Genomic DNA, 72,089 nt, shown 5'->3' on the forward strand with positions numbered 1-72,089 from the left:
GTACATAGAGGATGGCATGTGGGTCCCATTTAGCAGCAGCGGTATCACCGTTTGAGAGGCGGCGAGGGATCGAAAGAAAAGGTAAGTGACCAAATATGAGGTGCCAAAAATAATTCAAGAAAAGAAAGTTTTATAGTACATAGAGGATGACATGCGGGTCCCGAGTTAGCGAGCAGCGGTATCACCGTTTGAGAGGCGGCAAGTGGATCGAAAGAAAAAGGCAAGTGACCAAATTTGAGGTGCCAAAAAAAACTCCAAGAAAAGAAAGTTTTATAGTACATAGAGGATGACATGCGGGTCCCATTTAGCGAGCAGCGGTATCACCGTTTGAGAGGCGGCAGGGATCGAAAGAAAAAGGCAAGTGACCAAATTTGAGGTGCCAAAAAAAACTCCAAGAAAAGAAAGTTTTATAGTACATAGAGGATGACATGCGGGTCCCATTTAGCAGCAGCGGTATCACCGTTTGAGAGGCGGCAGGGGATCGAAAGAAAAGGTAAGTGACCAAATATGAGGTGCCAAAAATAATTCAAGAAAAGAAAGTTTTATAGTGCATAGAGGATGACATGCGGGTCCCAGTTAGCAGCAGCGGTATCACCGTTTGAGAGGCGGCAGGGGATCGAAAGAAAAAGGCAAGTGACCAAATTTGAGGTGCCAAAAAAACTCCAAGAAAAGAAAGTTGATTGCACATAGAGGATGACATGCGGGTCCCATTTAGCGGCAGCGGTCTCAACGTTTCCAAGGCGGCAAGGGATCAAAAGAAAAAGGAAGTAGCCGGAAATCGGGGGTCAAAAAAATCCAAGAATAGAAAGAATTTTGGTTCATAGAGGATGACATGCGGGACCCATGATCCTGCATCGTAAACGGCTCGATCGGAGAACGTTGAACGAGATGGCGCGATCGAGAAAAAAACAATGCTCGAGAGGCTGCCATCTGGGCCCTACATCCCTCGGCGGTGCGGATTTGCGTTGACTCGGCCAGCGAACCCGAGAATTCGCGATGCACCACGTCCCGGGCCACCATACGCGACGTTTTGGCCGCTTTCGTCGGGCTAGGTGGCCTCAAAAACGAGAAAAAAAAAAGTTTTGACATGCACCACGGAGGGACCAAAATCGTCGGCCATGGTACACCAGCAACCACGGCGCGACTTCAACTTCGTCGGCCATGGCAACTTTTCTTGTAGTGCAGGGTTTCCTACCGTTTTTTGCTTCTGTGATGCATGTGTATGCTTATTGATGAGCAAAGCATGTGTTTGCTCAGGTTCTTTTGTGTATACCTCACTCCAACTCCTAGATAAGTTGCTGATGTAGAGGATTTGCTTCTGGTTGGTTTATGAGGCTTGCCCTGCTCCTCCTGCTGGCTTGTGATGCTGCTCCTGGTGACTTGCTCAACAGCATAGTTCCTGTTGGAACTGTTCTGGATGGTTTGATGATTTTTGGTTGGAAAGAAGAACTTTGGTGTTCTTCCTGTTCTAAGGCTCTGGCTGTGGTTACCCTTGGAGATCCTGTCGATGGATTTCTAGGGTTTGGCTGTGAAAAGTTTATATACTGCCTCCCCTTGCTCCCCTGGTCGACAGCACTCCATTTCCTGGGTACTTCACCCCTGGCTGTGTGTCTGTGAGACATGCGAAGCACACCTTGTGAGCTGCTCGTGTGCTTCACGAGTTGGGACTTGGTCCTTTGGCTTGGCCTCCCCGGCAGTGTTGAGATTATCCTCTCAATTTGATCATTTTTGCACTAACCTGCCAAGTGGCTTTGCCACTTGGCATAACCTTTGTTTGATCTTTGTTTGTGTGCAGGGAACTTTAAGAGGATCAAGATGAAGATCAAAATCATCTTGATCAAGGATTTCATGATGATCAACAATGTAGTTTAGGACATTTCATTAACTTCTAATTTTCCTTTTTCTTTTGCTATTTCTACAATTCTTGTAATGTGTTGTAATATTTTATAATTCTATTCTGGATATTGTAAATGACAATGTATCATGTGTGATTATCAATAAAGCTCCAATTTTCCTTAATGAGCTTTGTATAATGGTTGTAGTATTTATATTCTTCATTATTAATAATTTATTTAATGAATTTCCTCAATTTTGAATTATGAGATATTCATATGATGTTTAAATTTGAAATTCAAACATAAGTTTGTTTGAATTCAATCATGCAACTTAAAGTTGTAATGCACTAACTCTCCTCTCTTCTCAAAACCCTGTTTGAGCTAAGTGAGGTGCAAGTTTATCGCACTCTCGAAACCCTAACCCTGTAAGGTGTCGAGAGAGAAACTTGTCCCCCTTTGATGTAGTTTTTTTTAAAGCGCGGAATTTCCCCAGAATTTACGATGCAATGCACATCCCTTTCTAAAATCTACCCCTCGATCGTCTCTAAACCTGGGACCTTACAGCCTTTCCCCCTTAAAGAAAACTTCGTCCCGAAGTTGTGGTTGTAATACCTGAACAGTTCCGGGTAAGACTTTCTCAGGTCTTCTTCCTTCTCCCAGGTAGCTTCCCTCTCGGGGTGATGCTTCCATTGAATCTTGCAATACTTAATGGCTCTAATCCTGAGTTGTTTCCAATTCTCCTCGAGAATCTTGGCTGGCTTCTCGATGTAGGTCAAGTCTGGTTGTAACTCGAGCTCATCATGTGATACAGGCTCGTCTGGGGTCTTTAAACACTTCCTGAGTTGAGACACATGGAATACATTGTGAACTTGAGCTAACCTTCCCGGTAGATCCAATTCAAAGGCTAACCCTCGATTTTGACTCAGTATCTTGAAAGGTCCGATGTATCTAGGGCTAAGCTTCCCCTTTACTCCGAATCTCTGAAGACCTTTCATCGGACTTACCTTAAGGTATACCATGTCTCCAACCTTTGGCTCCCATGTCCTTCTCTTTTGATCTGCATAAGTTTTCCGTCGTCTTTGAGCTATTTTGAGCCTATCTCTAATGATATCGATGATCTGCTGCTTTTCCTTGACATAATCTGGATTGAACTCTTTGCTTGATCCTGCCTCGTACCAACATATCGGTGATCTACACTTCCTTCCATACAGAGCTTCAAATGGTGCCATCTTGATACTGCTTTGATAGCTATTATTGTACGAAAACTCTGCTAGTGGTAAGTGTTCCTCCCATGATCCTCCAAAGTCTAGGGCACAAGCCCTAAGCATATCTTCCAATATCTGGTTTGTTCTCTCTGTTGTCCACCTGTCTGAGGATGATAGGCGGTGCTATAGTCTAACTTGGATCTTAAAGCTTCATGTAATTTTTTCCAAAATGCAGACGTGAATACAGATCCTCGATCTGACACTATCTTCTTGGGTACTCCATGTTTACTCACAATCTCTTTGATGTAAAGATCGATGAGTTTCTCTCCTTTGTCCTGCTGGTTTACTGCTAAGAAGTGTGCACTCTTCGTCAACCGGTCCACGATTACCCATATCATGTCCTTCTTTTTATAAGTCATGGGTAGTCCGGTGATAAAATCCATTCCTATCTCTTCCCATTTACATTCTGGAATTGGTAAAGGTTGCAACTTTCCTGCCGGACTTTGATGTTCAGCCTTCACCCGTTGACATGTATGGCATTCCGCCACATATTGTGCTATCTCCCTTTTCATGTTATTCCACCAGAACAATTCCTTGAGATCCATGTACATCTTTGTACTTCCCGGATGTATAGAGTATGGTGTTTGATGTGCTTCCCGGAGTATAACTTCCTTGATCTCATCAATATCGAGAACGCAAATCCTTTTCTGGAACCATAATGATCCCGACTCTCCTCGGTGAAATTCTGATGGTCTTCCCTCATCAATCCTTCTCATCTCCTCCACGATGAATGGATCGTCCAATTGACCCATGATTATCTCATTCTTTAGGTTAACACTTAGTTCATCGGCTACTTGTAACGCTGATAGTCCTTCATGAGCTTCTTTCTCCCAAAGTTTTATCTGGGCTTGGATTATTTCCTTCTTCAACTCCGGTGCTATTTCTTGCTCCACTCCTCCAGTGCTCTTCCTACTCAAGGCATCTGCTACTACATTAGCTTTTCCTGGAGTGTAATTTATGGTCAAATAATAGTCCTTGATCAATTCAAGCCATCTTTTCTGTCTCATGTCGAGTTCCTTCTGAGTGAAGAAGTACTTGAGACTCTTATGATCAGTATAGAGCTCACACTTGGCTCCATAGAGAAAATGTCTCCAAGTTTTTAGTGCAAATACGACTGCTGCTAACTCTAAGTCATGAGTTGGATAATTCACTTCATGAGGTCTAAGTTGCCTTGGTCCATAAGATATTACTTTCCGATCTTGCATGAGTACGCAACCCAATCCATGTTTGGATGCGTCACAGTACATGGTGTAATCATTGCCTACTTCCGGGACTGCTAACACCGGTGCTGTGGTGAGTTTCTCCTTCAGAGTCTGAAAACTCTTCTCACACTCATCAGACCACACAAATGGTGTGTTCTTCCTTAACAGCTTAGTCATTGGTCCTGCTATCTTAGAGAATCCTTCAATGAATCTCCGATAGTATCCTGCCATTCCTAAGAATCCTCGGATTTCTTTGACGAGCCTTGGGTGCTTCCCATTCTAAAACTCGCTGCTACCTTGCTCGGGTTGACAGCTATCCCATCCTTGCTGATGACATGACCAAGAAATTCTACTTGATCTAGCCAAAACTCACACTTGCTGAATTTGGCATAGAGTTGATGTTCTCTTAGTGTTTGCAACACTATCCTCAGATGTTCAGCATGTTCAGCTTTATCTTTGGAATATATCAAGATATCATCGATGAATACGATGACAAACTTGTCCAAACATGGCATGAAGATCTTATTCATAAGATTCATGAAGATTGTTGGGGCATTGGTTAATCCAAAAGGTACCACTAAGTATTCATGATGCCCGTACCTTGAGACAAAGGCTGTTTTCGGAACGTCTTCCTTCTTGATCTTTATCTGATGATAACCGGATCTTAGATCAATCTTGGAAAAGACTCCCGCGCCTCTAACTTGATCAAATAGATCTTGTATTCTAGGAAGTGGGTACTTGTTCTTGATAGTAACATTATTCAGATTCCTGTAGTCTCCGCACATCCTTCGGCCTCCATCTCTTTTATCCACAAATATCACAGGTGATCCCCATGGTGAGATACTTTCCTGAATAAATCATTTCTGTTCCAGGTCATCCAACTGTTCCTTGAGTTCTTTCAACTCCTTAGGCCCCATCTTATATGGTGCCTTAGCAATTGGAGTTGTTCCTGGAATTAGGTCGATAGTAAACTCTATCTCCCTATCTGGTGGCATTCCAGGTAATTCCTTAGGAAAAACATCCTGGAATTCATTTACTACAGGTATATCCTCCAGCTTTATTTCCTTCATGCTATTCAACCGTAGCTCTACTTCTATCTGTGTATGCTTATCTCCTTGATAAATCATTCTACTTCCATCTGGGCTTTTCAAAGACACTGTCTTGTTCACACAGTCTATCAATGCTCCATTTGCTTCTAACCAGTTCATACCAAGAATGACATCAATGTCCTTCATAGGTAGAATGAACAAGTTTGCGTCAAACGCACACTTATTGATCATAATGACTTGTCCTTGTTTTGTGTGGGTTACTACTATCGTCCCCCCCCCCCGCAGAAAGTATGGTTATGGGTGTATCTAACTTAGTGCAACTAATCCCATGTTTGATGATGAATTGCTGAGAAATAAATGATGTAGTTGCACCAGTGTCGAAAAGTACTTTGCCAGAATGAGTAAGTATCTGAAGCGTACCTATCACTGCCTGATCGGAGTTCACCACCTCCTCCAAGCTGGTACAGTTCAACTTGCCGAAGGGTTTCTTGTTCTTCCAGTTCCCTCTGATATTCCCGCCTCGGTTTCCTCCTCCTCCTGACTGACCTCCTCCATTCTTCTTCTTAGGGAAATCCCTAAGCATGTGCCCCTCCTCACGACAACCAAAGCATATTATCCTTGGCTTCTTGCAGTCCTTGGAAAAGTGTCCTTTGCCTCCACAGCTACGGCAAACAATTTGAGCCATGAACTGGTTGTTCGAACCCTTCTATTGTTGTTGTTGCTGTTGCTGTTGCTGTTGTTGTTGTTGTTGTTGTTGTTGTTGTTGTTGTACCTTGGTTTAAAACTCAAGCCAGTGTTAGGCTTGTTGCTGACAAATCTCTTAGGCTCAAATTTAGCCTTCTTCCTTTTCTCTTCTTGCAGCTGTTTGAAGTCATCTTCAAGAGTGATGGCTGCATCCACCAACTCCTGGAACTCGGTAGCTCTCATCATCCTGAGCTGTACCTTGAACTGGGGACTTAATCCCCGCAAGAACCTCTTCTTCTTCTTGTCCTCGGTGTTGACCTCCTCAACGGCATACCGGGACAGTTTTGAAAACTCCCTGACATAAGTCATGATAGCCTTATCTTTCTGCTCGAGACTTTCAAATTCTCGACGCTTCAATTCCACTATACTTTCAGGGACGTTGGATTCCCTGAACTTCCTCTTGAACTCTTCCCACGTGAACACCTTCTCAGCCGGATAAACGGCTACTATGTTATCCCACCAAGATGCGGCGGGTCCACACAACAAGTGTGTTGCGTACCTGACCTTCTCCAGGTCGTTGCATCCAATAGTGTTGAGCTTACGCTCAGTGTCCATTGATGACCCACAAGTATAGGGGGTGTATCGTAGTACTTTCGATAAATAAGAGTGTCGAACCCAACGAGGAGCAGAAGGTGTTGACGAGCAGTTTCGATGAAGGATTCACTGTAAATGCTCACAGACAAGTATTCGGGGGTTTTGATATAGCGTATGAATAAAGTACAAGTAAGTAAAATGCGAGAGTAATAATTGCAGCGAGTGGCCCAATCCTTTTTAGCACAAAGGACAAGCCGGTTTGTTTACTTATAATGACCAAACGTTCTTGAGGACACACGAGAATTTAGTCTAGTGATTTCGCTTCGTATAGCTGATTAATCTTCATTGTTTTGATAAGTGTTGTGTGGGTGAACCTATGATAATGCACCGCCCTTCCTAGGAATAATACATACTTGTGATTATACCCCTTGCAAGCATCCGCAAATACAAGAAAGTAATTAAGATAAATCTAACCACAGCCTTAAACTCTGAGATCCTGCTATCCCTCCTGCATCGATATACCAACGGGGGTTTAGGTTTCTGTCACTCCGGCAACCCCACAATTAGCAAATGAATACAAGATGTATTCCCCTAGGCCCATAAAAAGGTGAAGTATCATGTAGTCGACGTTCACATGACACCACTAGAAGAATAACACCACAACTTAAATATCATAACATTGAATATTACCCAACATAATTCACTACTAACATTTAGACTTCACCCATGTCCTCAAGAACTAAACGAACTACTCACGAGACATCATATGGAACATGATCAGAGGTTATATGATGATGAATAACAATCTGAACATAAACCTTGGTTCAATAGTTTCACTCAATAGCATCAATAACAAGGAGTAATCAATACCGGGAGAGTTTCCCCTACCAAACAATCAAGATTCAACCCTAGATGTTACAGCGGTGACGAGGTGCAACGGTGGAGATGGCGGTGATGATGATGGAGATGATGGTGATGATGATCCCAATGATGTCCAGCTCGATGACGGTGACGATGGCATCGATTTCCCCCTCCGGGAGGGAATTTCCCCGGCGGATTTCAGCCTGCCGGAGAGCTCTTTTCTCTCTGGTGTTTTCCGCCCCGCAGAGGCGGCTGTGTCTCTTCCCGATTATCCCCCGGAGCTTAGGTTTTCGGGACGAAGAAGTACGCGAAGGAGAGGCGGCCGAAGGGGGCAGTGGGCCCCCTCCCCACAAGGCGGCGCGGCCAGGCCAGGGCCCGCGCCGGCCTATGGGGGGGCCCATGGCGGCCCTCCCCGGTCCCTCCTTTTGGCTGGCTTCGTCTTCGGGAAAAATAAGATCTTCAGCGTAATTGCCGTCAATTGTTGATCTTCCGAAATATTGCATTCTGACGGTGCTTTTTCCAGCAGAATCCTGACTCCGGTGAATGATCCTCCAATAATCATGAAACATGCAAAATAGATGAAATAACATAAGTATCATCTCTAAATATGGAATATTTCAATGAATAACAGTAAATTATGATATAAAATAGTGATGCAAAATGGACGTATCAACTCCCCCAAGCTTAGACTTCGCTTGTCCCCAAGCGAAACTGAACTCGGTAAACAAGACCACATGTTTATGGAGTGAAGAGTCGATAAATAAAATACGGACAAGAAGCATCATATTAATTCACACAAGACATTCTAGTGAACAACTTCCTCATATAATTCAACTTGAAACAAGTAGAAGGAAATCACAAATAAAGGTACATAGGAAACCATAATTGGTGATGGCAAACTTCGTTCTTGGTCAAAGAACAGTTAACAGATTGTACTTATCTATTGAGCAGCGCTCTCATATTAAAGCTTATAGCAAAACTTGCATACTCAATCATAATAATCCCCTCATAATCATCGATAACCTTCAAAGCTATATTCATTCAGATAAGACTTGTACTCAACAAGGAAGAATAAAAGGCATGATTAAGTAGATCACAGTATAAATGGTTTGATCACAACAACTCAATTGCTTGCTTAAGATAGAGGGAAATAGGTTTACTGACTCAACATAAAGTAAAAGATAGGCCCTTCGCAGAGGGAAGCAGGGATTAAATCATGTGCTAGAGCTTTTTAAGTTTTGAAATCATATAAAGAGCATAAAAGTAAAGTTTGAGAGGTGTTTGTTGTTGTCAACGAATGGTAGTGGGTACTCTAACCCCCTTGCCACACAGACCTCCAAAGAGCGGCTCCCATGAAGGACGTTATCTCTACCAGCAAGGTAGATCATCCCTCTTCTCTTTTGTTTACACATGTACTTTAGTTTATTTAAGGATGACACTCCTCCCAACCTTTGCTTTCTCAAGCCATGGCTAACCGAATCCTCGGGTGCCTTCCAACATTTCACATACCATGGAGGAGTGTCTATTGCAAAATTAAGTTGCTTATCGATGAATCGAGCAAAACATGTGAAGAGGATTATTAATGAGAGTTAATTAATTGGGGCTGGGAACCCCGTTGCCGACTCTTTTTGCAAAATTATAGGATAAGTGGATGAAGCCACTAGTCCATTAGTGAAAGCTGCCCAACAAGATTGAAAGATGAAACACCACATACTTCCTCATGAGCTATAAAACATTGACACAAATAAGAGATAATAACTTTTGAATTGTTTAAAGGTAACACATGAAGTATTTACTTGGAGTGGCTCAAAATACCACATAATAGGTAGTTATGGTGGACACTGATGGCATAGGTTTGGTCTAAGGGTTTGGATGCACGAGAAGCATTTCCTCTTAGTACAGGTCTTTGGCTAGCAAGGTTGGTTAGCAAGTATAAGAGTTGAGGGAAACAAACAAATATACATGTGATAGAAACAATCATGCATCTTCTTTTAAGCACAAATAATTTTAACTTCAGAATACTAAGCTCATAGCTAACAAGAAAGTAAAATAATAACATATCTACATGTACTTCCTCTTTTCTATTTAAACTCAAATTGTTGTTACTATTGACCAATGCTAAGTTTGCCAAGACCAAATAGATTTACTCAATGCTCCCAAAGTGATACCAATACTAACAACAAGATCAATCATATAATAGAGATTGCAAACTAAAATAAGATGTGCAATATGTAAATGATAAAACTTCTCATTAATATTCCATAACGATAACTCACACCAAGGGATACATAGATAACCAACTAAAAGAGAGATACTTCCATACTACAACACATCTTATATGATAACTTCCCTACTCATGATATGACACTACTTGATAGTAAAAAGGTAAAAGATAGTGATGATGTGATACCGCGGCACTCCCCCAAGCTTGGAACAAACCAAGGGGATGCCAATACCGATGATGAATTACTCCCTCGGCGGTGGTGATGATGAACTCTTGATAAGCTTCTTAACAAGGTCCTTTAGCTCATCAATCTCGTACATGAGGTTGCGGATCATCTCCGAATTGTGCTCGACGCGGTTAAGAAGTATGTCCGACGGCGAGTCCCAACTCTTAGAGTTGTTTCCCCACTTTTCAGCTTCAGGCTTCATCCTTCCTGCAGTGTTAGAATGATCTATATCCCACTTGCTAGGCAATACCGCCTTGGGAATCCTTTCAATTTGACTATTGTAAATTAAAGTGTGGAAGGGGTTGTAGGTGCGTGGAGGGGATGTCTTTGGAGCTAGGAAGTGACGTGGAACTTTCCCTCCGGTGCGAATTCTTGCGCTCTTCTTGGAACTGAAAGGATTTTCCACCACCTCGATGCTTGCGACGGTGGCACGCGGGTATGCATGCGAGTCTTCCTTCACTTCTTCTTCATCTTCTTCCTTGACACTCTCGTCCACCTCTTTCCACTCGGGATCTTGAAAATCTTCCTCAAAATCTGAAAGCTTAGAACTAATAATAACAGGATATATTTTATTATCATCAATATGAGCATACTTAAGATTATCAGGCAACAGTTTTAAATCGAAAACAGGATCTTCCTTTGGTGGTGGTGTTGTACCTAAATATTCAACCGGCAGGTCATGTTTAAGAATAGGTTGACGAAGGAAAATTTCATCAAGCTCATTCCTTTCTTCCCTAAAGACTTCACTCTCACTATCCTCCAAATGTTGCTGCAAAGGATTATTAGGAGCAAGAGCAATAGATGCACACTATTCAACTCTAAAATCATCATTAGGCAAATCAGCTTTATAAGGAGTTTTGGCAAATTTAGAGAAATTAAACTCATAAGATTCACCAGCAAATTTAGTCACAATTTTTTCCTTCTTGCAATCTATAACAGCTCCACAAGTATTTAGGAAAGGTCTACCTAAAATAATAGGACAGGACTTACTAGCAGCAGAACCAAGTACCAAAAAGTCAGCATGATATTTAATCATACCACATAGAACTTCCACATCTCGAACAATACCAATAGGAGAGATAGTTTCTCTATTAGCTAGCCGAATAACCACATCAATATCTTCAAGTTCACAAGAACCAATTTCATGCATGATCTCCGTATAAAGCTCATAAGGAATGGCACTAATACTTGCACCAATGTCGCATAAACCATAATAACAATGATCACCAATTCTAACAGAGAGCATAGGAACACTGGCTTTTCTAGACTTATTAGGATGCAAAACAATATTAGAAGCATCTTCACCGAAAATAATATGACCATCTTCTACATTTTCAGTCACAAGATCCTTAACTATTGCAATAGCAGGTTCAACCTTTATTTGTTCTTCAGGTTCTATAGGTTTCTTTGCACTTTTATTAACCGCACTAGTTATAACAGAATACTCCTTCATTTTTGCAGGGAAAGGAGTTTTTTCAATATAAGCTTCAGGAAGAATATGATCAACAGTTTCAATTATAGCACATTTATTTATAGATGAATCAGTTTTATCTTTGTATGGTTCATGATACTTATCAAAATTCTTCCTAGGCAATTCAAAGTGAGAGGCAAAATCTTTATAAAAATTTGCAACAATTTGAGAGTCAAGACCATAAGTAGCACTCATATTACGAAATTTATCAGTATCCATAAAAGTTTCAATGCATTCATAATCATAATTTATACCTGACTCTCTATCTTTGTCGTTCTCTCATCCTTCAGTATTCTCCTGAATCCGATCAACAAGGTCCCTTTTAAACTCTTCTTTGTTGCGTGTAAATGATCCAGAACAAGAAGTATCCAGCAAAGTCTTATCTTGAAAAGACAGTCTTGCATAGAAATTATCAATGATAATATTACCAGGAAGCTCATGAATGGGGCATTTGAGCATTAAAGACTTCAATCTCCCCCATGCTTGGGCAATACTTCCTCCATCATGAGGCCAGAAATTATATATGCGGTTCCGATCTTTGTGAATTTCACTTGGAGGATAGAATTTAGAATAAAATAAAGGCACAATATCCTCCCAATCAAGAGAATCCCTATTCTTCAGCAATTTATACCAATGCGCCGCTTTACCAGACAGCGATATAGAGAATAGTTTCTTCCTAACTTCATCCATAGCAATACCTGCACACTTGAATAAACCGCATAATTCATGTAAGAACAGTAAATGATCTCCAGGATGGACAGTTCCATCCCCTTCATAGCGGTTATCCACAACATGTTCAATAATTTTCATAGGTATTTTGTATGGAACCTCTTTCTCACCTGGCGCCTCATCCACTACCTTTGCAGTAGTAGTAGATTTTCCAAATAGGAAGTCAAGAGAAGATCTCTACATAATGAATTATAGCAGCAGGCAGAAATAAAATTAGCACGTACAGTAAAGGTTTCCCTTACCGATTCCACTTACCAATAGCGCTTCACTCCCCGGCAACGGCGCCAGAAAATAGTCTTGATGACCCACAAGTATAGGGGGTGTATCGTAGTACTTTCGATAAATAAGAGTGTCGAACCCAACGAGGAGCAGAAGGTGTTGACGAGCAGTTTCGATGAAGGATTCACTGTAAATGCTCACAGACAAGAATTCAGGGGGTTTTGATATAACAGATGAATAAAGTACAAGTAAGTAAAATGCGAGAGTAATAATTGCAGCGAGTGGCCCAATCCTTTTTAGCACAAAGGACAAGCCGGTTTGTTTACTTATAATGACCAAACGTTCTTGAGGACACACGGGAATTTAGTCTAGTGCTTTCGCTTCGTATAGCTGATTAATCTTCATTGTTTTGATAAGTGTTGTGTGGGTGAACCTATGCTAATGCACCGCCCTTCCTAGGACTAATACATACTTGTGATTATACCCCTTGCAAGCATCCGCAAATACAAGAAAGTAATTAAGATAAATCTAACCACAACCTTAAACTACGAGATCCCGCTATCCCTCCTGCATCGATATACCAACGGGGTTTAGGTTTCGTCATTCCGGCAACCCCACAATTAGCAAACGAATACAAGATGTATTCCCCTAGGCCCATAAAGGTGAAGTATCATGTAGTCGACGTTCACATGACACCACTAGAAGAATAACACCACAACTTAAATATCATAACATTGAATATTACCCAACATAATTCACTACTAACATTTAGACTTCACCCATGTCCTCAAGAACTAAACGAATTACTCACGAGACATCATATGGAACATGATCAGTAGGTGATATGATGATGAATAACAATCTGAACATAAACCTTGGTTCAATAGTTTCACTCAATAGCATCAATAACAAGGAGTAATCAATACCGGGAGAGTTTCCCCTACCAAACAATCAAGATTCAACCCTAGATGTTACAGCGGTGACGAGGTGCAGCGGTGGAGATGGCGGTGATGATGATGGAGATGATGGTGATGATGATCCCAATGATGTCAAGCTCGATGACGGTGACGATGGCGTCGATTTCCCCCTCCGGGAGGGAATTTCCTCGGCGGATTTCAGCCTGCCGGAGAGCTCTTTTCTCTCTGGTGTTTTCCGCCCCGCAGAGGCGGCTGTGTCTCTTCCCGATTATCCCCCGGAGCTTAGGTTTTCGGGACGAAGAAGTACACGAAGGAGAGGCGGCCGAAGGGGGCTGTAGGCCCCCTTCCCACAAGGCGGCGCGGCCAGGCCAGGGCCCGCGCCGGCCTATGGGGGGAAGCCATGGCGGCCCTCCTCGGTCCCTCCTTTTGGCTGGCTTCGTCTTCGGGAAAAATAAGATCTTCAGTGTAATTGCCGTCAATTGTTGATCTTCCGAAATATTGCATTCTGACGGTGCTTTTTCCAGCAGAATCCTGACTCCGGTGAATGATCCTCCAATAATCACGAAACATGCAAAATAGATGAAATAACATAAGTATCATCTCTAAATATGGAATATATCAATGAATAACAGTAAATTATGATATAAAATAGTGATGCAAAATGGACGTATCATCCATCAACCAATCCTCCGCGTCCATGGGTTCGGGCGCGTATGCGAAGGATATTGGCTTGGTATTCTGGAAGTCCGACAAAGTGACTCCCTGATTCTCAGGCCTTTCCACCTTGTTTTGCTGAAGCAGCTCCTGAAAGAACTTGTTTTTCTGCTCCATAGTCACTCGTTGCCTTTCCTCCAACATTTGCATGTATTGGAGGAAGTTCTGTTGTGTCATGGGTGGTGGTGGTGGTGGAAACTGGTTTCTGGCTGCTTCATCAGCCTCCTTCCTTCTGCTTGGCCTCGTGCTCGAGGCGCTGTGCTTCACTCTCCTCACCCGTCACTCCAGACATTTTCCCCTAGTTCTGCAACACAAAGTGGTACTCATAATTACTCCATGCGCAAGTTTTCTGAGCTCAACTTTGTGCACAGAACTAGTCACGCAATGGAAATCAAGAAGCAAATTCAAATCATACAAAACATATACCATGTACATACATACTTAAGTGGTTTATTACAATACCCAGTAGCAATGTGAGTATGCAAACTCACTTATTGAAGTATATGTACAAATTTCTACAAATATTACATACTACAATACATGTGGTACAACTGTATTGTAGTCTCGCCTCCCATGGGGTCTCTAGTCGTGCTTCACTCCCGGTACATCCCAGGCTTCCATTCGGTCGAACGTGTAGTCCTCCTGACAAAATCTGGAACATAGGGTCTTCCCGTTGGCTGGTATTCAGAATCAGAGGATGATCCCAGGGAGAAATTAGTGTTCATGAACTGGTCATTCAATGCATCATAATCCACCCATCGGGTGTACTCCCCTGTGACTCCGCCATAGGCATTTCCACCATCAGTATCCGACTCAATCAGTATAGGATACTCCTCATAGTCTCCCCTATTATACTGATAGTTCTGGAACTGGGTTGTGGCGTCCTCATTCATCTCGGGATTACATCTAACCGAATCACTATGGGTTCCGATGTCCGATCCCCAACGCCAACCTCGTGGAGTTTTCTATAGGAGTCTCGGAACGCTGATGGTTTCCGGATTCCTCTCCAGCCTCATATCCTCCATGGGAACTACTAGGAAAGTACCTAGGTGTAATAGGTGTGGTTTGTTGTTCTGGATGGTCAATACTAATGAAGTCACCAGCTGAATAAACTGGTGTGTGAACCTCACCCTCCATTGGTTCCTTTCCCTTCGTCTCCTCCTTGGGCTCGGTGAACTCTTCCAACATTGTGTCAATTGCTCCCGACAGATGTCGGTTCAACTGAAAGAACAATGACAGTAGCTTGCGGCTGTTATCCAAGTACTTAGCGGCTTCTGCTGGTTTACGTTTTGCAAGCTTGAAGTGGTTAAGCATAGGATCATCTTCCTCCTCCATATGAGGAATATGTGCGAATTCGGAACCAATAAGCTCTTTGGTCTTATGTTCCCGAATATCTGTGATGGCTTTCATTATGGCCATGTGGTAGGTTGTGTTGATGGTTCTAGCCTCACCTGCTGGCATCAATACACTCATTCCTAGGGATTCTGCAAGTCTTAGTCCTACCCTACACTTCGCCAATACTGTACCGTCGTAGTACCAGTATTTCATTACTTGGATTTGGGGATCGCACCCAAATTCAAGTAACATAGCACGAAGAATGTCCGCGAGTCCTCCGTCGTATTCACTCAAATTTGATGCCTTCACTTTCACGTTACGTCCAGGACGTGAACTTGCCATAGTTGGCTGTAGATAAGAAAGAATATAATATTAGTAATGATGCATCATAATAGAGATAATAAAGAATTATCGCACTAAAAGATATGATTGTTTTATTCTCACGTGAATATACACCATATTTTTAGAGAATTATTTACTAAACCTATTTGACTCCTAACGTTCCGTCCCATTTACTAGGTTCCAACCTAAGGTCAAAGCTTTTGCTCTGATAACAACTGTGGTGACCCTGCATACCACTGCATGTTGTAGTATGCCGATCGTTGATATAACATTCACGAAGTACCAATCCGCAAATATTACATCCCTCGAGTAGTAAAACGAACATAGCAGGTCCATAACTCATTCATTTATTATTACAAGCAACATGTACATATCATCTCGGAGCTCCTCTTGGGTCCTAAGAGGGATACTCCTGGGTTCGAGGCGAACCCAACTTAACTTACAATATAAGAGTCTTACTAGGTTATACATATATTCTCCTCGATCAGTTAAATACTAAGAGTTCGTACTGCTCGGATACTACTACTACTCGGTAGGTCTAAGCTTGCTCTCCTCTGGAACCCTCCCCGGTTCCATAGACTACGAGGTATTCTACTTCTTCGATACCTCCAGAGAGGTCTGGTTCTTCATAGCCGATGACTTCGGCTCCTTCAGGGTCGTCGTTGTCCTCCTCCAGTCGATTCAGACAATTTAAGCAGGGGATTTAAGAGTGGTATGAGTATGAGCGTACTCAACAAGTTCATTATAGAAAAGAGGTGTTTAATGCACTAGCTACGATATCAGACCAGAAAGTCTAATACCAATGCAGGTTTTGATAAACATTTCTTCAAGAGGTTGCTTTTATTCAGAAGAACTATGTCCGTCAGCCTTCACCGGTTTACTAGAACTTCATGGAGTTCCTTTCCGGCAGCGTTCGCAGTTCCAAATCCCGGAATAGGGAGTGACATGTCACGATTCATTACACTCTGCAGAGGTGTGTTGCTTTACCCATAAGAGATCTTAACCTTGGTGCCAACCGGGCAGCTTTCCCGTCCACACTTCCTTCGGTGTGAGGCCCGGTATAAGGTCTAGCCAATCATGTTCCTCCGCTACCTCGAACACCCACCCTTTGTTGCAATCTCCAACTCTGGGTCCTCACCGGTCCTCTTATACCAATTAAGGATGGACCCCGACCATGACGTCAATTCAGGGCTCTACCTTAAATTCCTTCGCCGGCAGTTGCAACCCATCATAGACCACATTACCGTGGGGACTTCAACGGGTTCCCCACCCTGCATCTTGTCTCTCGAGATCAAGTGCCTACGGTAATGCGCATCCGTTGATGAACGAGAGGTGGAAACACTTTTGACTACTCCGTCCCACTCCGGATCTTATGGTTAACACGGTTATTACGGCACAAGAATCACTGGACGACATTTGTTGTTTAATCCTAGATGGATAAAAACCCTTGCAATGGAACCTCCACCATATCAACACAATCCATGGTTCCATTGCCCACCACTTAGTCATATTCATAGTTATGAAAATTGTGGTTTTGCTTTTTATGCAATAGTGATAAACATAGTACTTTGCAAGTAATTTGGTAAAAATACTCAAATGACATGAGCAAGTGATGAACTTGCTCGAACACCGCAAAGTGTTGCGGTTGGATGGTGTGGATCGACCCTTGTCCTCTGTTGCTGAAAGATAGCATCATTGTCCGATAAGGGCAATGGTTAAAGAAGCAATTATGCATGATTCAGCTTTTAGGGTTGTTCCCCCCTTCCGGTGTTTTTATCATTTCATGTGAGAGGTTGATACTAAGAATGATTTAGGGATATTCTGTTTAGGGTAAAATACAACCTTGAAATGTTGTCAAGGTGTTTTTAAAGTCCAAAAACATTTATGGACTAATTTTCATTATTAAAAAGATAAGGTGTGATTTAAATAATTATTTTAATCATCAAATTTGGACTTAATCTTGTTTGTCTTCAAAAATTCCTTTTCATATTTTATTATGATAGAGAATTTTATGCTGAGTGGTTTTCCTATTTTTATTTTTTTTAGAGCTATATTTATTTTATAAAAATTCTGGAAAGATTCAATTCAATGGGCATTTTTGAAAAGACAGAAATGCCCCTGGGCCCACCTGTCAGTGGAGCCCAGTGGGTTGGGTTAGACCCGCTCGGGTCCAACCGACCCGTGCGGTCGCTCACACCTCTCCTCCACCGCGCCGCCTCGTCGAACCCTAATCCCCTCGCGCTCTGGCGATCCGCGTTGCCTTCGCCGTCGCCGGCCGATTCCGGCGAACTCCGGCGGTCTTGGCCCTCGCCATGGGGCGCAATCGAACCGTCCCACGACGCCGGTCATGCTCCTCCACGTAGATCTGGAGCTGGCATGGCTCCCGCTCATCCCCGACCCCCTCTCTGAGGCTAGGGTTACGGGATCCGCGGCGATCTCGTTGCTCCCTGTTGTTCCTGGCGCTCTGGCGCCGCCGTGAGCCTCGCCGAAGTGGTGCGGGGTGCTGCGGCGCTGGTCGAGGCGTGGCTTGGCTTGGCCTGGCCTGGCGCTGCCGTGCGCCCGGCGTGTGCCGTCGTGGCCGCCATGGCTGCGACTGCTGTCTGCTCGCCCTGGTATGTGCTCCACCCTCTCTCTCTCTTGACTGTTCTTCCTCTTCCTCCTCTAGCTTGAGCTGCGGCTGCTCCTCCTCATGGAGAGGCCATGCCGTGCTGCTGCTACTGCTCTACTGGCTACTGCTGTTGTGCTTGCTGTTGCTGTGCGTATGCTGCTGTGCTCTCTACTGCTGCCATGGATACTAGCTGCTGCTGCTCTACTTGCCATGTCCTATGCCCTGCTGTTGCATGTTCTATGCCCTGGCTTGCTGTCTTTGTTCATTCATGTGGTTGTTCATGCTACTGTCTATCTAGATGCTCACCTGTCCAGTCCTAGCCCTTACTGTTGCTTAATTCTTGTGCTATGTCCTTGCTCTGGTTTCCTGGCTCACTACTGTGAGTAGTTCTTGCGTTTAGCAAGTGCCAGTGCCCCTGGTGTGTTTGTTCCTTGTACTCTAATTCATGGAAATGCTCCATCGATCATGGTTGTTGGCTAGACAGCTCCATCCCTTGATGGTGTGCTTCTGGATACAATTATATATGATTTATTTGCTTATCTGTGATGCAATTCATTATGAGCTGTGGCCATTTAGTTAATATGGTTAATGTGTTGGTGCTAGGCTCGGCTCTAGCATGCTCTTGTCAAGCCCTGATGATCATATGATGATCAGTTGCTTGGTAATTAGCTGTTGTTCTATGCCTGTTTCTCACTGATGCTCTACCTTGTGTTTGTGTGACACACTGGCCTGTGCTGGTGTATGCTTGTGCTTTCTCAAGCCACTGCTATTGCTTGCAATGATCCATTGGATCATCAGCAAAGCCTGATGCATGGTTTACTTGTTGATATCATTTATCTGTGTTGCCTTAATTGATTTAGTGGATAAATGATGTGAACTGCTTTGCAGTAATGATCCTATAAGTGGATTTAACATAGCTAAAGGGATGCCAATCATTTGTTGGGGACCCTAGCTCCTTTTGAACCCTTCAGGGTAATGATATACTATTTGGCTTGATGATTTTGTGGTTGAAGTGGTCTCAACAGCAATTCCTTGCTGTTTTGGTAGCTCCCACCTCAGGTGGCTTGCTGTGTATGAACAAATGCTCTCTGGCAGATCATGTTTGATTACTAGAAGCTTTTTGATGTTGACAATACTTGCAGAAAACTTATATTTCTGCCATTCTGATGGTGTAGCTAAACTGTTGGGTGCTTAGTGACTTTGAGTGGCTAAATAGGATTAAATCTGCTAGATTTCTCTGGTTGTGTCACTGTGTTGACACAACCAGCGTTCCCTTGGTTGTTTTCCTGCTAGCCTTTCTTTTATTTGCTGACACCAAATGGTTTTGCAACCAAGTGATGATACAACCAGGGTTTCCTACCCTTTTTTGCTTCTGTGATGCATGTGTATGCTTATTGATGAGCAAAGCATGTGTTTTCTCAGGTTCTTTTGTGTATACCTCACTCCAGCTCCTAGATAAGTTGCTTATGTAGAGGATTTGCTTCTGGTTGGTTTATGAGGCTTGCCCTGCTCCTCCTGCTGGCTTGTGATGCTGCTCCTGGTGACTTGCTCAACAGCACAGTTCCTGTTGGAACTGTTCTGGATGGTTTGATGATTTTTGGTTGGAAAGAAGAACTTGGTGTTCTTCCTGTTCTAAGGCTCTGGCTGTGCTTACCCTCGGAGATCCTGTCGATGGATTTCTAGGGTTTGGCTGTGAAAAGTTTATATACTGCCTCCCCTTGCTCCCCTGGTCGACATCACTCCATTTCCTGGGTACTTCACCCCTGGCTGTGTGTGATGTGAGACATGCAGCACACCCTGTGAGCTGCCTGTGTGCTTCACAGGTTGGGACTTGGTCCTTTGGCTTGGCCTCCCCGGCAGTGTTGAGATTATCCTCTCAATTTGATCATTTTTGCACTAACCTGCCAAGTGGCTTTGCCACTTGGCATAACCTTTGTTTGATCTTTGTTTGTGTGCAGGGAACTTTAAGAGGATCAAGATGAAGATCAAGATCATCTTGATCAAGGATTTCATGATGATCAACAATGTAGTTTAGGACATTTCATTAACTTGTAATTTTCCTTTTTCTTTTGCTATTTCTACAATTCTTGTAATGTGTTGTGATATTTCATAATACAATTTTTGATATTGTAAATGACAATGTATCATGTGTGATTATCAATAAAGCTCCAATTTTCCTTAATGAGCTTTGTATAATAGTTGTAGTATTTATATTCTTGATTATTAATAATTTATTTAATGAATTTCCTCAATTTTGAATTATGAGATATTCATATGATGTTTAAATTTGAAATTCAAACACAAGTTTGTTTGAATTCAATCATGCAACTTAAAGTTGTAATGCACTAACTCTCCTCTCTTCTCAAAACCATGTTTGAGCTAAGTGAGGTGCAAGTTTATCGCACTCTCGAAACCCTAACCCTGTAAGGTGTCGAGAGAGAAACTTGTCCCCCTTTGATTTAGTTTTCTTTTAAAAGCGCAAAATTTCCCCATAATTTACGATGCAATGCACATCCCTTTCTAAAATCTACCCGTCGATCGTCTCTAAACCTGGGACCTTACACGCGTCCCCCAAAGCATCCCCCAAACAGCATTCAGATCGAGCGTTTGAGGGACGTGTCGCGTTCGTGTTGCGTTCGGGGGACGTCGCTCCCCAGCCGCGTCCCCCAAACGCCGCCCCTAAACTTTTTTATAGGATTATTGAAAATACAACCATTTATTAAACATAGCATACAAATAAATATGTTTACCAAAATTATTTTCAAATTAAAATACAACAAACAATAGAACAACTAAAACAAATGTAATAAATGGGGATAGATCAAGGAGCCGTGACATTTGCTCATAATCCTTTGATCCTCCGCATATGCTCAACGAGATTATTTTAAAGTTGCTCGTCAACATTGATGTCACGGATGTCTGCGTGCATTGCGAAAAAATCAGCAAAATCTGTAGGCAACTCATGATCAAACTCCGCAAGAGTGCCCGGACCAACATGTCTCCTGGCCTGATTCTTGCGGTCATCCTGGATGATCATGTTGTGCATGATTACACAAGCCTGCATCATCTCCCACATTTGGTCGTGAGACCAGCTTAGAGTAGGATACCAGAAAATTGCAAATTGAGCTTGAAGCACACCAAATGCCCGCTCGACATCCTTCCTACAAGCCTCCTGTCGCGAAGAAAATTGGCAATTCTTCTAACCTGATGGAGCCGTGATTGTTTTGACAAAAGTGACCCATTTTGGATATATACCATCGGCTAGATAATAGCCTTTGGTATATTGGTGGCCATTGATCTCATAGTTGCATGGTGGAGCATGACCTTCCACTAGTTTGTTGAACACCGGAGACTGCTGCAACACGTTGATGTCATTGTGTGATCACGACATGCCAAAGAAATAATGCCAAATCCACAGGTCATAATCTGCCACAGTTTTAAGCACCACACTGCAATATCCATGACACCATTTGTATATACCTTGCCAAGAAAACAAGAAGTTCTTCCATGACCAGTGCATGCAATTGATGCTTCCAAGCATCCTAGGGAATCCTCTTGCAGTATTTTGTGCCATGATTCTTGTAGTCTCTTCTTCGGTGGGCCCTCTCAAGTAGTATATGCCAAACATTCCCATTACAGCTCGGCAAAACTTGTACATGCACTCATTGGTAGTAGACTCACTCATGTGATGGTAATCGTCCCGTGTATTAGCAGGTGCTCCGTACGCAAGCATCATCATGGTGGCGGTGCACTTCTGAATCGACGAGAACCTGCATACGCCTACAGCGTCGTGCTTTAGCTTGAAGTAGGGGTCGAACTCTCGAACTCCGTGGAGGATATTCATGAACAAACCCTTGCTCATCCTATACCGGCACCGAAAATTGTCGGCCTGTGTTACATCATCTGCGAAGTAGTCGTTCTGCAGCATGGTATGCCCCTCCATCCTCTATTGGGGCTTCGACTTCTTTCTCCCCAGCCTTGATCCTCCGCGGCGCGACCTCTTACGTTTCTCCGCCTCGGCGTCAAACATGTTCTCGAGGGACGCGATGATCAGCAAATGATCATGGATGTCGTCGTCGAAGGCTTGCTCGTCCTCCAGCAGTCGGACAAGCATCTCATCGTTGCTATCCATGTCTGAAGTAAAATTAATGGTTAAAATTCAGCCGCGGCAGACGAGGCAACGAACAACGACCTATCGTGCATACCTGACAAGGCATTGAACATCTTATGTGCGCGGAGGTGGAGCGGATGACGCCACGTTATGGGACGCGCTGGCGAAGCGGCGGCGGCGAAAAGGTCGGCTAGAGAGCCAGCCGCGACGACGGTGCCCGACTCAGAAGAGATGTGCCGTCGAAACGACCGGCAAATCGAGCGGCGGCAGAGGGATGGGAGGCGCGGAAGGAAGGCGCGACGAGAAATAAAAGGCGTGAACCAACCGTTATGGAAGTGGTCGCCGACAGGTGGGAGCCCGTGATGTCTACGGGTGCTTCTATTCTTGTAGACAGTGTTGGGCCTCCAAGAGCAGAGGTTTTTAGAACAGCAGCAAGTTTCCCTTAAGTGGATCACCCAAGGTTTATCGAACTCAGGGAGGAAGAGGTCAAAGGTATCCCTCTCATGCAACCCTGCAACCACAAAGCAAGAAGTCTCTTGTGTCCCCAACACACCTAATAGGTGCACTAGTTCGGCGAAGAGATAGTGAAATACAAGTGGTATGAATGAATATGAGCAATAGTAACGGCGCCGAAAAAGTGCTTGCTGGCGTGCGGATGATGGTAGTAATATTGCAGGAAGTATAAATGCGGTAAAATAGTAAACAAGCAGCGATAGCGATATTTAGGAACAAGGCCTAGGGATCATACTTTCACTAGTGGACACTCTCAACTTGATCACATAACGAGAATAAATAGATAGATGCTAGACTCTACACCCTCTTGTTGGATGATGAACACCACTAAGCGTGTAGGATTACACGAACCCTCAATGCCGGAGTTAACAAGCTCCACAATATTCAATGTTCATATTTAAATAACCTTAGAGTGCATAACGGATCAACATAACCAAACCAAGTACTAACATAGCATGCACACTGTCACCTTCACACTACGAAAGGAGGAATAGATCACATCAATACCATCATAGCAATAGTTAACTTCATAATCTACAAGAGATCACAATCATAGCCTACGCCAAGTACTACACGATGCACACACTCGTCACCATTACACCGTGCGGGAGGAATAAACTACTTTAATAACATCACTAGAGTAGCACACGGATAAATTGTGATACAAAACACATTGCAATCATAAAGAGATATAAATAAGCACTTCACTATGCCATTCATAACGGTGAATAAGTATTCGTGAAATATAGCCTAAGAGACCCACACGGTGCACACATCTGTCACCTTTACACACGTGGGACAAGGAGTCTCCGGAGATCACATAAGTAAAACCCACTTGACTAGCACAATGACATCTAGATTACAAGCATCATCATATGAATCTCAATCATGTAAGGCAGCTCATGAGATTATTGTATTGAAGCACATAGGAGAGAGATTAACCACATAGCTGCCGGTACAGCCCGGAGCCTCGATGGAGAACTACTCCCTACTCATGGGAGACAGCAGCGTTGATGAAGATGGCGGTGGTGTCGATGGAGGAGCCTTCCGGGGGCACTTCCCCGTCCCGGCGGCGTGCCGGAACAGAGACTCCTGTCCCCCGATCTTGGCTTCGCGATGGCGGCGGCTCCGGAAGGTTTTCTCTGGTTTCGTCGAACGTGTCGAGGTTTTTAGGTCAGGGACCTTTATATAGGCGAAGAGGCGGAGTCGGAGGGTCGACGAGGCCACGACACACTAGGGGGGCGTGGCCAAGGCCTGGGCCGCGCCACCCTGTCGTCTGGGGCCCACAGGGCCCTCCTCTGGCGGTTCTCGGGTGTTCTGGAAGCTCCCGGGGATTCTAAGATCTTCGGTGTTGATTTCGTCCGATTCCGAGAATATTACCTTACTAGGATTTCGAAACCAAAAACAGCGAGAAAACGAGGACTGGCCCTTCGGCATCTCGTCAATAGGTTAGTTCGGAAAATGCATAAATATGACATATAATGTGTATAAAACATGTAGATATCATCAATAATGTGGCATGGAACATAAGAAATTATCGATACGTCGGAGACGTATCAGCATCCCCAAGCTTAGTTCCTGCTCGTCCCGAGCGGTAATCGATAACAAAGATAATTTCGGAGTGACATGCCATCATAACCTTGATCATACTATTGTAAGCATATGTAATGAATGCAGCGATCGAAACAATGGTAATGACATGAGTAAACAAATGAATCATAAAGCAAAGACTTTTCATGAATAGTACTTCAAGACAAGCATCAATAAGTCTTGCATAAGAGTTAACTCATAAAGCAATAAATCAAAGTAAAGGTATTGAAGCAACACAAAGGAAGATTAAGTTTCAGCGGTTGCTTTCAACTTATAACATGTATATCTCATGGATATTGTCAATGTAAAGTAATATAACAAGTGCAATATGCAAGTATGTAGGAATCAATGCACGAGTTCACACAAGTGTTTGCTTCTTGAGGTGGAGAGAAATAGGTGAGCCGACTCAACATAAAAGTAAAAGAATGGTCCTTCAAAGAGGAAAGCATCGATTGCTATATTTGTGCTAGAGCTTTGGTTTTGAAAACATGAAACAATTTTGTCAACGGTAGTAATAAAGCATATGTATCATGTAAATTATATCTTACAAGTTGCAAGCCTCATGCATAGTATACTAATAGTGCCCGCACCTTGTCCTAATTAGCTCGGATTACCGGGATTATCATCGCAATACACATGTTTTAACCAAGTGTCACAAAGGGGTACCTCTATGCCACTGCATAAAGGTCTAAGGAGAAAGCTCGCATTTGGATTTCTCGCTTTTGATTATTCTCAACTTAGACATCCATACCGGGACAACATAGACAACGAGATAATGGACTCCTCTTTAATGCATAAGCATGTAGCAACAATTAATGTTCTCATATGAGATTGAGGATATATGTCCAAAGCTGAAACTTCCACCATGATTCATGGCTTTAGTTAGCGGCCCAATGTTCTTCTCTAACATTATGCATGCTCTAACCATTTAATGAGTGGTAAATCTCCCTTACTTGGACAAGACGAACATGCATAGCAACTCACATGATATTCAACAAAGAGTTGATGGCGTCCCCCAGGAGCATGGTTATCGCACAACAAGCAACTTAATAAGAGATAAAGTGCATAAGTACATATTCAATACCACAATAGTTTTTAAGGCTATTTTGTCCCATGAGCTATATATTGCAAAGGAGAATGATGGAAATTTAAAGGTAGCACTCAAGCAATTTACTTTGGAATGGCGGAGAAATACCATGTAGTAGGTAGGTATGGTGGACACAAATGGCATAGTGGTTGGCTCAAGGATTTTGGATGCATGAGAAGTATTCCCTCTCGATACAAGGTTTAGGCTAGCAAGGTTATTTGAAACAAACACAAGGATGAACCGGTGCAGCAAAACTCACATAAAAGACATATTGTAAACATTATAAGACTCTACACCGTCTTCCTTGTTGTTCAAAACTCAATACTAGAAATTATCTAGACCTTAGAGAGACCAAATATGCAAACCAAATTTTAGCAAGCTCTATGTATTTCTTCATTAATAGGTGCAAAGTATATGATGCAAGAGCTTAAACATGAGCACAACAATTGCCAGGTATCAAATTATCCAAGACATTTTACCAATTACTACATGTAGCATTTCCCGTTTCCAACCATATAACAATTAACGAAGCAGTTTCAACCTTCGCCATGAACATTAAAAGCTAAGAACACATGTGTTCATATGAACCAGCGGAGCGTTTCTCTCTCCCACACAAGCATGATGGATCATATCTTATTCAAACACAAACAAAAATAAAAGCACACAGACGCTCCAAGTAAAGTACATATGATGTGACCGAATAAAAATATAGTTTCAAGGGAGGAACCTGATAAATTTGTCGATGAAGAAGGGGATGCCTTGGGCATCCCCAAGCTTAGATGCTTGAGTCTTCTTGAAATATGCAGGGATGAACCACGGGGGCATCCCCAAGCTTAGACTCTTCACTCTTCTTGATCATAGTATATCATCCTCCTCTTGACCCTTGAAAACTTCCTCCACACCAAACTCGAAACAAACTCATTAGAGGGTTAGTGCATAATCAAAAATTCACATGTTCAGAGGTGACACAATCATTCTTAACACTTATGGACATTGCACAAAGCTACTGGACATTAATGAAACAAAGAAATCCATCCAACATAGCAAAAGAGGCAATGCGAAATAAAAGGCAGAATCTGTCAAAACAGAACAGTCCGTAAAGACGAATTTTAAAGTGGCACCAGACTTAATCAAATGAAAATTCCCAAATTGAATGAAAGTTGCGTACATATCTGAGGATCACTCACGTAAATTGGCATAATTTTCTGAGTTACCTACAGAGAATTAGGCCCAGATTCGTGACAGCAAGAAATCTGTTTCTGCGCAGTAATCCAAATCTAGTATCAACCTTTCTATCAAAGACTTTACTTGGCACAACAATGCAATAAAATAAGATAAGGAGAGGTTGCTACAGTATTAACAACTTCCAAGACTCAAATATAAAATAAAAGTACTGTAGCAAAATAAACACATGGGTTATCTTCCAAGAAGTTCTTTCTTTATAGCCATTAAGATGGGCTCAGCAATTTTAACGATGCACTCGCGAGAAATAAGAGTTGAAGCAAAAGAGAGCATCAAGAAGCAAATTCAAAACAAATTTAAGCCTAACATGCTTCCTATGAAAAGGAATCTTGTAAATAAACAAGTTCATGAAGAGCAAAGTAACAAGCATAGGAAGATAGCTAGAACAAGTGTAGCTTCAAAAATTTCAGCACATAGAGAGGTGTTTTAGTAACATGAAAATTTCTACAACCATATTTTCCTCTCTCATAATAACTTTCAGTAGCAACATGAGCAAACTCAACAATATAACTATCACATAAAGCATTCTTATCATGAGTCTCATGCATAAAATTATTACTCTCCACATAAGCATAATCAATTTTATTAGTTGTAGTGGAAGCAAATTCAACAAAGTAGCTATCATTATTATTCTCATCATCAAATATAGGAGGCATATTGTAATCATAATCAAATTTATCCTCCATAACAGGCGGTACTAAAAGACCAATATCATTATAATCATCATAAATAGGAGGCAAAGTATCATCAAAGTAAATTTTCTCCTCAATGCTTGGGGGACTAAAAATATCATGCTCATCAAAGCCAGCTTCCCCAAGCTTAGAATTTTCCATATCATTAGCAACAATGGTGTTTAAAGCGTTCATACTAATATGTTCCATAGGTTTTTTAATTTTCGCATCAAACCATCCATGTCTTAAATCGGGAAATAGAATAAGAAGCTCATTGTTGTCCATTATGCCAAACTAGTGTAAACAAGAAACAAAAAGATGCAATTGCGGGATCTAAAGGAAATAGCTTCGAGCACACACACAATGGCGCCGAAAAAGTACTTTACACCGGGACCGGAGTATGAGTGCCTTTTACCTTTCCTCCCGGCAACGGCGCCGAGAAAATAGCTTGATGTCTACGGGTGCTTCTATTCTTGTAGACAGGTGTTGGGCCTCCAAGAGCAAAGGTTTGTAGAACAGCGAGCAAGTTTCCCTTAAGTGGATCACCCAAGGTTTATCGAACTCGGGGAGGAAGAGGTCAAAGGTATCCCTCTCATGCAACCCCGCAACCACAAAGCAAGAAGTCTCTTGTGTCCCCAACACACCTAATAGGTGCACTAGTTCGGCGAAGAGATAGTGAAATACAAGTGGTATGAATGAATATGAGCAGTAGTAACGGCGCCGAAAAAGTGCTTGTCTGGCGTGCGGATGATGGTAGTAATATTGCAGGAAGTATAAATGCGGTAAAATAGTAAACAAGCAGCGATAGCGATATTTAGGAACAAGGCCTAGGGATCATACTTTCACTAGTGGACACTCTCAACATTGATCACATAACAGAATAAATAGATAGATGCTAGACTCTACACCCTCTTGTTGGATGATGAACACCACTAAGCGTGTAGGATTACACGAACCCTCAATGCCGGAGTTAACAAGCTCCACAATATTCAATGTTCATATTTAAATAACCTTAGAGTGCATAACGAGATCAACATAACCAAACCAAGTACTAACATAGCATGCACACTTGTCACCTTCACACTACGAAAGGAGGAATAGATCACATCAATACCATCATAGCAATAGTTAACTTCATAATCTACAAGAGATCACAATCATAGCCTACGCCAAGTACTACACGATGCACACACTCGTCACCATTACACCGTGCGGGAGGAATAAACTACTTTAATAACATCACTAGAGTAGCACACGGATAAATTGTGATACAAAACACATTGCAATCATAAAGAGATATAAATAAGCACTTCACTATGCCATTCATAACGGTGAATAAGTATTCGTGAAATATAGCCTAAGAGACCCACACGGTGCACACACTGTCACCTTTACACACGTGGGACAAGGAGTCTCCGGAGATCACATAAGTAAAACCCACTTGACTAGCACAATGACATCTAGATTACAAGCATCATCATATGAATCTCAATCATGTAAGGCAGCTCATGAGATTATTGTATTGAAGCACATAGGAGAGAGATTAACCACATAGCTACCGGTACGGCCCGAGCCTCGATGGAGAACTACTCCCTCCTCATGGGAGACGGCAGCGTTGATGAAGATGGCGGTGGTGTCGATGGAGGAGCCTTCCGGGGGCACTTCCCGTCCCGGCGGCGTGCCGGAACGAGAGACTCCTGTCCCCCGGATCTTGGCTTCGCGATGGCGGCGGCTGCGGAAGGTTTTCTCCGGTTTCGTCGAACGTGTCGAGGTTTTTAGGTCGGGGACCTTTATATAGGCGAAGAGGCGGAGTCGGAGGGTCGACGAGGCCACGACACACTAGGGGCGCGGCCAAGGCACAGGCCGCGCCACCCTGTCGTCTGGGGCCCACAGGGCCCTCCTCTGGCGGTTCTCGGGTGTTCTGGAAGCTCCCGGGGATTCTAAGATCTTCGGTGTTGATTTCGTCCGATTCCGAGAATATTTCCTTACTAGGATTTCTGAAACCAAAAACAGCAGAAAACGAGGAACCGGCCCTTCGGCATCTCGTCAATAGGTTAGTTCCGGAAAATGCATAAATATGACATATAATGTGTATAAAACATGTAGATATCATCAATAATGTGGCATGGAACATAAGAAATTATCGATACGTCGGAGACGTATCAGCCCGCCTCGCTTTTCGTTGTGACCAGCGTGCCCGGAGCGTCCCCTGTGAAGCGGGGACAGGCTTGAGACGCCGGACACCGTATTAGGCCGCCTCGAACGGAAGAAGACTTTGAGGCGCACGGCTGAAAATGAAAATTTGTCGGACGCGTCTCAAATTCCTTTGGGCCTTTGGGCCTTTGGGAACGCGGGTGAAGATGCTCTAAATAACTTGCAGAAAGCCAAGTTGTTAGCCGACAGGAACCTCTGCAGGTTTATCTTGTACAGTCAGCAATGATAACCACTCTGAAGACCTACATGACAACCACTTTAGAGCATCTCCAACAGAATCTCCAAAAATCGGCGCCCTATATGTAGTTTGCAACGCGCTATAAACCGATACCGCGTGTTAGCGCGAAATTTGCCCCGCCGGAAGCGCCATTATGCAGCGCGCGGCGCGGCCCGAACGGCTAGTTGCCTCACTTTCGTTCGAAATATAAATCAAACAAAACAAATAAAACACGAAAAATTATGAAATATATTGAAAGTTCGACATTTTTTGCGACATTTGAAACTACACTCGGAGTCTACTCCGAGTCCTAGTCGTAGTCCAAGGACTGCGAGCTCAAAGTCGTCTCCGACACCAGCGTCGAAGTCCACTCGAAAGACGAAGAGGAGGAGAGGATGATGGTGGACAGCCCTGCGCCGTTTTTCTTCTCCTTTTCCTTCCTCGCCGCCTTCTCTGCCCTCGCCGCCTTCCTCGCCGCGGACTCCGCACGGCGCTTGTCGCGGCTAGCCTTCTTCCTCGCCTTCGCCGCCGCCTTCTCCTCCTCCTTCTGCGCGTAGAAGGCTCCGGTGGCGGCGACATCTTCAGGGAATTGTCGCGCCCACTCGAGGTGGAGGGCCTCGTCGCGCTCGGCGATGAGTAGGCGCTGCTCCAGCTCCCGGCGGCGGCGCTGCTGCTCGCGCGTGATAACCGGCGGCGGCGGCTGCAGCTGCTCTGCCTGCTCCCGCGTCCATACATCATGAAAGTTCATGGTCCGGCGGGAGAGGCCGAGGCGCCAGGCGACGGCGGCGTACGCCCGCGCCGCCTCGTGCGACGTATCGAACGTGCCGAGGCGAATCCGCTCGTCGCCGGAGCGGATTTCCGCGTCGAAGCGGCCGCTCGGCCGCGCCCGAACGCCGTGGTAGCCGGAGGTGGAGCGGCGGCGCGGAGGCATCTTCGGCGGAGACGCGCGGAGGCGGAGCGTCGACGGGAGAGAGGTGGAGCGGCGGCGGGGAGAGAGAGAGAGGCAGGGAGAGAGACGGACGCGTGGAACGTTCAGGCAGTTGGCCACGTTCGCGTGTGTCCCGTTTATAGCGCACGCGGCAACTTTCCCGCGCGGGATAGCGGGAATGCGCGCGGGCGGTAAAAAATTTAGCGCGCGCGTCTTTTTCCCGCCTCCGTTGGAGCTTCGCGCGAGCGCCCGCGCGCGCCAAACTGGCGGATTTTTTTGCCGCGCGCGGCTTTTCTGTTGGAGATGCTCTTAGAACAGAAGAAAAGTGGATCACACAAGACAATGAACATTTATCTACATGGAAGCAATTTCCTCAACATTTACCACTATTTCTGTCAAAAAAAACATTTAAGACTATATGCTTGATGCATCATCTTGTTTAACAAATATGAATCACCTTCTTTGGTATTTTCCTTCCGGGATGCCACAAATTTATTTAACTGGATATTTGGTGTCAGCAAGATTATAACCTAATCATTTTTCACACTACCATTCATCATTATGTATCCTTATATATAGAAAATGGCTTTGGTGTTCTAGAATGAAATAGCTATTGTCAGACATCACGACATGTACCAGAAAATCCTGTTATGACCGCACTTCTCTGTCCCGTGGTTGTCAAAAAAGGACATTGCCTTGGGAGACCAAAGAAATACTGAGCAAGCCTTTCCAATAACAATATTATCATGGCACCTTTTTGTAGCAGTATTATGGCACCTTTGACAAGATCCATTCAGCATGCTATGCATCTTCCCCCAGCTGCTTCCTCCGAAGCCTTATAAAATTCTATCATTGACCACAGCTGACAGGAAAAAAGGAGTTTCAAAACTCAGCGAACTGGAAATATATTACTAGCTAGCAAGAAACAGCTGGGTTCACACAGTACTCCATTCCACTACTACAAGGCGGGGAAATTCTATCAGTAGGACAATGTGAGTGTAGAAGCATCACGAAACAAACAAGCTGCCAACAAAATATTGACGAAAACTACCTGCCTAATCACACTGCATAGTAAGTCTTTACAAGGCAAAACAAGGTAGGCACACATGCAGTTACATTTATGGCTCCTTATTGTTTGGACACCTCAGCATACCACAGGTACAGCAAATTTCTAATAGATAGCTCGAGAAAAACTACCACAACCTTCCTATAATGTGTGTCATCGCATTAGCTTCATCGCAATATTTACATCACCACCTCAAAAGTGCTGCACTTATCGCACTGTATGCAAAGTGCATTCAACCCAAACATGGTCTGTAAGCAGAACTTGGGTGACAATGTGCATCCTCTGTCTAAATGCTCAGTATGCACATTAGCCAACCGTTCCCGTAAGAAATCCAGGTCTACCTGATTAAGCAGATTGAACTGATCACGTTCAATAAGATGGTTTCACATAAGAGACTGAATGTGTCAGGGATAACTGCAAAGTTGCAAACGAAAACTACCTTATCTTCTCCAAGGTCAAGCCGTATCTTACAGAGAGTACAGTGTATGAGATTATGAGCCTCTCGTAGCTCTCCTTGTTTGCATACTGGACACCAGAGCTTAGCATTTTCGGCACCCTGACATGATTATAACATACATGAAATGTTTTTTATTGACATTGAATTTTAATTGACATAATAAGCCGTGCTACATCTGTAATCCAAACAAAAAATCAATACAGAATCTACTCAGTAGTTAGTACTACTTGATGTTCAAACTTTGGTGGCAAGTTATCAGTAGCTTCAATATGATGTGAGTTATGATTTATGCCTGAGTCTAGTAACAACCAGAATAACAACACATTGACAAACTGCTTCAGTATACAACATGCTTTGGCTATCCAAAACTGAACAGTTCACTGGGAAATCTTCCCTACAAGTTTGGCATAAACTTTCACTAAAAATTTGGCAATTCTTTAGTAGTTCCTCCCACCCAGATAAACAGAAGTACAGAAGCAAGGAGGAAACAGTTTGATTCAACCATGCCCTTCAACCAGTTCAAAAAAAAAAACATGCCCTTCAAAAACAAGTAATGGCATGAACAAAGATACATTCTGCGTAGAATTAAATCATGAGGGAATACAGAAAAATTGTACGTAAGAATTTTTTTCAAAATGAAGTGATGAACTAAACGTTGCAGAAATTCATACCTCGTCATTTAATTGCAAATGATCAAAAGCAGCCTGGGCTAAGTATGCATCTTCCTCATCAAGGGCCTCTATTTCTAGATAAAAGATAATGTTAGCCAAGGATTTTAGAATAATAAAAACAAAATTTGATTCACAAACTTCGAGCATCCATGGAAATTGAGGACATTCTCGGAAAGGTTGTAAAGATATAGGCATAGGGATGCGAGAAACTGTTGATTAGGTTGTTGTTGCAATCAAAAAGTTCCAGCGAAAGGTGAACAGAGCAAGTTGCTGGTCAGAACTTGAGCTGTTATTCAGCACATCAAAGAAAAAGTAGCAAAATTTGTACTAAAAAGTAACCTTTCCGAATTAATTCTTCCCGGAGATCCTCATAAAGAAGTCTTTCCATCTCAAGCAATATGTCTTCACTATCAAATTCAGCAGGCTCAGCTTCCTGTGGTCCTTGATATTCCCATATCATATCAGCATCGTTGTCCTCTTTTCCATCCACACACTGTTTGAGTTTCTGTACCTCATCGGAGATAATGTTCCTGACTGCAGATTCGACCGTTTTCTGTCAGTCGACATATGTAGATAAATCAGAGACAATGCATACACAAAAAAGAAGGAAATTCAAGACATGTATGTATTCGCCATCAGTTGGGGTAGTCACACTGTATCCAGTTTTATTATCGTGGCCAGCTCCAGTATGCCAGTTTTTTAAGAAAGAAAAATATTCTAGAAACTGATGATAACTAGTGGAACCAGAATAGACCTAGGTTGTCAATGAGGCATGCAGTGTATAATCAGGAACAAGCCTTAAAAGCATAACCCTGGAGACATCAACGATTATTGATGCACATGCTGTGTTACATTAGTGGCGGAGCTAGCCCAGAATTTTGGGGGGGCAAAACACAGAGTATGCAAAGTTTGGAGGGGGGGGGGGGGGGGAAATGACTCCATTTTCTTCTCATTTAGGTCCCTAAATTTTTTTTCTTCAGAAATAATGCAAAGTCTGGCGGGGCGGTGGCCCCCTCTGACTTGCACATAGCTACGCCAGTGGTTACAAGTCAAAACATCATATTCAAGTAGTAAAAAATTTCAAATTTGACTTGCAAATGACTCCATTTTCTTCTCATTTAGGTCCCTAAATTTTTTTTCTTCAGAAATAATGCAAAGTCTGGGGGGGCGGTGGCCCCCTCTGACTTGCACATAGCTACGCCAGTGGTTACAAGTCAAAACATCATATTCAAGTAGTAAACAATTTCAAATTTGAACAAGACAAGAAAGGGAAAGAGAGCTATACAAAATTTAACAGCATAATCGCCACAAAATTTTATAATTACCAATTATTCAAGTCCATGGTTAAACTGCAGGATGTAGGGTAAAACAAACTGTAAGCGTTCGGAAATGGTGCCATACTAAATTTTGATTAACCTTTCGAAATAGTAACTTTGAAATAGGACCTTGCACTAATGTGTAAAGGAACATACTTTGTATAACTTAAGTGCTAGACTAGAGGAGCATAAGCTGTACGATGATGCATAAAAAATGATAAAGGAATGCACCACATTTAGATACCTTGTCATTAGCAGGTAGCTGCCCTTGGATCCTGACCTTCCAGAGCAACTGGACTCTCTCATTTTTAACTCTTTCCAAGCAATTCGTCCTAAGCTGCGGGTAGCATAACAGGGGATAAGCAAAAGTTCAGAATAATTCCAGTTGAAGAGCATAACAGCTGAATAACAGCATCGAGCACTCCAGTTCAATGAAACATTTCATGCTGATGGCACCCTACAGGCAGTTCAGTCGACAACCTACTACATCACGATCCACAAAAGATAGCAGAAAAATGTTTGATTTTATGATACAGGTAACACCCTGGAGGCAGTTCTAGGGCACCGACCCACTCCAGCAATCGACCGAGCAGCATATGCGCAAGGCACCATTACCCAGCAATCCATCAGCAAACATTACCCTTCAGACACACCGGTGTGGTATAACGACATAGAACTAACTGCCCCACCGGCGAGACCAGCTGGGAGTGGAACGAACCTCCTCTCTCCACTCCGGGCGGCGGGATTTGTTGGGAACCCTTCTGGGCCGAGCCGAATCCATCGTCGAAGCTCGCGCCGCCGATCGCTGCGAGACGAGGCTCCCGCTAGATCGACCCCCTCCCGCGTTGCTCTCTCCGTCGCGCCGGCGCGGAAGCCGGAGACGCGCACGCGCGTGCGCCTCTCGTCGCGGCGCAGGCTCCGGTAAGGAACGCCCTAGGAAGATTTGCCTTCGCGACGAAGAACCAGAAATTCGTTCGCCAGGGATCGGCAAGGATGGGAGCATGCACGGAGACGAGTTCTCTTCGGGCTCTTGGGCTCGTCCGGCGGTCCACGATTCGCTCTGCGTCTGAGAAAAATCCGGCCCAGTTGGTTTGTCAACACAATGCTAGCCCAAGTTGAAATGGTTTGGATTTTTTTTTGTATCAACAAGGAAGCCATCCCCGTTTCCATTGATAAATTAACGACTGCGCGAACATATGTGTTTCTGAAAAAGAAAAACCTCTAGAAATTGGAGGGAAACAAAAAAAAAGTAGGATAAATTAAAGGATGAGTATAGGGAGCGGCCGCGTGCCCATTGGTACATCTGAGCACTCAACCAAAAAAGGAAGCAAACTAGTTTTGTCCGTGTGAACATCTATTTTTTATGGTTAGACATCCAGTGTTTGTAGCACATGCACTATGATGACATCATGCACGTTAATTATCCTTTTAAAATGTTTAAAAGCATATAACTTTTGCACCAGATGTCGAAATTAGAATCCGCTTTCACGTTTGAATTTCTTGCGGTGAGCTCTTCAAAACTAGATCTCGTTTCTATGTATTTTGATGAAGTTTTTTCTAAAGCAACTTCTACGTGCGACAAAGCAATTATAATGCGAGACGATGCAACTTTAGTGTTGGGAGAAGCAACTTTCGTCGCACGACGTAAATCTACATTCACAATAAAAGTTGCATTGCTCGAACGCCAAAGTTGCTCAGCCATCCGTCAAAATTTATTCGGTGAGCACCAAAGTTGCTTCACTGGACTCCAACATTGGGCCGTCACAAACCAAATTTGCTCCGTCGAGTACTAAAGTTGCTCTGCAGGACACAAATTTTGCTCGGTCGGGCGCCAAAGTTGCTCTCTAGGGTTCGAAAACTGCGTCGCCGGGCACGATTGTTCCTCCGCGGGGCACTTAAGTTGCTTCGTCACACATTCAAATTACTTCTATGGACACCAAAATTGTTGTCGGGCACAAAAGTTGTGCCTTCGTGTACCAAAAAGTGTTCATGTTCGTTGCACACCAAAGTTGCTTTGTCGTACACCAAAGTTGTTTTCCTGGACAATAAAGTTGCTCTGTCGCGCATCAAAGTTGCTTGTTAAAAAATTTCATCAAAACATATAAAAATGTGGTCTAGTTTTGAAGCTCTTATCGTGGAGATTTTAAAAGTGAAAACGAATTGTAATTTCATCGCACGGTTTAAAAGTTACAGCTTTTTAAAAAACGACACCTAACATTAGCTAGCCTACCAGTGGGACGCAACAGCCTGTGGCCTAGTGCGTGTGCCCGGGATGTCCGTATGGCACGCGCCCGCTCGTAAGATTTCAGGTAAATTAAAAGAACATGTACAAAACTCACTGGCTAGGAGATGGCATCACGGCGGGACAAATGAAGGCAGTGGCGTAGCTATGTACAAGTCAGGGGGCCACTCCCCCCCCCCCCCCCCTCCAGATTTTAGAAAAATAGTGAAGAAAAAATTATATATGGCTTATAGTAGAAATTTTTGAGCTTTTTGCCCCCCATATCATAGTTTTTCTGGTTTGCCCCACCCATATTTCCTGGCAAGCTCCGCCACTGAAGGAAAGGTAGATTTCGGTTATTCCATGTACCCAACATCACCAGCTTCTTGGAGACGGGGAGGAGCTGTGATGGAGGATCCACTAGCCACTTGTTAGTTCGATTGCCAAAGAATCTGGTCCATGGCCATCGATGTGTTTTCCTTGAAGATAATTCGTCACCTTTTGAGTGAATTCGGCACCATTCTCAAAATCTGATGCAAGTTTGGCCAAGGTTGCCCATTAAATATCACTTCTAAACTTTCAAATACACCAGCACAAACCGAATTTAAACTTGTATGTTTTTCATTTACTACCCAAAATTTAGCAATTGACATGAAATCATATCCTAAACTCATCCCAGAGAGACGACATGGCAAGATGAATTGGCTACCGACAGCGGACGCCAAGCTGACCACTTGGTGGATATCGAGATCATGTGCTATGCCAGATTGACGAGATATGTGGACAGCAATCATACTGGGTTTCTGGTGCATTTGGCGGCAGAATGACATGGTTTGGCGGCATTGGAATGACATGGTTTCCACCGGCACTAGGCCAACAACAGATGTGATCAAGGCCAAGATAAAGGAAGAGCATGATGCATGATACGTGGCATTTAGTAGAACTCATACGTGGTGTTGCGTTTAGCTTTCCTGAGCCGTTGCCCTTATGGTTGCAGGTAGGATACTACGGTTTATCTGAATTCGCTACCACCTCATGTTGGTAGCATAAACAGCCTGCCTCCGCCCTCCGGCATTGCTTTTGTCATCAACACTCGATTGATACACTTTTCAGAGTGTATTCTCGAAGAAAAAAGCATCACTTAAGTACTGAACATAAGAAGCAGATGGTGACATGGGTATCCAACATTACGAATAGAATCATCCCATAAACTCTTAGGGCATGCATGCCACATGTGAGAATCAGGATTCCTGCTAACAGTAACTCTACTGATGTATGTAAACTCGAAAGCTACACTGATGTAAGATACTAACACAAACTACCATGCTCCACTCTGTTTTCATGACATCAGAGGGACCTTCTCTTTCCCCTGGCCGTCTGATTCGCTCAAGCAAGGTGGTCTGGCTGCTTTGTAGTAGAAGAAGGCTATCATCCTCGCCAAAACCTCGGCCGAACGGACAGCTAGTACAAGTGATTTTGGATCAGCGAACTTGGCGAAGAAATTGACTTATTTAAGGAGTATTCATCTAAGAATGAACAAGGTACCTTTCTCTCGGTGTAGTATCCTCCCTGCATTGGTGAAGAGCAACTCAGGGAAACTAGACACCTTCAGGGCGGCCACAAGGTCTGGCTCGGCACAAGCATCGACTGCTACACACTGAGGGTGAACAAGAACAATCGGAAGTCAGAACGTTACTTGTGAAGCGCCGACGGTGAAAGACTTAAGAAAGACAGTTGTAAAGAACAATGTACTCTTGGTGAAGGCAGATCATGTTCCCAAAACGTCTCAATTGCTTTTACAAGCTCGTTTCTTGCCATCACATTCTCCTGTGGTCTACAAGAACGAAAAAAATTACTATAGTAATTTTCAAAGTAATACTGCACACTCTGAAAAAGTTTCATGGGCTACTGTTTGGCCAAAAGGATACTTGAATCATCAACTGTGGCCAGGCCAACTACAGTATCTTGCAAGAATTGACAGAAGCATTACATTACATATGTAGCACACATGTAACATTTTCAGCTTTAATCACTTGAGTTGGGAAAAAGAAAGCATACCTCTTGTACCGGTTGTGCACAAGCACAATCAACGGGCCAAAGTCCGTGAACACGGTGTCGTCCCAATCCTTGGTCTTGACATCCCTGACCTGCGTGATGTAGTTATCGTCCTCCCAAACAATCTCCTTCTTGGTGCCATCCCCTGCATCATCGTCGTTGGCGTCATCATCCCTCTTCTCGGCCTTGATGGTGATCTTGTCGAAGAACTGGCCGAGGCCGAAGCCCATCCCGTCGTCGGCGTCCTCGGGCCACTCCGGGTCCTCCTCCTCGACGACCAGCTCGTACTTGGTGAGCAGCTCCCTCATCTTGGCCTTCTTCTCCTCGGGGTCGGTCAGCTCCTGCATCTCCGGCATCCGGTCCATCATCTCCCGTATCTTGCTCCGCAGCTTCTTGCGCTCCTCGTCCGTCATGGGCGGAGGCTCGTCGTCGTCGTCGTCGTCGCTGGACTCGGAATTGGTGTCGTCGTGGCACGGCCCGCCACCGATCACCAGACGGCCGACGGTCTTGGGTTCGCTCGCACGGAACTCCCAGGCGCTAGCGGCGAGCACGAGCCCCACGCGCGGCCTCGAGCCTGGGCAAGAACCGAAGCTGACGAGGCGCGCTGGGAGAGTAGCACGCGAATTGGGGTGCTCCGCTCCTCTGAGGCAAAACGTCGAACACGTCGCAGGCAGGGAGCAGCGAAGCGCCATTCTGTGCGCCAAGTGCGCGGCGGCTCCTTCTCTACTCTTCTTGGGTGGGAGATTAGAAAGATGGTTGCTTGCTGCCCCGCTGGTGTCGCGAGAACTAGCTTTCGAAACTAGTGCGGGAAGCGCGGGAGCGGCGGAGGAGATTCTTACGGTGGTTTGGATGCCTAATCTGCTCCGGCTTCTGTCCTCGGCGAGATATTTGTTTAGCCTGTGCTGGTTGAACCAACCGGTCGGGTGAACTGAAGTAGAGGGGCGGCCGGCACCACGCCACTGCAGTTTTGCAATCAACATGATGAATCTATGCAGTCTTGTCACTTTTGCACACAAAAAAAAACCTGTAGATTAATATTTTCAGGTGAATTTTCGATTGCTATAATCTCGTAGCATTCACCATGTTTTTGAAATTTGCAAAATTTCCAAAAAAATCTTAAATGATAAATCGTTAGTATCCAGAATTATCCTAGGAATTGTTTCACAGATTCAGAGTTTAATATGAGCAGGTTTGTAGTTCATTGTTCTCACATCGCATCATCGTTTACGGTCTATGACGGTTCTTATCATTCGTTTCACAGAGCGAAGAACACACTGCTTTCCAACACACTCGTGTCCTGAATCCGAGGATGGAAAGGAGTTAAGAGATGACAAAGATGTACTGAAGATGCCCATCCTTCCACGGCCCTAATAATGACCAAAAACGCCAAATGAAGCACAATGAGGTGCAAGACACAAAGCACGGCCAGAAATCGCTCATAAAGCTATCATCAGCCATGATGCTAACGAACTACCAGGCTAGCAGTTCATCCCAAACTATGGCAACATTTTACATATACAAACAAATATGTACGAACTAAAGACCAAAGTTCTCAACTACTGGAATTAGGGCTGCAGGTGGCGTCCCGTAAAAATTAAATTAACGCAATGGTTAGCAACAAATTTGGGATAGAAAACGTGAAAGAGCTGGGCTGTGAAAATTCTGTCCTCCCGCATCCTGTCCCCAGTTGCAACCCTAACTATAACACTTAAATACAGGATTCAGATAGAACATCAAGAACATAGAACAGATCCAAAGAAACTGTTAGAACATTACACCAACCTGGCAGAAGGAGTCAAACACTCAGGTTTTCCTTTCTCTGCTAAAATTTTCTATAAATTGTCTCAACATGTCAGCAAAACTTGTACAAGTTTGGAACAAAGTGCCTTGTTTCCTATGCTACATTTTCATGATGATACATAACCTGAATTAAACACAGGGTGCCACAACCCTTGTAGTGACAAAAGAAAGAATGATAAATAGTTAGGGGGTGCAAAGAATGATAGTGTTACATCTTACGCTGAAGAACTTGGATTCTTCTTATTTGCTGAAGACCCCCCTCTTCCTTCCATCAAAATTGAGTCAGCCAAACAGGAGCCGCCGCAGCCAGTGGAGAGCTCCAGGCAGTCCTCGTCCTTCCGCATCTGCCTCTGGAAAAACAACCGAGCTAATATCGGTTCTTCTGCAGGAAGCTGTGTAGCTACGTCTACGAAATGTGTCAGTTAGTGCCTGACGCTTCGGTCTCACCATTGCTTCCTTGTTCATTGAAAAGGTCATTCGACATGGCTGATGGAATCCTGTGCCGCTTCAGGATCCGAGATGTGGCAAGCTTCGCGTTCTGAAATTTTAGAACGATGACCCGCTCATCATCCAAATCAAATCTCAAGTTTTCTTCAGTGCATCCCTCCACGATACTGCACAGATGCTTCAAGTTCTCAACCTCAACACCATTCACCTTCTTCACCTGATAATATCATGAAGCCTCGTCAGCTGAGATAACATTAACTATCATTAAGGGTGCGGTGTGTGCTAAAGGATGTGTCTAATAGAAAAATACCTGCAGTTCAGCCAGCCTTTCGTAACCGACATTAATATCATCCATGAGGACCTGATACACAGATTTGAGTAGTAGATCAATTATCATGAAAATATACAGGGTAAGTGACTGAAAGATGTTTCCTATCAAGATCATAAATGGGGTAAACTGAGGCATGAGGAGATAGTGAGTTAGTGCAGTAGTACCTGCGAGAGTATTACTAACTGTTGGCCAGCCTTCTTTGGAAGCTCTCTCAATGCCCGTTCACAAAGTCGGCGTGGCGAAGTGTTGTACCAGTCTTCTCCAAATTCATGGAGATAAGGCTGGGACAGCGGGATAAAAACAAAACCAGCAAAGATGTAGTAGCTGGGTACTTTATCAAATTGATGTACAGGGACTAGAGGTTGCAGCTGCATAAGAAGAAATGCATGTATAAGATCACTTCACTGTCTACATAGAGAACGAAGATCAAGATAGGAAAAAGTGCCAGCAAATGATGGATGCAAAGCCTAAGCCTGGGGGTTAGTGTGTAACAAATGAATCTACTTTTCTGGGCTACTATTTAACCTGCACAAGTATGAGTTTGGGCAGTCCATAAATCCAGTCAGACCCAGACACCAAGTCCTGTTCAATTAGCTGTAGAAAAGGTCTACAGGCTCAACTCGCTGGGCTAATATAGTGAATTCGGTGTGTTACAGACTTTTGTGGGATGAGTCCTAAAATAGGTAATAACTGATTGGATGGATGCTACTTCTGTAGGTTTGTTTTAGAGTTTATTTCGATCAAGGTTCAGTCCATTGAAATGTTTGACACTGTGGAAACTAAGTACTAACAAACACTAAACAGGGAGAACATCCCATCCCATCAATCACTTAGTATCCACAACCCCTCAAACAAGATGCACCCTGGTCAATCAAAAGCTCAGATAAAATGTATAAGTAGCATTTCATGGTCTTACAGGTCTAAGTGTCACAGTCAATTCATGCTCTTTGCCATCTCTTAGCACTTTGATAACTGATGTTTCTTCAGGCTTCTTCATGGACACAAGATGATCAAAGGTGATTCTCTCTCTATTACGAAATGGAACTGCAAGCATTAAAAGAGATTATGATCATCAGTTATTGAAGCTGAGATGCTAGTATGCTTCATATTTCAGAGTGGCACATGCATAGACTCATCAATCAGCAATGCAAAAATATGTAGCATAGTATGCCAAATGACGATACTTAAATAATATTATAAACAGAATGGTAAGATAATTAATGCATCCAAATATATAAACATATAGAAAACAAAAATTTGCAACACAAAATACCGACCAATGCATATTGGGAAGTTTAAGCTCACCTGTCCCGTCATTCGCAATAGGCACGCCATCAAACTCAAGAAGGATATCGTCTTTCTTCAAAACTTTGTAAGCATCAGATAGAGGATTTATTCTACTCACTAACACTCCAGTCATTTCAGGCCGCATACCAAAGCACTCTCTTATTTGGATGTTTTCAGTGGCCTGGCAAGATATTCCAAGAGAACAAAACCCGGAATATTTACCACTCTCTTCCACTCCAGAAATGAAACGGTTAATTATGGGCACAGGTATAATATACCTGCCAAAAAAAGGTTAAGCACAGAATTCGGGATAAAATAAAGATTCAATTGGTGCAAAGACAAAAAAAAAGTGGAGTGCTCACCCAATATTTTCCGCTCCTGACAGATTTTGGAAAGCAACTCCAGCCACTTTATCGCCCATGATTGCAGGCCCTCCACTATTGCCTGGATTAATAGCTGCATCTATTTGTATAGCCATGAGCTGAGTCGCACCATGGGCATATTGTGTTGGTTCAACTCTAGAAACAACCCCCTTGGTGACAGAGATATTGTCTCCACCTGCACCATCAAAACTCCAGAATAATTAAGTTGTCCACATTTTTATATGTTTCAAGTGTCTAAGTAGATGACCAGTTAATGCTAGCAGCAGCAGTACAGCATCGGAACCAAGCTGAGCTGAACAAATTGAAGTAATAGCGAACCTTTCTGAAACGGCAGAAACTAGGGTTACAGTTTTTTAGATTAGGTACCGGCTCAAAACAGAGATATCCCAACAACATTGCAATCTAGGATCAAGTAGTAGAATCTAAGACCCTCAACCCTTAAACCATGAATCTAAGACCCCACCTGATTCTAACAAAGGTACTTTTCTTAAATGTAAAGTGTATTTCAGCTAGTTTCAATTAACAGCTTTATTCCAAATATAAAGTCCAATCAAACATCTTTTCATCATATGATAAGAGCTTTATAACTAAAAGAGCTATTTGCAGTTAATAATTAGGATCAGTAGAATTGGTACGATCATATATAAATTACATTTGTTACCCAACTACGTTTTAGAACCATTACAATATTAAGATCCCACAATATGACTAATCCCTAATGCACAGTCCTAACTGGATACTTGTGGATAAAATCATATAGCTAAGAAGTTTGAGGACTAACTATATACTACTGCAAAAAAAGATATCAAAATGTCAATGTCAAACTCATACCCTGAGGGTAGCCAACCACAGCGACGGCTTCCTGCAAAAACGGAATGTCTCCAAGATCCAAGCTGTTCATCCCCTCCCAAAACTCCTCACTCTCAACTGTCAGAAGAGCCAAATCACACTCATGGCCAACAGCCTGAACTTCGGCCTTGTACTTTGTAGGTGACCCATGCTTCCTCACAAGAACAAAAGTATGATCAGCTACCACATGAGCATTTGTGACGATCCTTCTTCCAGATATTACAAAGCCTACAATGGGGATGGAAGATTAGCAGATGAACCACAGAACAAACTCCATTCCAATGTCATTGGAGGCCCAAAAATAAATAACCTTTCACATTATGTCATTTTCTGAAGTCGTTTTCTATGTTCTATGTTTTTTTCTTATATTGTGTATATTTTAACAGTATACAATACAATCCAGTAATGCAGTGGGAAATCCATGTACAGTGACTTCTCATTAAAACTAAAATTCTTCAGTTTCCACGTTCTATAACATTTACTTAGTTCATACACCATAATATACAATTAGGAACAACACCCAAAATTTGCATACAAGATACTCTCTTTGTCTGACTGAATGAGCAAAGTAATACGAACCCACAGAAAATTGACACTATATCTATCTTTAAAATCAAAAATATTATACAGTATTCTCTTTCCATGTCCATCACTCCTAACCACCTACCAAAGTAGCGGGATCCAATTATCCAGACATACTCCTCCGACTCACTCCACAGGGTTAAACTGCCAAGATCGGCTGCTTACCGGAGCCCATGCTCTCGCGCTGGGACTTGTTCTGCCACGGCAGGAAGTAGTTTGGACCGCTTGACACCGTGAACACCTTGACCACCGAGTCCAGCGCCAGCTCCACCGCCGCGAACGCGTCCGTGTCATGACGCGCCGCCGCAGAATCCACCTCCTCCTCTCCCTCGGATTTCTCCACCTCCGGTATCGCCGGAGTGCCCAGAGCGCCGCATTCCCCTAGCCGGAGAGAGGGCGTGGATGCGCAGGAGATGGTGGACAAGCGGCGGCCAGCGAGGCGGGGGAGGGGGGCCCGGGTTCGGAGGAGTGGCAGAGGAAGTGGATGTGGAGGCGGCAGGGGCGAGGGGTGGAAGGGGAGGCGGCGGAGCGAGCGGGAGGAGGAGGAAGAGGAGAGACGGCGGAGCAAGCGGACGGAGGCGTGCATGGCGGCGACGCCGGGTATTGCCGGTGAGGGTTCGGAGATTTTTGGTCCGCGGGTTTTGGGTTTGTTAGGTTTAAGTTTGGGCTCGGGTTGGGCTCAAACGCCCAGTTCTCTTCTTCCTGCTTTAATGTTTTTTTTTTTTGAGCTAGCAATTGCGTCCATTGGTGGTTTTACCACTTTGCTGTAACCATCTAAAGCACTTCTATTCTTAGAACTAGATGATTCCCCGCGCGTTGCTGCGGATCAGTAGCAAATCATATTGTAAAGAACAAACTTTTACATATTAGTGCACGTGGTAAAGCTAAGGAGAATAACTATTTCTAGGGAAGGATAAATAAGATAATTGTGAATGAAACAATATTGGAAGTGTAGGCATTGCACATTTAGATTCCGAATGTGTAAAGGCAAGAGATATCAATATTGGAAGCAATATAGTGTTATAAAAGCCCATTTCTTACTTGACTATGTCTATTATCATAGAGTGGAATTTACTTTTCGATCACACGCATATCTTTGTACAACAAACTCGGTTCAGATCAAATTTACTAATCCAACAATAAATGTTTCTTTCGGCAAAGATAATTTTGCATGTAGCCAACTTAGCTTTTAAGAAGGTACGGTATGAAAAAAAATTGAAGTCCTCCTGCTCCACATGCTCCATACACATGAACATCAGCCTCATATATAAATGCTTACCAAGTTGACCCGCTACATCTACCTCATTCTGCATGCCATTATGTACCAATCTTCTACATCTGGTTATGTAGATCAGCGAATTAGCACGCACAATTACCATAATACTGAAAACAAAAAAAAGTGTCTCTCATAAATAAGATGAAGTACTTCAGATTGCTGAATGACGAAAGAAGGCAACTGACTCTATTGAGCTACATATATACATGTTAATCTTTATCAAAATAAAAATATACATGCTTCTCCTCTCAGCCGCCGCCTAAGCCCTAGCCGCCTCCAGTTCTTCCTCCTCCATAGATTGGTTCCTCCTCCTCCGGTCGGCTTCGCCGGCGTCAGGAGGAGTGGGGAACCCGATCTATGTGTGGAGTTTCGAATAAAAGTATTATTTTCATTAGATTATGTTAGGATTTTGGTAGCCGTCTTCTTGTTGGTTTCTCCTCAATGGAGATGGCATCGTCTGCAATAAGTGATCTTCGGCCTTTCGTTCGGCGACGAGATCTTCTTCCCAGCGTCAATGGTGGTGTTGAACAATCACAATTTTCTAGGTATGGGCCTTCGGATCTTGCTTCGCCAGATCGATTTTGGATCTTTTGTCGTTGTTGCCGCGAGGAGGATTATCCTCGCAGTTTTTGTCCCGGCTGCTACGTCCTCGACAAAGCTAGTCGGTTATTATTCCCTGACATACTGGTGTTGGTACTCTTGCCGATGTTGTATGACTGCTTTAATGGTTGCGTGCGTGCACGCAGCCTTGGCATTGCGGCTCAAAAAATTATGGGAGAACTTTCGTCGGTATCTACAGGTTTATGGTTCGTTATCTATCTTTGGCTGCCTTCAGAAGAGTACAAGATTGTGTTCTGGAAGAAGAAAGAAATTGAAGACCTCGAAAATTTGTTATTATCTTTTAGACTTTATTTTGTAATCGTTGGAGTCAGTTCATGTATCTCTACCATGTATTATTTGTTGCTATGAATATATGTGGTATTGATTGTCAAAAAAAATAAAAATATACATGTTCATTGCTAAATGCTAATTGAGTCATTATAAACAGTTATAATGTCGTTAAATATCAGCTTAGATACATAGCAGATTAGATACATGAAGAATACAGAAGATTTGTAGGAAGTGATGAAACAGACCACGGGTGGAAACTTATTACAATGGCAATTGCACATGAATTACTTGATTTGGAAAATAATCCCACATCTACTTCTGAAATAAATAGCAATTGAGCATTTGAAAGATAGAGATGCCAGATTTTTATACCACGTTGCTATCAGGCAGCAAATTGCCAAATTCAAGATAGCAATACCCTTCATGAATATGAGTCTGTATAGATAAGCAAGATGCAGTGTGTCTATTTATTAAAATGTTGTGGTACTGCTAACCTTGAAAACATATAAAGAGAAATAATTAGTGGCACCGATCGACGATCAGAAGACTTGTGGCGGAGTAAAACTTGACTTCTCACATCTCATGGCTGCACTCAATCAAAGGTCAATTGCATCAGCATGCTGATGAGTCGATACTGCATGTATCAATGTGTGAGGGCATATACCTGTTATGAAGGAAATTCACCAAACGTACATCAGTAAGAAAACAAAATAGCTTCTATGAACAACTGAATCACCGTAGTTTAAAAGCTTGCAAAAGCTCCAATGGAAACAATCTAATATATTTGTACCTGAAAGGAGGTTCTTGTAGAGGAGCGGTTGCTGCTCTTGATCTAAGGCTGATAGCCTGATACCCAAATATAGGAGGGAGATCGATGGCTACCACATCTGGTCCAGCTCCAGCATGGACGGGCAACACCAGAAGGCGGCGGGAGTCAAGGCCTCCTTGTGAAATTGTGGTGAAGATGACGGGAATGGAGCAGCTACGGTACTTAAACGCCAGAGCAGATCCATTCGTTTCACTTACCCTTGCATTAATTTGGTGGAGAAGATGAATAGGGAACCCATGTGTTCCCGGTATTTGCAGTTTCACCGTCCATAAGGTGAGATAACTCTGAAGAAGATGAAGGAGCACAGCCTCTAGCATAGAGTCTAAAAAAATCTCTGAAAAAAGGGTGATGATTTGCTGCTAAAAATAACAAAATAAATAAAAGAAATAGATAGATAGGACGTAGCTGACGTGGCTTACAATCAAATTGAAACTGGTGAAGATGATGTGGCATGCTTGCATGTTGAGAGAATTACTCTTAGCGGGTTGCTTCAATTTAGATATTATAGATATGATGATGAATTTATCTTCTAATTTCCCCATTTGAGTTTTTATCATTGAAGAAGTTTCTTCAGATACACAATCACAATCGCACATCCGACATTCATCGCATAATCTTTGTGCAATAAATATTCAGCGATATGGAATAAAATATTTGGCTCTAATGGTTTAGCATACCTTTGAATGTTTAATGTTCAAGACCATTATACTTTAATAGAAAACAAAAACTAAGTTTACTGTTATGAACTATTATAAAATACTTAGTTAACTAACCATAAATTAAGTAAAAAATAATAATATAGGGTTTTTAAACGAAAAACGTCTTTGGCTGATCTTTTCATTTGAAAAAAAATCATATTTATAAGTTTCAATAAATATAAAAAACAATGATGTAACCTACAAGTATGCAAAATCTAAATACAAAAAATTTCAAGGTTACACAAAAATGAAAAAATCTAATAAAAATTGAAGAATTTAAAATATACATAATCAGATCCGCACTTTGTCATTTTTGTACAACTCAGAATGGTATTTGCAATTGATATTTTTCAAACGTTGTGGGATTAATCCTTGGTAAAACTGGAGTTTTTTACAATTTTTTGAAACCCGTAAATGTGATTTTTCAATTTTTAAATCAATAGATCACTGGTGTTCCAGGGTCCGAAGATCTTCATTTGTGGGGTAAATCTTGGTCTACATCGAAGTTTTATACAATTTTTTAAAACTTGTAAATGCAATTTTTAAAATTTTAAAGCCAATAGACCATAGGTGCCCAGGAGCTAAAGATCTCCACTTGTTTTGTTCTTTTTTTTTACAAAAAAAATATCATGGGGATGTGGGTGAAGATTAAAAGCCTATCGTCACACGAAATTAGGCCTAGTTCTTTTGATAGTTTTTTTTTTCTTTGACAAAATTATCTATCATGTGGGGGTGTAGGTGAAGATTGAAAAGCCTATTCGTCACACCTCACGAGTTTAGGCCCAATTCTTTCAATAGCTTAAAAAATAAGCCACTCTCTCCCCCAACTTCTTCCACCATAAAGGCATGTAGAATGGGAGGAGCTTAAAGAAGTGCTTACAAAAATAAACCATTTTTTGTCGAATCGCCGGTGCTTATTTGTACTAGACATATGCTTAAATAGACACCTCTCGTGTACAAATAAGCACCAATGCTTAACAAAAAACCTAGTTTATTTTTCCTAACCACACCCTCTAAGCACACCTCCCATTGTACATGCCCACTAAGCCACCCGACTTATTAGTTAGAGCCTCTAAAGTACTTATCCTATAATTAATTTAGAAGCTCCAAGTAATAAGCTATGTGCCTTATGGTAGAAGTTGAGGAGGGGACTACATGTTCTTTAAGCCGTTAAAAGAATTGTGCCTTAGTTGGATATGGCATTCTTTTTGCACCTGGGAGCATGCACATGCTCTTGGTCTTTGAAATAATTTTTAAACGCATTATAAAATGTCAAAAAAAACTCCGACAATAAATGTCGCGCATATATCTTGATGTCATGTGTAAAAAAATTGGTGTTAAAATTAAGTTGTTCAGAAGACATTTTTTTGTCTTTGTCTTTTTACACATGACATAAAAAATATCGTTTTTCCACGGAACTTAACATGCACACAATGAATATCAACATATACGCGTGAAATTTTCGTTCCAAATTGTATAAATATTAAAAATATTTTTTCCGATGATAGGATCGTATGCACCCAAGATCAAAATCGCATTTCCAGCCTTAACGGGCCTCCTTTGCTATACCAAAGGATGAGTCCATCCCCAGCCCAAATAGCCCGAGCTTTTTCTGTTCGTTCGCTGATGTTTCTTGTTCAAAAGTCGCATCCTCTCAGCAACGTTCCTTCATTTGGTTCCCCTAGCATTTTATCTAAAAAAAAACATTCCATTGGCAAGACGATGCAGCTGCAGATCGGATTCAGACTTTCAGAGTTTTTTGCTAATATAATTTGAACTCTTTTAATCTGCGTTCCATCGTGTCCCCGGAAGTCGGCTCCAGAGGTCAAAAACTTCCCCGGGCATTATTGTTCTCCAGGAAAGGAAGGCCAGGCACTTCCATGGATGTTTGCTTGACCGACCGAGGCGTCGTCTCCGATCCTCAACCGAGCACCACACATGTGTGGGCAGCAAGCAGGCAGGCAGCCCGATAGTCCGATGGCGATGGCACGGAAGTACACTTGTTCGATGTGTGCTACCGGAGCCGCAGCCCATCCTACTTTCTGGAAGGCTATCATTGCGTTCGAGTTTCATTCAACGAGTTGGTTTTCTCTGGGATAGCGTTAGCATATGTGACGATCAAATCAAATGACCAAGGATGTACATGTCTGTACATTAATTATGCACCATCATTACTGCTTGACAGATTTCGTGAGGTGGTATGGAGTAATCGTTTAGATTGGCAGGCCTCCTTTTAGCATAACATTGTTAGGTGTTTTTTTTTGTTTTTTGTTTGTTTTTGTTTTTGTGGAATTTGGTTTAAGAGAGAGAGAGAGAGAGAGAGAGAGAGAGAGAGAGAGAGAGAGAGAGAGAGTGTGTGTGTGTGTGTCTTTGTGTGATATGTTTTGTTATGCTTCATCTGTTTTTTTTTTTTGACAACTTTATGCTTCAACTGTTTACGTTAAACCAGATCAAAGATGCTCACAATGTCATGATTCCACAAACGACACGACTTACTTTATTCTAGGCTGCAGAAAAATAACTAAATTGTTAGGCCTCAATATAGTTGTGTTCATCTGCAATTAATCCCAAGCATTATGTTAAAAGTAAAATTCAAAGCAATCCATATTCTCAAAACAATATACACAAGTTTATTTAGAGTGTGTTCATGATTGACGTTTAGTTAAACAATAATTGTGCACTTCCACTTAGTAAACGAATAACCCTCAAAATTGGTTGAGGTGATTCAAGATCCGTGAATAAATTATTTTCATTGATGTGGACATCACTGATGACAAATATCTCAACTGGTATGTGTTATCACCAGAATTTGACCGGATCAGAGGTGGGTCGCGATTGGAGATGGGCTTGAAGAATATACATGGAAGGAATACATGAATCGGCCTTATATGCAAAGTTTGGGCCAGTTTGCTCGTGTATCTGTAATATAGTAGGATACGTGTCAATTAGATAGAGTTTGGCTCGTGCCCGGTTGGGATTATTCCCACGTTAGAAAGTCTACGGACTATAAATATGTATCTAGGGTTTATGAAATAAACAACAATCACGTTCACCACAAACCAATCTAGGCGCATCGCCAACTCCCTTGTCTCGAGGGTTTCTTCCGGGTAAGCATCATGCTGCCTAGATCGCATCTTGCGATCTAGGCAGTACACGTTTATTCGTTGTTTATGCGTTGCTCGTGCTGAAGCCTTGTTGATGGCGAGCAACATAGTTATCATAGATGTGTTAGGGTTAGCATTGTTCATCGTATCATATGCTCGTCGTCGTGCAACCCTTAGACGTCTAGCCGCCCTTACACCTATCTTAGGTGTAAGGGCGGCACCCCGCTTGATCATTATTCGGTAGATCCGATCCGTTATGATTGCTCCTTGTTCTTCAAGGATTAGTTTAATATCTGCATAGTTAGGCCTTACAAACGGTTTGAAGGATCCAGTGGCGCGTAGGGTGTAGTTTGCTAGCCCTAGACAGGATGTTCCGGGGATAAACTTCATGTTGGTTTTTAGGCCTTGTCTAGGGTCGGTTTACGATCACCGTGCGTGGCCGCCAGGCTCAATCACGAGTAGGATGTTCCGATTATGTGGTGAAAACCCTAAATCGTAGTAGGGCGTTTTAGCTTTATTTTGATCAAGCAGGACCACCATATATTCGTACACCTCGTACGGATCATGGGTGGATCGGCTCTTTGAGCCGATTCACAGGACAACCTGAGAGCCGATCGAGGCTCGTATTTAATGTTTACGTGTATGCCATGCGAGAAACTAAGCGAGGCACAACCCAACACCTTCCCGACCGGGTATAGGTCGGGTGGCACGCCCTTGCACCAAGCATCGGACGTGCGTGCCGAGTCTTTGCGGGCCGTCGCTCGGAGGGACCGGGGCCAGCCGTAGTCTCGGGAGCCTCCCGGCTCTACCTGTGTTGCCCGTCGCTGCTCGCCGGTGGGTTTCGACCGCAACACATTCGGCAAGCCCGGTGGGACAGTCTTCGACATCAACCGCATCGCCATCTACATCCGAGATGGCGGAAGGCACTCCGATCACGTACGAGGATCCGACCGAGGAGCTCAAGAAGAAGTATGACGAGGTCAAAGCAATCCTCGAAGCCGACCTCATCGGCTCTTTTCACGGAACCCGCTCACATGGCATCGGGTGGAAAGGGTTCTCACCGAAGGCGCGCTCGATGGAGTGGACCCGTCCGCCCCGTCGGAAGAATGCACCGAGTCCCCGCGTCGGGAGATTAACTTCATGGTAGCTCATTCGCTGCACCGCCATTCCGAGAGCTCGGTGAACACTTTGGAGCGTGTCGCTCTTCGGGTGATCCAGGAAATCATGAGGCATCGGTACTCTCCGTCAGGACCAGCTCTAGGGACTCACCAAGGAGAGATGCCACTCCAGTCCCGTCCACCGCTGCCATTCGCGTTGGCAGCACCAGAAGTGCCGAATTCACCGGCATACGCCGTTGACATGGTGGAGTGCACGTACCCTGGGAGGTGCCAGCCAAGATTCTCGTTCAACATCAACATGGTAGGACTTGGGCGCCACCCTGGTAAGGACAGAGACGAGGGCAGCTGCTCTCATAGCGAAGACAAGGAGGAAGCCGTTCCACGCGATCGGCTCCGACACTTCCAAAAAATCCTAGTTACAATCAAGATGAAGGCCGATTCCAGCAATCGGCCCGTATTATCCTTACCACACGTTCTCCTCGTATTTGGTGTCGACCTCACAGGTGACGGAAAGCTAGGGTATGGGTTTACATCGGCTGATGAGCTAGAAGAAGTCGACATCGGTCCTGGGGATAAGCCGCGACCAACTTTTATCAGCAATAAGTTAGATCCACATCTTAGGGGTCAGATGATAGCTTTGTTAAAAGAATACCCAGATTGCTTTGCATGGGATTACACAGAGATGCCTGGGTTAGACAGGAGCATCATTGAACATCGGCTCCCCCTTAAGAAAGGATTTCGGCCGTTCCAACAACGAGCACGTCAGATGAAGGCCGAAATTCTGGAAGAGGTCAAGAAAGAGATCGAGAAGATGTTGGCCGCCGGGTTCATCAGGCCATGCAGGTATGCTGAATGGATCTCCAGTATCGTTCCTATAGAGAAGAAGGACGGCCGATGGCGTGTGGCCATCGATTTCCGAGATCTCAACAGAGCCACTCCAAAAGATGAATATCCGATGCCTGTGGCAGAAACGTTGATCAATGCAGCCGCTGGCCACAAGGTGTTAAGCTTCATGGATGGCAACGCCGACTATAACCAAATCTTCATGGCTCCAGAAGATATACACAAGACCGCATTCAGAGTACCAGGGGCAGTAGGCTTGTTTGAATATGTAGTCATGACCTTTGGGTTGAAGAATGCTGGTGCAACGTACCAAAGAGCCATGAATTATATATTTCACGATCTGATCGGCAAGTTGGTGGAAATCTACATCGATGATGTGGTAGTCAAATCTGTCTCCATGGGGGGACACTTGGATGATTTGCGACGCATCCTAGACCGAACTCGGAAGTTCGGACTGAGAATGAATCCAAAGAAGTGTGCTTTTGGTGTGACGGCCGGTCAGTTCCTAGGTTTTCTCGGTTCATGAACGGGGAATTGAGATCGGCCCGAAAAGTCAAGAGGCGAGTGCGTACCATGCAGCCGCCCACCACGAAGAAGGAGCTCCAACGTCTTATCGGCAAGATCAACTTCGTCCGGCGATTCATCTCTAACCTGTCAGGACGAATCGAGCCGTTCATAGCGCTGGTGAAAATTAAATCTGATGACGAGTTTCACCGGGGGCGGAACAGCGAGCAGGCGTTTGACGAGATTAAGCGGTATCCGACAACGCCGCTCGTGCTAGTTCCGCCCCAACAAGACAGAGCCGTTCTATATCTACTTATCGATAGTCGACACGTCCATCGCTTCGGTGGTGGTGCAACTCTATGAGGGTGTTGAAAAGGTCGTTTTCTACCTCAGCAGAAGGATGTTGGACGCGGAGACAAGGTATCCCGAGGTCGAGAAGCTTTGCCTTTGCCTCGTTCTTCACCTCGCACCAAGCTTCATCACATCCTTTTGACGGCAGAGATCATCGTCATATGCAAGTCGACGTTGTCAAGCACATGCCGTCGGCCCTCGTTTTGAAAGGCCGACTTGGTAAGTGGATGTTTGCGTTGTCGGAGTTCGATCTTTCGGTATCGCCTGCGAAAGCAATCAAGGGACAAGCGTTGGCCGATCTTATAGCTGAACGGATTAATACTAATATAGCAGCACTATCCGTACGTGCATGGGCTATGTTCTTCGATGGATCGGCTTGTGACGATGGTTGTGGCATCGGCATTCCGCTCGTGTCGCCTCGGGGGCAACATATTCTTTCGCCATCAGGCTATCTACCCCTTGCACCAACAATGTTGTTGAGTATGAGGCAGTGCGCAAGGGAATGGAGTTGTTTTTGGAAGCCGGGGCAGAGGCAGTGGAGCTTTTTGGAGACTCGAAGTTGGTGATCTCCCAACTCACGGACGAATACAAGTGCGAGAGTGAGTCACTTTTTCCATATTGGATGGAATGTCGTGAGCTGATGACACATTTTCGGTACATCAATTTCAATTGGGTCCCAAGGTCTCAGAATACCGACGCCAATGATCTCGCACAGATAGCGTCAGGATACAAGGACATACCGGACGGGTCGAAGTTCGAGTGCGGTTCTCGGAACAGGATGATTGGAGAGCCGATATCTTCAATTACTTGAAGGATTCGGCTCGGGGGCACCTAAAAGGATAAGATACAAGGCTATGAAATATGTCCTTATAGGAGATGACATGTTCTACAGGACGTTGGAAGGGTTACTACTCAAATGCCTGGGACCAACCGAGTCTAATCGGCTCTTACATGAGGTGCATGAAGGCGCCTGTGGAACTCACCAATCGGCTCATAAGATGAAGTGGTTAATTAGGCGATCGGGGTTTTATTGGTCTACCATGCTTGAGGACTGCTTCAAGTACTACAAGGGATGCCAAGCGTGTCAGATGTTCGGAAAAATTCAGATGGTACCCGCATCAGCGATGAACCCCATCATCAAACCTTGGCCATTTCGAGGTTGGGGCATGGATATGATCGGCAAAATCCATCCTCCGTCGAGCAAAAACCACGAGTGGATTCTGGCCATTACGGATTATTTCACCAAATGGGTGGAGGCCATTCCCATGAAGAAGGTAAAATCGGAAGATGTTATCCAATTTGTCAAAGAACATGTCATTCATAGGTTCGGGATTCCCCAAACCATCACGACCGATGGAGGTTCGGTTTTTGTCTCTAAAGAATTCAGAAAGTTCTGCGATGACATGGGGATTAAGCTGATCCGATCATCTCCATACTATGCTCAAGCCAACGGGCAAGCCGAAGCATCCAATCAAAGCCCGATCAAGCTGATTAAGAGGAAGATTGACGAGAACCCTAGGGTGTGGCATGAGACGTTGTCAGAAGCTTTGTGGGCCTATCGCATGTCATGCCATGGAGCTATAAAGACTTCGCCGTACCAGCTTGTCTATGGGTAGGAGGCCGTATTACCTTGGGAAATTACGGCTGGATCGAGACGTGTCACGTTTCAGAATGACCTGACACCTGAAGAGTATGCAACCCTGATGAGTGACACTATTGAGGATGCAACGGAACTTAGACTTTGGTCGTTGGAGAAGATTAAAGAGAACAAAGCCAGGGTAGCTCGGGCATACAATAAGAAGGTGAGACCAAAGGAGTTTCAAGTTGGTGATCTAGTATGGGAAGCAGTGTTGCCACTAGGAACCAAGGATAAAGCATATGGCAAATGGTCTCCTAATTGGCACGGTCCTTACAAAGTCATCCAGGTTCTGAAGGGCAATGCCTACATGCTTGAACAGTTGGATGGTGTGAAGTTCCCAGTGGCCGTCAATGGCCAACATCTCAAGAAGTATTTCCCAAGCATGTGGGATGATGGACAGTGAGATATGGGGGCCGATTTTAAATCGGCCGGTAAAAAAAAGTGTGTGTACAGACAAATCACAGCCGATGCACAGGCATCGACTTGAGAAAATATGCGAAGACAACAGTATGCTAGTACAGCCGATGCACGGACATCGACTTCAGAATAATAAGAGCCGATGCATTGTTATCGACTCTAGAGGAACAAGCTCAACTGAGCAGGTTAACAGATCGGATTCAGATAAGAGATCATGATATTTGAGATAAATCTCCTAGTGGATTTACTGAGGAGTTGAATCTGTGCAGTTAAGGTTGGAGGATGGTTTGGACATGGGTTGGACCTGTTTGACCGTGTGAATAGGAAACTAGTGCAAGCCGATGCCCTGCCATCGGCTCTCTGTACAGCGACTTCGTTCGACAATCGGAAAAGTTGACAAGAAAGCAAAGTTAATGGGGAATATTTTCTTCATTGATAATGGGTTTTATTACAAAGAAAGAGCCGATTACTCGAGGGAGGAAGAACAAAAGAAAGGTCTATTGACCAATCTACTACTACTAGGCCTATACTAGTAGATCCTAGTCTACGGGCCGTCGCTGCCCTCGTCGTCGTCTTCGGAGCTCTCGTCGGCACTGCTGCCGGCGGGCTCCTCGTCACTGCTCCCGTAGCCCTCTACGGGAGCTTCATCCTCCTCGTCATCGTCGCTGTTGTCGTCATCCCACCAGGTGCGGAGGCGTTTCGCCGGCGGGTAACCCTCGAGGGAGTCATCGTCGTCGTCTTCCTCCTCCTCTTCCTCGGAGGAGGTGTGATGACCCACAAGTATAGGATCGCAACAGTCTTCGAGGGAAGTAAAACCCAATTTATTGATTCGACACAAGGGGAGACAAAGAATACTTGAAAGCCTTAACAGCGGAGTTGTCAATTCAGTCGCACTTGGAAACAGAACTTGCTCGCAAGAGTTTATCGAGTAGTAACGGTTTTATAGCGAGTAGCAGTAGTGAAATAACAGACAGCATAGTAACAAAGACAGCAGTAGTGATTTTAGTAAACGAGCAGGATTAAAATACTGTAGGCACGAGGACGGATGACGGGCGTTGCATGGATGAGAGAAACTCATGTAACAATCATAGCGGGGCATTTGCGAGATAATAATAAAACGGTATCCAAGTACTAATCAATCAATAGGCATGTGTTCCAATTATAGTCGTACGTGCTCGCAATGAGAAACTTGCACAACATCTTTTGTCCTACCGGCCGGTGGCGGCCGGGCCTCAAGGGAAACTACTCGGATATTAAGGTACTCCTTTTAATAGAGTACCGGAGCAAAGCATTAACACTCCGTGAACACATGTGATCCTCACATTGCTACCATTCCCTCCGGTTGTCCCGATTTCGTCACTTCGGGGCCATTGGTTCCGGACAGCGACATGTGTATACAACTTGCGGGTAAGATCATAAACAACGAATATCTTCATGAATCAATAACATGTTCAGATCTGAGATCATGGCACTCGGGCCCTAGTGACAAGCATTAAGCATAACAAGTTGCAACAATATCATAAAAGTACCATCTACGGACACTAGGCACTATGCCCTAACAATCTTATGCTATTACATGACCAATCTCATCCAATCCCTACCATCCCCTTCGGCCTACAGCGGGGGAATTACTCACACATGGATGGGGGAAACATGGCTGGTTGATGGAGAGGCGTTGGCGGTGATGGCGGTGATGATCTCCTCCAATTCCCCGTCCTGGCGGAGTGCCAGAACGGAGACTCCGGCTCCCGCGACGGAGTTTCGCGATGTGGCGGCGTTACGGAGGGTTTCGGCGACTTCGACTTCTCTCCGTGCGTTTTTAGGTCGAGGCGAATAAGTAGTCCAAAGGAGGGCGTCGGAGGCCGGCCGAGGGGCCACACCATAGGGCCGCGCGGGCCCCCTAGGCCGCGCCGCCTTATGGTGTGGGGCCCTCGGGCCTCCACTTGAATTGTCCTTCGGCTCCGTCGATGTCAGGAAAATAGGGCCTTTCGTCAAAATCCCGGGGTTTTCCCGAAAGTTGGATTTACGCACAAAAACGAGACACTGGAACAGTTCTGCACGAAAACAGCGTTAGCCCGTGTTAGTTGCATCCAAAATACACAAATTAGAGGCAAAACAATAGCAAAAGTGTTCGGGAAAGTAGATACGTTTTGGACGTATCAACTCCCCCAAGCTTAGCTTATTGCTTGTCCTCAAGCAATTCGAGTTAACAAGCGAGCGATAAAAGAACTTTCACGAACACATTTGCTCATATGATGTATATATTCTCATGATATGGCTAATACTTAAGCAGTTCATAATAAGATACATGCAAATAAGATCATCTAACGGCTATGTCAATCATGAAGAGGTACCAACAATTAATAATAAGCATCATGAATCATGTATATAAGCAGGATTGCAATGTTCATAAAAGAGTATGATAGAGTGGTATCTCGCTTGCCTGTATTTGATCGGCAAAACATAAATGCTCGGGCACCTCTGGAGTTCATAGAAAGACTAGGAATAGTGATTGTCAAAGATAAAAGCATCAAAGTTATACCACAATCAATCATATTTTGAGACAAGCATATTATACTAAGAATGACAGTCGTGCTCTCAAGAAAGTGCTCAAAGAAAGGATGGAGACACAACATAAAAGTAAAAGATTGACCCTTCGCAGAGGGAAGCAGGGATTAACATGCGCTAGAGCTTTTCATTTGTAAATCAGGAGTAAAATTATTTTGAGAGGTGTTTGTTGTTGTCAACGAATGGTAATGGGTACAGCAACTACCTCGCCAACCGTACTTTCAAGAGCGGCTCCCATGAATTATTTGCATTTTTATGTGGCACTCCTTCCAACCTTTCTTACACAAACCATGGCTAACCGAATCCTCGGGTGCCTGCCAACAATCACATACCATGAAGGAGTGCCTTTTTAGTTTAGTTTTATTATGATGATGACACTCCCCCAACCTTTGCTTACACAAGCCATGGCTAACTGAATCCTTCGGGTGCCGTCCAACAATCACAAACCATGGAGGAGTGTCTATTTAAGTTAATTAATTTGGGATCGGGAATCCCATTGCCAGCTCTTTTTGCAAAATTATTGGATAAGCGGATGTGCCACTAGTCCATATGAGAGTCCGTCAAAAGTAAATGACAAGGTTGAAAACTAAACACCACATACTTCCTCATGAGCTATGAAACATTAACACAAATTGAGAAGCATTTTGAAGGTTTTAAAGGTAGCGCATGAGAATTTACTTGGAATGGTTTGAAATGCCATGCATAGGTATTTATGGTGGACACTTTGGAATAACTTGGTTTTCATGTGTTTGGAGGCACGAGCAGCGTTCCCGCTCGGTACAAGTGAAGGCTAGCAAAAGACTAGGGAGCGACAAATCAAGAGAGCAGATAGCTGTCATAATCATGCTTGCGGCAAAATAAATTAACCGAGGCATAAAAGTGATACAAGAACTCCGAAGCAATGTAAATCATTGAGGCTTAATTGACTTTTGTTCAGTCATATGCATGCGTGAGCATGTGCCAAGTCGATATAATTGAATTATTCAGAGGAGGATACCACAATGCCATACTTACTTATGAATAAAACAATGCAAGCAAACATCCATGACATGCTACTCATATTAATAGATTGGAGCTAATCATGAGAGATCATGAACTACTAGACTTTCTTAAATGACATATACCTCACATGAACCAACTAAGCATGCTCATATGGATGAGTATATGTACAAAAATGAAAACAAATAGAGTTCATACCAGCCTCTCACCACAATCGGATTGTCGTAGATCGTCATTATTGCCTTTTCACTTGTGTAGCTTGGATAATATGAAATGAAAACCACGCTCCAGCCACCGAAGACCATTGAACTCATGATGAACTTTACAAACCAAAGAAGAACAGCAAATATTTTTGGTGTTTTCGAATTTGAGAACAAGAACAAAAGGAAACAAGCAAACAAAGCAAAATCTTTTTGGGTTTCCTCATAGCAAACTAGCAATAGCAAATAAAGCGAAACAAATGCAAGAAACCAAGATAAACAAATGGTGAAGAGAAACAACAGAAATATTTTTGGTCTTTTTGTGTTTTGGGAAAGAAACAAAGTGAAAGCAAGAAATAGAAAACTAAAAGAAACACAGAAAAGCGAGATGGCAGAAATCTGCCAAAACCTGACAGCAGTACAGAAATCGATTTTTACAAAAATCTTACGTTGCTCAGATCGAAAAGTGTTCAACTAATGAAAGTTAGATAACAACCTGGGGAACCTGCACAAAAATTGGCAGCTCAAAATAATGTTCTGGCTGTGCGCACGAATTTTTACGGTAACAGTCCAGAATCTGTTTTCAGGCAGCACTTCCCCAAATATCATGTTCCTCTCATTAGAAAACCACTCAAACAAACTAAACAAGTATATACAAGTATCCAGCAACCATGATATGCAAAGAATGAGTGATGCCGGTATACCTCCCCCCAAGCTTAGGCTTTTGGCCTAAGTGGAGTTCAACCCCATCGAGGGTCTGGGTTCCACGCCGGTGGATCATACATGGAGTAGTCATAATAAGGTATCGATGCAGAAGAAGAGCGTGGGGGTTCCTCATACCCAGCTTGTGGATGCGAAGAGCTTGCTGCATCGGATGACGAGTCGAGGTGTTCCTCGACCTCATCCGTGTTGTCTCGTGCACGATGGCTTCCTCCCTCGATGTATGCATTAACCGCACTTTCCGTGACTGACCAATCCTCCCTGGAATCAAGGTTAAACAGAGAAGGTGCGGGCAATCCTACTAATTTTTCAACTTTCTTAGTCCTTGTCCAAGATTTCTTGTAAAATGTTATTCTGTAAGACAGGTTTCCTAAATTAGACGAATCAGAAAGAAATTCATGCTTAATCATGGAGGATATGTCAAGTTTCTCTATGGGGAGCTGAACATCAAGACGGTGAGGTCCTACATTATGCATGGCTAATAAACGAGAGGCGATGAGACCTCCACAAATTCCTCCCCTCTCACGGTTAGTAGCAAGTCTGTTGGCTATCAAAGCTCCCAAGTTATAAGTCCTATTACCTTGTAATGCAGCAGCTAGAAAGGCTAGATCAGGGATAGTTAATTTACCTCCATTCTTTCTCGCTAGAACGCACTTGGTAATGAAATAAGCAAAGTAACGAATAGCTGGGAAATGAATACTACTAATTTTACCATCATCCTATGAGAAGCTTCTTCCATGACAAATCATCTTGGAGAGGTCCAAGAACTCTTGCGGCGATCCCTTTATCTTCTCGCATGATCCTCATTGCGGCACTCTGATTGCTGCACAAAAATCACTGAATGGCAAGTTGACAGTTTTATTATAAATTTTGTACTGAACCATGGGATTAGACTGTGACCGATTGAATTTAAAATCCTGCACTATCGACATAGTCGGTTTTACATATTGGCATGGTTCCCCATCAACAAAATCATCCAATCCTGCATGAGAGATTAAACTTTGAACGTCCCGCAAGATCCCAGCACTTCTCATGAAATCCACGCACGGATAGTAAGTGGGATATACTCCTTCTTCTCGGTGAACTCTCATGACCTGTTGCACCTCCAACTCATGTTGGTTGAGTTGGTGCCTACCTCCTTCCATTTTCTGAAATTTTTCAACAAACAATATAAAACTTGATTTGGTGACATATAATTGAGGGGAACTACCATAGGAACTTGCTAGAGTACTAATCATGCATCAAAACTAGTTTCTACCACTTAGAACAAGCATGCAAGCTCACTAAACATGTTACCTACAGCAGCAAAATATTCAAGATATACTTCACCAAATAAAATTCTACTTGGATAATCGAAGGAGTCACATACCGGAGAGCAAATGTGCCAAATTTCAAACGAAATCTGGGCTGAGCAAAGAGATCGAAAAATCCCGAGCTCTTGAGCAAAAACGCGAGTGAGAGAAAGTTGGTTCGAGTTTTTCGGGAGAGAGAAGATGCTGGGAGAAAGAGATGAAGAAGTGGGGCAAGGAGGGGCCCACACCACAGGGTGGCGCGCCCCCCTTGCTGGCCGCGCCGGCCTGTGGTGTGGCACCCTGTGGTGCCCCACAGGTCCCCACAGGTCATCCTCTGGTGCTCCCAGGTGCCTCGTTGAAAAATAGGACCAACGGTGTAATTTTCGCGAATTTTTGAAAACTTTGAAAAATGCACATTTCTGGGTATTAAGTTTATTATTACCGGCCAGGAATTTTTTTGAAAACTCTAATCAACTAAGAAACTTTGCAAATTAAAAATGCTACAACAACTAAAGCAAGTGGAGGAAGAAAGAGATGTTGTTTACCTCCTCTATGCATATAAAAGGTATTTGTTAACAAGGTTGATCAAGTCTTGCCACCAAATAAATTTTACATAGCATATGAAGAAATAAACCTCAAATCAATCATGTTACCTTGAATTGTATTGATATGGATCCAATCACAAGAGTTTGATATTCTTCTTTAGGCTCATATATAGGACAATCGATAGTTCCAACTTTGATAGTTCTCACATGAGAAATTGTATTAACTCCGCACGCTTTCTCAATCCTCTTGGGGAAATAGACGGTGTGTTCCTTATCATCAACATTGAAAGTAACCTTTCCTTTATTGCAATCAATAACAGCCCCTGCGGTGTTAAGAAAAGGTCTCCCAAGAATAATAGACATATTATCGTCTTCAGGCATTTCCAACAAAACAAAATCAGTTAATATCAAGCAGTTATTAGTAACTTGAACAGGAACATCCTCACATATACCAACAGGAATAGCAGTAGATTTATCAGCCATTTGCAAAGATATATCAGTAGGTATCAACTTATCTAAGTAAAGTCTCTTATACGAGAGAAAAGGCATAACACTAACACCGGCGCCCAAGTCACATAGAGCAGTTTTAACATAATTATTCTTAATAGAACAAGGAATAGTAGGTATACCGGGTCGCCCAACTTCTTTGGAACTTTGCCATTGAAAGAGTAATTAGCAAGCATAGTGGAAATTTCCTCATTGGGGATTTTCCTTTTGTTAGTAACAATATCTTTCATATACTTTGAATAAGGAGGCAATTTAATAGCATCAGTCAAAGGGATGATCAAGAATAAAGGTTTCATCCAATCACAAAATTTATTATAGTGTTCTTCTTCCTTTGATTTTAGTTTCTTAGCAGGAAAAGGCATTTGCTTTTGCACCCAAGGTTCTCTTTCATTACCATGTTTCTCAGCAATAAAATCTTCTTTAGTATACTTTTTATTTTTAGCATGCTTTTCGGGTTCTTTTTCAACCTCTTCTTTATCGGGAGCATCATTCTTATCATTATGTTTATCATGTTCATTACCACTTTCGGTTTCAGCATCGGATATAGAAATACTATTAGGATCATTAGCGAGGTTCGGAGGATTCTACAACATTCTTATGTTTCTTTTTCTTTTTCTTAGATGGAGCACTAGTTTCAATGTGTTGAGAATCTTGTTCAATTCTTTTGGGATGCCCTTCAGGATATAAAGGATCCTGGGTAGAGACACCACCTCTAGTTGTTACTTTATAAGCATGTTTTTCTTTAGCATTATTTCCTAGCAAGTCATTTTGCACTTTAGTGAGTTGATCAATTTGAGTTTGAACCATATGAAAATGTTTAACAAGCATCTTAACATCATTGGAGGTTCTCTCCACAATATCATGCAATTCACTAATAGCTTGAGAATTTTCCATTAAATGATTCTCTACTCTCATATTAAAATTTTCTTGCTTAACAATATAATTATCAAACTCATCTAAGCATTGCGCAGGAGGTTTTGAATACGGAATATCTTCTCTAGTAAAGCGTTGAAGGGAGTTTACCTCAATCATGGATGAAGGGGGAACTATCTCACATATATCTTCTATGGGAGGTAGATTCTTCACATCTTCGATTTAATACCTTTCTCCTTGAGAGACTTCTTGGCTTCCCTCATATCTTCATCATTCAATTTAATTAAACCCCTCTTCTTTACTATCGGCGTTGGAGTTGGTTCAGGCGTAGTCCAATCATCATAATTTCGGCCTATTTTAGCCAATAATTCTTCAGACTTCGTCCGGAGTTCTTTTCTCGAAAACACAACCAGCACAACTATCCAGGTATGCCCTAGACTCAATGGTTAGTCCACTATAAAATATATCAAGTAAATCATGCTTTTCCAAATCATGATCAGGCAGAGCTCTAATAAGAGAGCAAAATCTCGCCCAAGCCTCAGGCAATTTCTCTCCATCTCCCTGATCAAAATTATAAATTCTCTGCAAAGCAGCATGTTGAGCACTAGCAGGAAAGTATTTCCGGAAGAAAACATTAAGCAATTCTTTTGGACTTTTAATAGAACTAGGTGGCAAACTATTATACCAAGTTTTAGCGTCATCCTTTAATGAGAATGGAAAGATTTTAGCAACAAAGTAAGTACGCTTCTTAACATCATCAGAAAACAAGCTACTCAGAGTAGATAACTCAGTCATGTGTTCAACAACACTTTCTTTTTCAGTACCACAAAAAGGTGTTTTCTCAACAATAGCTATATGAGATAGATCAAGAGAAAAATCATAATCTTTATCCTTAATGTTTATAGGAGATGTGGCAAATTTAGGATCGGGAGACAGTTTATATCTAACAGGTATGTTCCGCAAGCAACTTTTTAATTTTTCTTGCATCAGTAGTAGCATGGCATTTTTCAATAAAATCATCATCAAGTTCTACATAATCTTCATCAAGATCATCACTAGATTATTCAAGTTCGAGTGAATTAACAGGTGTAGTAACATCGGAGTTTCGAGTATTTTCAATTTGCCTAGACCTAGCAATTGTAGCATCTAGAAAAGTTCCCAATGAACCACTATCATCAAGCACAGCAGAAGCATCATCAATATTATAAGAGGAATTTTCAGATTCAGCGAAGTACCGAGCATTTGAAGCTTGTGGTGGTGAAACAAGTTTACTTATCACAGATGGTGAATCAAGAGCAGCAGAGGTACTCAGAGTTGTACCTTTTCTTGTAGTGGATGGTAATATGACGACCTTAGTATCGCGAGTTTTACCCATGATGGAGAATTTGCAGCGAACAATATCAATCCAAGTGAACTTCCAAATAAAGCTATGCTCCCCGGCAACGGCGCCAGAAAATAGTCTTGATGACCCACAAGTATAGGGGATCGCAACGAGTCTTCGAGGGAAGTAAAACCCAATTTATTGATTCGACACAAGGGGAGACAAAGAATACTTGAAAGCCTTAACGACGGAGTTGTCAATTCAGCTGCACTGGAAACGGACTTGCTCGCAAGAGTTTATCGATAGTAACGGTTTTATAGCAGATAGCAGTAGTGAAATAACAAGCAGCAGAGTAACAAAGACAGCGATAGTGATTTTAGTAAACAGCAGGATTAAAATACCGTAGGCACGGGGACGGATGACGGGCGTTGCATGGATGAGAGGAACTCATGTAACAATCATAGCAGGGCATTTGCGAGATAATAATAAAACGGTATCCAAGTACTAATCAATCAATAGGCATGTGTTCCAATTATAGTCGTACGTGCTCGCAATGAGAAACTTGCACAACATCTTTTGTCCTACCAGCCGGTGGCAGCCGGGCCTCAAGGGAAACTACTCGGATATTAAGGTACTCCTTTTAATAGAGTACCGGAGCAAAGCATTAACACTCCGTGAACACATGTGATCCTCACATCGCTACCATTCCCTCCGGTTGTCCCGATTTCGTCACTTCGGGGCCATTGGTTCCGGACGAACGACATGTGTATACAACTTGCAGGTAAGATCATAAACAACGAATATCATCATGAATCAATAACATGTTCAGATCTGAGATCATGGCACTCGGGCCCTAGTGACAAGCATTAAGCATAACAAGTTGCAACAATATCATAAAAGTACCATCTACGGACACTAGGCACTATGCCCTAACAATCTTATGCTATTACATGACCAATCTCATCCAATCCCTACCATCCCCTTCGGCCTACAGCGGGGGAATTACTCACACATGGATGGGGGAAACATGGCTGGTTGATGGAGAGGCGTTGGCGGTGATGGCGGTGATGATCTCCTCCAATTCCCCGTCCCGCGGAGTGCCGAACGGAGACTTCGGCTCCCGAGACGGAGTTTCGCGATGTGGCGGCGTTCCGGAGGGTTTCGGCGACTTCGACTTCTCTCCGTGCGTTTTTAGGTCGAGGCGAATAAGTAGTCCGAAGGAGGGCGTCGGAGGCCGGCCGAGGGGCCACACCATAGGGCCGCGCGGGCCCCTAGGCCGCGCCGCCTTATGGTGTGGGGCCCTCGGGCCTCCACTTGAATTGTCCTTCCGGCTCCGTCGGCATTCGGGAAAATAGGACCTTTCGTCAAAATCCCGGGTTTTTCCCGAAAGTTGGATTTCCGCACAAAAACGAGACACCGGAACAGCTTCCGCTGAAAACAGCGTTAGTCCGTGTTAGTTGCATCCAAAATACACAAATTAGAGGCAAAACAATAGCAAAAGTGTTCGGGAAAGTAGATACGTTTTGGACGTATCAAGGTGTAACCGTCCCAGGAGAACGAGTCGTCCTCGCTCTCCGATTCCAGCTCCCCATCAGCAAGGAACTGGAGGTCTTCATCTCCGCTGGTCAAGGACTTGTCGTCCTCGGACCAGACGGAGGAGGCGTGGTCCTCCTGATCCCACTCCTCCGGGCGCGTATATCCTCCGGCGTCGGCTCGCGGGAGGAGGAAGACCGGTAGGAAAGACCGGAGGAGGAAGAGGAGGAAGAGTCCATGGTGGGAGAAGGGTTTTCGAGTGCTACAGAGGAATAGAGGATGAGGAGGGGATGGAGAAGCGAATTGCTCGATGCGGTTAAATAAAAGGGATATGGTGGAGATTCAATGCCACATCAGTTTCCGAGGAAGAGGTGCCCAAAGAAAAAAAATTTGCCAGGTCACGCGGAGAAGCGGAGGAGGCAAGGCGTCATGATGATGGATACTGCGACGGTTCTGCTCTGCCACGACATGACCCGACGAATGAAAAGCAGAGTGATTTTGGAATTGTCATTTCCAAAACCAGGGGGGCAGGTGTTATCACCAGAATTTGACCGGATCAGAGGTGGGCCACGATTGGAGATGGGTTTGAAGAATATACATGGAAGGAATACATGAATCGGCCTTATATGCAAAGTTTGGGCTAGTTTGCCCGTGTATCTGTAATATAGTAGGATACGTGTCAATTAGATAGAGTTTGGCTCGTGCCCGGTTGGGATTATTCCCACGTTAGAAAGTCTACGGACTATAAATATGTATCTAGGGTTTATGAAATAAACAACAATCACGTTCACCACAAACCAATCTAGGCGCATCGCCAACTCCCTTGTCTCGAGGGTTTCTTCCGGGTAAGCATCATGCTGCCTAGATCGCATCTTGCGATCTAGGCAGTCCACGTTTATTCGTTGTTCATGCGTTGCTCGTGCTGAAGCCTTGTTGATGGCGAGCAACGTAGTTATCATAGATGTGTTAGGGTTAGCATTGTTCATCGTATCATATGCTGTCGTCGTGCAACCCTTAGACGTCTAGCCGCCCTTACACCTATCTTAGGTGTAAGGGCGGCACCCCGCTTGATCATTATTCAGTAGATCCGATCCGTTATGATTGCTCCTTGTTCTTCAAGGATTAGTTTAATATCTGCATAGTTAGGCCTTACAAACGGGTTGAAGGATCCGGTGGCGCGTAGGGTGTAGTTTGCTAGCCCTAGACAGGATGTTCCGGGGATCAACTTCATGTTGGTTTTTAGGCCTTGTCTAGGGTCGGTTTACGATCACCGTGCGTGGCCGCCAGACTCAATCACGAGTAGGATGTTCCGATTATGTGGTGAAAACCCTAAATCGTAGTAGGGCGTTTTAGCTTTATTTTGATCAAGCAGTACCACCATATATTCGTACACCTCGTACGGATCATGGGTGGATCGGCTCTTTGAGCCGATTCACAGGACAACCTGAGAGCCGATCGAGGCTCGTATTTAATGTTTACGTGTATGTCATGCAGGAAACTAAGCGAGGCACAACCCAACACTTTCCTGACCAGGTATAGGTCAGGTGGCACGCTCTTGCACCAGCATCGGACGTGCGTGCCGAGTCTTTGCGGGCCGTCGCTCGGAGGGACCAGGGCCAGCCGCAGTCCTGGAAGCCTCCCCGCTCTACTGTGTTGCCCGTCGCTGCTCGCTGGTGGGTTTCTGACCGCAACAGTATGCCATCTTGCTAATTACATCACCATGTAATTCTTGCTCATCTTTCAACAACTCGTTCCGAGTTCATGACAATCACACCTCAACGTCAAGACAATTAGGTGTCGCTCGTACCCGTCTCATGCACGATAAATCGTTCATTCCCATGTGGGCATGGCGCACCCCGAATTATTGTGCACGTAGTCGTGCTACACTCGGGAGAACACTAATAACTTGATATTTTTATGAGGATTACACCGCATTGAAACAAATATTGCGCAAACAAAGTTCATGCATAAAAGGAATTAACATCACATGTAATTTATAATTGTCGGATATCTTGCGTAGAGCTCCTTCGTCGTAATGGTGCAGAACTTGTTCTTCACCTACAGCGGGGAACTCCTTCACCTCGTATGGCAAGACCACCGCCCACCGGGGACCTCCGATGAATGATCATCATCTCCATGCCACCAAGACTAGTGCACCGACATCTCTCTTTTGTCACTTGACCATGGTTTTCCCTTTTTTATTCTTGGTATGTACACGTACTAATTTCGCCCCAAAAGTAGAGAGGGGAGGCTGTCAATTGAGTGTGTACGTGAGCGATTGAAACCAAGACAGCGATTCAGCAAGTACATGGGTACATGCCCGGGACATTTTAACACGGGCCCGGGGAACAGGAACTAACAAGGGATGGGGAGATGGGACGGCACATCGCCTCGCGCATGCAGTACATATGACACATCCGATCGCCGATCGGCCATTCATTCATTCCGATCTCGGCCGCAACAGGTGAGAGAAGAGACATGTTTGAACAGTCAGAGACAGGGAGGGCATGGGCGTATGCACTGCAGCGAAAGAGATGGAGAGAGAATGGCGAGCTCAGAGCAGGTAATAATGGATCTCTCTCTCTCTCTCTCTCGCTCGCCAAGTCATCTCTCGTCTCACCGGCCCGCCATGCCTCCCTCCGTTTTGTCCCCCGCCGCCGTACGTACGCCGCGCGCCTCCCGAAGTCCGAGGGGGCGGGGCCATGCATGGCATGGGGGAGAAGAGATGCAGTGTTTCTGCTATAGTACGACGTTGACGAGTCAAGTCATCGTCGATCGTCTTCTTCCTGTGGACGTACGCGTACGCTGTTGCGCGCCCAGGCTCAGCACGAGCCAGACACAGGCACGATTTCCGTCCATGGGCGACAGCGATCCGTCACCTGTACATGTTTGAAGTCAAACCGGACGAGACCCACAAGCATATGAATAACGGCGTCTTCAACGGCTGGATGTATTTAGAACACCAAATATATCCGTTTGAGTCAGGCCATGGATATGGCATTGGCGGTGTTCCTCTGTCCGTTTGGGCCGGGGGCGGTCCGATGCTTTCTTTTCCCACCCACCGTCAAGCTTTCCCACCGTCAAGGATGCCACTATGATCAATGTCGGTGTCGGCTTCCCGCGTGGACGCTCGTTTTCTGCGCATCGGATTTGGGTTTCCTGCATGCATTCCCCGCGTGGACGCTCGTTTTCCGCGCATCGGATTTGGGTTTCCTGCATGCATTCCCCGCGGTTTCCACCCTGGTCGTGGCTATAAGAGGGCTGCCGCCACCGGGGGGGGGGCGGAGGGAGGGAAAACCCTAAACAGAGCACAACATCCATGGCCGACCATATCGCTACCTGAGTGAAGACCGACCAGATGGCGCGTGAGCACTACCCCAACGACGCCGACGTGGCGGCGCTCGAGGAGGAGGAAACCGCCTCCTACGCCACTGCTAAGGCCCGCGAGGAGTAGTTTGGACCGTACGTCGAGGGGGTGGGGGGAAGGTGGAGGTCGTGGTGCTCAATGCCTTGGCCGAGGCACATGAATAGGCGAAGGCAGAGCACGGGTGGGCGGAGAGGGAGGCGATCGAGGCGAAGTTTGCGGCGATGACTCGGATGATCGCCGTGGCGTATCCTCGCAAAGCGGTGGCCGAAGCCCAAATCATGTTGGCTGGGCACATTCCCCGCTAGAGGCGGCGCAGGACGAGATCACGGGGATCACGGTGCATCCGCCCGCGGCCATCAATTGGGAGAATGATGAACTCCATGATACGTCCCAAACGTATCTATAATTTCTTATGTTCCATGCTACTTTTATGATGATACTCACATGTTTTATACACACTTTATGTCATTATTATGCATTTCCGGAACTAACCTATTGACGAGATGCCGAAGAGCCAGTTGCTGTTTTCTGTTGTTTTTGGTTTCAGAAATCCTACAAAGGAAATATTCTCGGAATTGGACGAAATCAACGCCCAGGGTCTTATTTTTCCACGGAGTTTCCAGAAGACCGAAGGGGTTACGAAGTGGGGCGACGAGGCGCCGACACCACAGGGCCGCGCGGCCTGGGTGGGGCCCGCGCCGCCCTATGGTGTGGGGCCCTCGTGCCTCCTCCGACTCTGCCCTTCCGCCTACTTATAGCCTTCATCGCGAAAACCCCAGTACCGAGAGCCACGATACGGAAAACCTTCCAGAGACGCCGCCGCCAATCCCATCTCGGGGGATTCAGGAGATCGCCTCCGGCACCCTGCCGGAGAGGGGAATCATCTCCCGGAGGACTCTTCATCACCATGATCGCCTCCGGATTGATGTGTGAGTAGTTCACCCCTGGACTATGGGTCCATAGCAGTAGCTAGATGGTTGTCTTCTCCTCATTGTGCTATCATGTTAGATCTTGTGAGCTGCCTATCATGATCAAGATCGTCTATTTGTAATGCTACATGTTGTGTTTGTTGGGATCCGATGAATATGGAATACTATGTCAAGTTGATTATCAATCTATCATATATGTGTTGTTTATGTTCTTGCATGCTCTCCGTTGCTAGTAGAGGCTCTGGCCAAGTTGATACTTGTAACTCCAAGAGGGAGTATTTATGCTCGATAGTGGGTTCATGCCTCCATTGAATCCGGGACGAGTGACGGAAAGTTCTAAGGTTGTGGATGTGCTTGTTGCCACTAGGGATAAAACATCAATGCTTTGTCTAAGGATATTTGTGTTGATTACATTACGCACGATACTTAATGCAATTGTCTCGTTGTTTGCAACTTAATACTCGGAAGGGGTTCGGACGATAACCCGAAGGTGGACTTTTTAGGCATAGATGCATGCTGGATAGCGGTCTATGTACTTTGTCGTAATGCCCTGATTAAATCTCATAGTAGTCATCGTGATATGTATGTGCATTGTTATGCCCTCTCTATTTGTCAATTACCCAACTATAATTTGTTCATCCAACATGCTATTTATCTTATTGGAGAGACACCACTAGTGAACTGTGGACCCCGGTCCATTCTTTTACATCTGAAATACAATCTACTTCAAACTCTGTTCTTTACTGTTCTTCGCAAACAAACATCATCTTCCACACTATACATTTAATCCTTTGTTTACAGCATGCCGGTGAGATTGACAACCTCACTGTTACGTTGGGGCAAAGTACTTTGATTGTGTTGTGCAGGTTCCACGTTGGCGCCGGAATCTCCGGTGTTGCGCCGCACTACACTCCGCCACCAACAACCTTCACGTGTTCCTTGACTCCTACTGGTTCGATAACCTTGGTTTCTTACTGAGGGAAAACTTGCTGTTGTACGCATCACACCTTCCTCTTGGGGTTCCCAACGAACGTGTGCTTCACGCGTATCAAGCTCTTTTTCTGGCGCCATTACCGGGAACTGAAGAAAAGTTACACCACAAAGATTTCTAACTCCCACGTCAACTACACGCCAGCTCTTTTTCTGGCGCCGTTGCCGGGGAGATCAAGACACGATGCAAGGGGAGTCTCCCACATCCAATATCTTTACTTTGTTTTTGTCTTGCTTTGTTTTATTTTATTTACTGCTTTGT

At 43.9% G+C, this 72,089-nt stretch overlaps 3 protein-coding genes across 4 annotated transcripts; all 3 read right to left on the reverse strand.

The window, feature by feature from the left end:
• Positions 1 to 31,728: 31,728 nt before the first annotated feature.
• On the reverse strand, positions 31,729 to 35,209 carry LOC124705392 (RPA-interacting protein A-like). 2 transcript variants are annotated; one of them, XM_047237122.1, is made up of 6 exons: positions 35,077 to 35,209; positions 34,603 to 34,695; positions 33,382 to 33,595; positions 33,043 to 33,110; positions 32,354 to 32,470; positions 31,729 to 32,255 (listed from the first exon to the last, which is right to left on the reverse strand). In XM_047237122.1, exons 1-6 carry the CDS (start codon positions 35,137 to 35,139, stop codon positions 32,094 to 32,096), a joined length of 717 nt encoding a protein of 238 aa, XP_047093078.1. In that variant the 5' UTR covers positions 35,140 to 35,209; the 3' UTR covers positions 31,729 to 32,093. The 2 variants fall into 2 exon arrangements, with proteins under 2 accessions (XP_047093078.1, XP_047093077.1); XM_047237121.1 differs by having other exon boundaries at positions 33,043 to 33,116.
• Positions 35,210 to 37,698: 2,489 nt separating this feature from the next.
• On the reverse strand, positions 37,699 to 39,614 carry LOC124648855 (thioredoxin-like fold domain-containing protein MRL7L homolog, chloroplastic). The gene is made up of 4 exons (XM_047188547.1): positions 38,638 to 39,614; positions 38,332 to 38,413; positions 38,125 to 38,236; positions 37,699 to 38,040 (listed from the first exon to the last, which is right to left on the reverse strand). The coding sequence occupies exons 1-4, from the start codon at positions 39,612 to 39,614 to the stop codon at positions 37,919 to 37,921; spliced, it is 1,293 nt and encodes a 430-aa protein (XP_047044503.1). The 3' UTR covers positions 37,699 to 37,918.
• Positions 39,615 to 40,503: 889 nt separating this feature from the next.
• Positions 40,504 to 44,899, reverse strand: LOC124705393 (protease Do-like 10, mitochondrial). Its single transcript, XM_047237123.1, has 9 exons — positions 44,479 to 44,899; positions 43,714 to 43,959; positions 42,862 to 43,057; positions 42,518 to 42,777; positions 42,129 to 42,256; positions 41,377 to 41,580; positions 41,192 to 41,242; positions 40,882 to 41,098; positions 40,504 to 40,784 (listed from the first exon to the last, which is right to left on the reverse strand). The coding sequence occupies exons 1-9, from the start codon at positions 44,897 to 44,899 to the stop codon at positions 40,717 to 40,719; spliced, it is 1,791 nt and encodes a 596-aa protein (XP_047093079.1). The 3' UTR covers positions 40,504 to 40,716.
• Between the last annotated feature and the right edge of the window lie 27,190 nt (positions 44,900 to 72,089).

Source organism: Lolium rigidum, chromosome 4, assembly GCF_022539505.1.
Source record: "Lolium rigidum isolate FL_2022 chromosome 4, APGP_CSIRO_Lrig_0.1, whole genome shotgun sequence".
In the NCBI taxonomy this organism is placed as follows: Eukaryota; Viridiplantae; Streptophyta; class Magnoliopsida; order Poales; family Poaceae; genus Lolium; species Lolium rigidum.

Bases quoted from the DNA above. Each gene is read 5' to 3' on its own strand.
- LOC124705392 (XM_047237121.1), bottom strand. From the start codon at position 35,139: ATGGATTCGGCTCGGCCCAGAAGGGTTCCCAACAAATCCCGCCGCCCG. The intron at 32,471-33,042 runs GTATGAATTTCT...TAATCATGTCAG, and splicing joins ATTTGCAATTAAATGACGAG to GGTGCCGAAAATGCTAAGCT. The intron at 32,256-32,353 runs GTAGTTTTCGTT...CTGCTTAATCAG, and splicing joins TTGACCTTGGAGAAGATAAG to GTAGACCTGGATTTCTTACG.
- LOC124648855 (XM_047188547.1), bottom strand. From the start codon at position 39,614: ATGTTGATTGCAAAACTGCAGTGGCGTGGTGCCGGCCGCCCCTCTACT. The intron at 38,237-38,331 runs GTACATTGTTCT...GTTCACCCTCAG, and splicing joins ATGATCTGCCTTCACCAAGA to TGTGTAGCAGTCGATGCTTG. The intron at 38,041-38,124 runs GTACCTTGTTCA...CACTTGTACTAG, and splicing joins GATACTACACCGAGAGAAAG to CTGTCCGTTCGGCCGAGGTT.
- LOC124705393 (XM_047237123.1), bottom strand. From the start codon at position 44,899: ATGCACGCCTCCGTCCGCTTGCTCCGCCGTCTCTCCTCTTCCTCCTCC. The intron at 41,581-42,128 runs GTAAGACCATGA...CTTCTTATGCAG, and splicing joins TGACTGTGACACTTAGACCT to CTGCAACCTCTAGTCCCTGT. The intron at 41,099-41,191 runs GTATTTTTCTAT...TGATATTATCAG, and splicing joins AAAGGCTGGCTGAACTGCAG to GTGAAGAAGGTGAATGGTGT.